The 72,089-nt window shown below is 41.5% G+C and overlaps 1 protein-coding gene and 1 non-coding gene across 2 annotated transcripts; one reads left to right on the forward strand and one right to left on the reverse strand.

The window, feature by feature from the left end:
- Positions 1-1,649: 1,649 nt before the first annotated feature.
- Trnat-ugu lies at positions 1,650-1,724 on the forward strand. Its single transcript has one exon. It is a non-coding gene; the product is annotated as a tRNA-Thr (tRNA).
- A 144-nt stretch (positions 1,725-1,868) lies between these two features.
- LOC124776294 lies at positions 1,869-43,759 on the reverse strand. Its single transcript, XM_047251210.1, has 2 exons — positions 43,493-43,759; positions 1,869-4,056 (listed from the first exon to the last, which is right to left on the reverse strand). Exon 2 carries the CDS (start codon positions 4,051-4,053, stop codon positions 2,236-2,238), a length of 1,818 nt encoding a protein of 605 aa, XP_047107166.1. The 5' UTR covers positions 4,054-4,056; positions 43,493-43,759; the 3' UTR covers positions 1,869-2,235.
- Positions 43,760-72,089: the final 28,330 nt, after the last annotated feature.

The following is a 72,089-nucleotide window of genomic DNA, read 5'->3' on the forward strand; positions in this document are numbered from 1 at the left end:
CCTGGTTGTGATTTTGTGGAATCATTTATGAGGCGACACAAAGATCAAGTAGCAGTACGTACGTACCAAAACATAAAACGCTCCAGAGCTGGTGTTACACCAGAAACTATCAACAGTTACTTCGATGAACTGTCAAAGGAACTGGAGAATATGCTGTCGTCTAATATAATAAATTATGAAGACACAAACCTTACAGATGATCCAGGAAAATGAAAGGTAGTCACACGGAAGGGAACTAAATATCCCAAAAGGGTCATAAACTCCTCAAAGGCATCAATCTCCGTAATGTTTGCATTTGCTGGAAATGGCACTATACTACCCCCTTATGTCATGTATAAGGCTTTGCATTTATATCAAAGCTGGAGCGAAGGTGGGCCAAAATATGCAAGATACAATCGGTCAAAATCTGGCTGGTTCGATTCGTTCTGCTTCGATGATTGGGTCCTTACAGTTGCTGTCCCATCCCTGAAACAGCTGGAAGGTAAGAAATTTCTCATTAGAGACAATTTATCTTCACATCTGTCCATAGAATCACTTAAGCTGTGTCAGGACAATGACATAAGATTTATATTCCTACCAGCAAATTCAACACACCTCATACAACCACTGGATGTGGCATTTTTTCAGCCTCTACTTGGCACCAAATATTGGAAGAATGGGAGCAGGAAGAAACAAGGCAACAGTTCCTAAGGATAAATTTCCTCTTCTTTTGAAACAGTTGTGTGACTCCTTGAAGGAAAAAAACGTTATTGCAGGTTTCAGGAAATGTGGGATTGTGCCTCTAGCCCTCAATAAAGTGTTGTCAATGCTCCCAGGTACTGGTACCGGTATACCAGCAAATGAAAACCAGGATAAGAACAATCTTGAAGACTGCACTAATGCTGTTGACAACAGTTATAAAGAACTCTTCCAGAGTCTTAGACAAGACCAGACTGCTAAACAAAGGAGAAAAAGGACAAAAGTTAATGTCCAACCTGGCAAAAGTGTTAGTGTTGACGACTTTGAGGACATGGATGGGAAGAATGTAACCCCCAATTCTTCACTTTACAGTGATCCAAGCCCTTGTACATCTAAACAAGAAAAACAGAAAAAGTCTTGATTCGTCATCAGAGGATGAAGATGCATACTCACTGCAGGACAGTGATGAAGACTTGATTTTGTCCTCTTCAGGTTCTTCAGATTGAGATGAAAATACTGGTATCTCCATAAGCCAAAGTGACTATATGGTGGTCAAAGTATATGGTAAAACATCATCTTTTCGATGTTATGTTTGCAAAGTTAAGTACCTTATCGACAATGGTTTTGTCGGAACATCAACGCCTGTTTGCAGCTAGGGTGTCCATTTAATTATCATTTCATTTCTAGCAAAGCTGCATGGTCATCCACGGTAACTGTTCTTTAGGGAACAGATACTACCGTCATATATATAGTTAAAATATGGCTTCCCAGCCATTGACCACCTTGTGCGAACACACACGCTATGCCCGAACTCGTACGGGACTTGGTAGATTAATCTGCCACGAGTAATGAGTATGATGGGCAAACATCTATTAGTAACACTACGAATGTAGTGGTGTGGACATGTTGGGAATGTGGATCTCACGGGGAGAGTGCAAGGGATAAGTCCCTGCAGACGCACTATCCTCTGTGCCCATGGTGGCTCAGATGGATAGAGCGTCTGCCATGTAAGCAGGAGATCCCGGGTTCGAGTCCCGATCAGGGCACACATTTTCAAAATGTCCCCAATGAAGTACATCAACGCCTGTTTGCAGCTAGGGTGTCCATTTAATTATCATTTCAATTTTATAACTCTTTCTATTCACCCCTATCTGCGGGGTGATTAGAAACACCATGTTTAAATTTTTTTAAATTTATTGAAAGAAAATAATTTGATAATATCATAAGCTGATAAGAGCAATACAGCCCTAAGTTTTGGGTACTATTTTTTTGTTTAAATTTGACAAACAGTAAGCAAATTTTTCAACCAAAGTTAAAATTTGTCACTATTCACCTCGTTTCATGGTATTTGTTGATTTGTTATCTTTACTTCAAAAATTATTTGTTCTTTAAACTCAACACACTGCATAATAATAAAACTCTTACATGACAAACCAAACACGTTACAACACTTGTTTCTTTTTAAAAATATAAACCTTTAATCTTAAACAACTACTTTTCTTTTTACAAAACAAAATTAACTACTTTTCTTTTTACAAAACAAAATTCCAGATCTCATTAAAATTTGACAGTCTTCTTTTTTTTAACATCATTAAGTGAGACAGACTTCGCGTTTTTATCATCTTCTAATGCCTCTAATGCCTTGTCAGTCAGTGTCTGCAACTTTATAATTTTTTCTTCTTTTTCTTTAATAAGATCTGGACAATCTTTCTTCAGGTGAGTAACATCTCCACAGATATGACACGCACCACCTTTTGGATACAATCCTCTGGGATTATCTGGGCACTGCCGAGCAATATGTCCTTGCTCATTACATATAAAGCATTTAGCGTAACGAAATTCCTGTTCCCTAGTAACACGACATTCAAAGTGCTTGTGCTCTGTTGATCCACATTTGAAACAAATACCCATCCCTACAAGATCATCTGTATCTGCCTTTCCCAGATCTGGGCATTCTGATAGAACATGACCAGAATTCCTGCAATGAAAACAAACTTTCTTCTTCTCTCTTGCCAGTGCTTTCTCTGCCTTGCGCCTCTCCAACTTCATTGTTGCTTTAATTTCACTAGCTGGTATCCCATTTGCAATCATTTTCTTCTTCAGTTGTATTAAATTTTCTGCGTCTTCTTTTTTCACAGGGAAGCCATCAAACTTAACTATTTTTATATCCTTACCATTCACGTGTAGTACTGTTGTGTGTAGATACTTCTTTTCAAATTCACCCTTCTTTATCTTTCTATCTTCCACAGAGAAGTTATGTTTTTTCATGAATTTCTTGTTATTTTCTTGCTGCCACAATTTTTTTCTTTTCTTTTCTCTTCCTTCGTTTTGCACGTTCTCTGAAGTTACACTTGTGTGACTTCCTTTACCCCCCAATTCAAAATTCGGCTTGCCACCATTCAAACTGGCATCTACACCAACTACTGTGTTGCTTCCATTATCTTTACATTTCTTTTTCTTTCTATGCTTTTCACTTGGCACCACATCAGCATCTGCACCTGGGATAATTTCACTACCTTCTTCATGGAAATTCTGTTTGACAAAATCCAAGCAGCCACTTTCTTCAGTTTTATTTTTATTTTTAGAACGTTTATGTTTCTTTTTCAACTGATGATCACTTGCTTCTGATTCACCACTTTTCTCAAGGTTAACATTCTCCTTTACATTCAGACCACTTCCATATTTCCTGGCAGGCTGTTCATCTTGTATGCCAGATATACTATCATGACTCCTTTTTCGCTTCTTTCCTAAATTCTTTTTCATATTATTTTCCATGGTGAACTTTGGAGATATACCATTTTCTTCACACACTGCATCTTCTGACATTTCATGTTTCTCTAACTCTATGTCATTGATATTACCCTCTTCATCATTAGTTTCTTTCTTCATTTTTTTGGGCTTCTTTGCCTTTTCAACATTACTAGTATGTGGCAAATCACTATCAGGCATAGACAACTTAATTCCTGTATACTGAGACTCATGAAATTCGGTGCTGTCTCTGTTCCTCATTTTTTTCTTTTTTTTCTCGTTGTCCCCTGTGGTTTCAGGAAAATGTTCATTTGTAAATGTCTTATTATGCTTCCTCTTCTTATTCTTTTTTTCAAGTGTATTATACTCTTCACCAGATTTCACAGTTTTATCTGCACACTCACTGTCTTCCAAATCAGCCCACTTAACCTCATTTTTGTTCCAAACATCTCTATCAAAGTCTGATGATTTCCAAATCTTTTGCAAAGATGTAGCTGAATCTCCAAGTGCCTTAGAAGACTGTAGCTTGTCTGTAAGTTGCTGTTTCATTACATTCCATGATGTTGCTGCTTCTGGTAATCGCTCATTTGAAGACTTTGATCCATGGGCCCTTGCAAAGCGCGTCATTGTCTGCAAAAAAAAATTAATTATATTGCAGTACTTTATACATATTATGGAAAAAATGTACAGCCAAAATTACAACAGGGGTAAGACCCAAAGGATGCTCATTATCCCTTTCAATGAAAAAACTTAAAGGATCAACAAAGGAAAAACATCTGGTGTTAAAGGGAACAAAATTCCTGTTCATTCCATAAGATTTGTGCAGATGACACTGCTTTAATATCTGATAGTTATAAACATATGCAGAATATACTTTCTAAAGTTTCAGCAATTATGAAAAAGTCTGAATTTAAAATTAGTAGTCAAAAAGTCAAAATCGTGACAGTAACCAAGTTAGAAATGAGCACTCTTGACATAAAAAAATTAAAAAATAAAACAGAAAATGCTGATAAATTTTGTTATTTAGGCACCTTAACTACAGAGTACAACAGATGCAGCACGGAAATCAGAAAAACAACTGGAACACGTAAATATGATCTTAGTGAACAAAGACAATTACTAGTGACCACCTCATTTAATTGTACTCCTATACGGCTTTGAAAGCTGAACACTGCTGAGGACAGAAAGCACTTTGAAGTGGTGGAGAATTAGATCAATGAACAGAGAAATCTCAACAACTATCCAACAAGAAGAAAAACGAAACTTTATGAACATTTAGACATGGTAAGTTTTAAACAGACATACTGGGAGTAGAACCAAGGAGAACCCAAGAAAGAAAATAGTCTAAGATCAACTGGAAGTAATGAAGTGCCAAAATTATCACAAAGTGAAGGGGATAGCAAAGAATAAAGAAGACTGAAAACAGGACTTATCTTCAGATTATTATTATTATTATTATTATTATTATTATTATTATTATGATTAAACAATGGAAACTCCAGGTAGCAATACCAACAATGTAGGAAAAGATAAGATTGCTACTTACCATGAAGACGACATGTTAAGTTGCAGACAGGCACAATTTAAAGCTACTTACATAAAGCCTTCGGCCACAGCCTTCATCAGTAAAAGAGAGAGACACACAATGTTCATACACACAAGCAAGCGCACCTCATTCACATGTGACCACCAACCACGAACTGTATCTCGGGCCAAATATCACATGGGATGCAAGCAGCAGTCTGGAGGGGGGCGGGGAAGGTGAATGGATAGTAGTGCATGGGTGGGGAGAGAGACAAACAGTCTGGTGGTGTGTGCAGGGACTAGAGTGCCAACAGATGCAGCATCAGGAGGTTGTGGGGCAGTGAGGTGGGGAAAAAAGGAGCAAAAAAGGAGACGATCGGAAAAAATGCATTGGCAGAGGGTGGCAAATAAACAGGGTGGGAGATGGGAATGGGGAAGAGACGACAGGACAGAGAGGGTGGAAACTGTTGGGTGGAGGGTGCAGGGACAGTATGTTACTAAGTTTTTCATCTTAGGCTGTGTATTTATTTTCTAACTGTTCATTAAGTTTTTTCTTTATTTTTGTCTAGAACCATAATTTTTGAGTACTTATTATTTAATGATTGATTATGAAGTTTTTGTTGAACGGGAACTTTTCAATTTAAATGGTTCAATGGTTGTGATGACTTTAATTTTGGACTGAATAGCTCTTATTTTTACATCTTTTGTTATGTATATTTTTCTTTGGCGATTTATTATAGAGAGGATTATATATCTGGTGAAAAAAATCTTTTACCTTATTGTTTTGATGTTTATTCTTTCAATAGGTTTTCTAATTATTAGTCCAAATTTGATTAGAATTTTATTAGGTTGAGATGGGTTGGGTTTGGTTTCTTATTGTTTAGTTATTTATTATTAAAATGTAAAGTCTTATAGTGTGAGTATGTTGACTTTTTGTCTAATTGTATTGGTAATGTTGCTATTTTGATTTTAATTGCTCGAATATTAAATTTTTGTGGTCGACATTATATTTATTATTATGATTTTATCTCAAATTCTTTTACGATAAAGCTTATCACTATATTAACTCTTTTGGCAGCTATGACTAAAAGATCTCATATTCCTTTTTCTTCTTAACTTCCTGCAGCTATGGCTGCTCCTAATGCTGTTTCTGCATTAGTTCATTCCTCTACTCTTGTCACTGTTGGTGTTTATTTATTAATTCATTTTTGTCCAATATTACTTATAACTGTGTTTGATTCTTGTCATTACCTGGCTGTATAATTATACAGCTAGTTTGGGGACTAATTTTGAGTTTGATTTCAAAAAGATGCCCTTCCAAAGTATGCTTTTTTTCCATTTGTTGGCTCGTGTTCTTTAAGGTGTTGTCATTTATATGTGCAGGTTCAATAATTCACAATTTAAAGGATTCTTGGGATATTCATTTCATGAGTTCTACTGTTATCCATTTAACTTCTGTTTTTTTTTTTTTTTTTTTTTTTTTTTTTTTTTTTTTTTTTTTTTTTTTTTTTTTTAAGCTTGTCTTTATGTTGTATATCTTTCTGGCTGGATTTTATTCAAAGGATTTAATTCCTGAATGGGTTTGTTTAGGATGAATAATTATTTTTTCCTTTATTTTATCTACTGGTTTAACAGCTTCTTATTATTTTTGTTTATGTTATTATTCAATGTATGGTGAGAATAATTTTTATTGAAGATTTTCTTTTAACAATTAGGGTTATTATATCTTCTTTGGGATAATTAGTAGTTGTTTGTGCCGTTTTATCTTGATTGATTTTTCCTATTCCTCATATTATTGCTTTACCAACTACTGTTGTTGTTTTAGGTTCTTATTTGGGCTATCTTATTTCTCAGTTTGATTTTTCTCATAATTTATTTTCTTTAAACACACTACTTTTCGTTCGACTTGCTGTTTCTATATGACGTACACCTTTTCTTTCAACTATGTTTGTTAGGTCTTTACCTCTTAAGTTGGGTTATTATTCATCAAAGTCTTTCGATTATTGTTGAGTTATTAGGTGGTCGAGGTTTATACATATTATTTACTTATTTAATTGGTTACATTCAGGGTTAATACAAGTCTAATTTTACGATTTATCTTTTAACTACAAGTTTTTGAATGTTTATTCTAGCAGTATTTTTTATATATTTAAATAGCTTATAATTAAGTGCAACACTGAAAATGTTAAGGAAATATTTTTAGATAATGTTTATAAATACAGATATTGTTACAAATGGTAACGGAATTTAACCACTAATATAAAAAGTTAGCAGCTTTCATATTAGCTTTACATTTCCTTAATATTTCAATAATATTATTAACAGTAATATGCCTCCTTTTGGCTTCAATTAACTGACTGCAATAATTCACTTCTTATTCAATGTAAGGTTGGTTGATTACATCAATACTTTTTTAATGCGACACAAATGTCATATTTAACTACAACCCCTCATTCTGCTCATTGAAGAGCTCCTTATTCCATTCACAATATAACCTTCTAAAAGGGGTTGGATGAAGAATACTGTTTACACTGTTCAGATTATAATGTCTGATGTTTTTATAAAAATTACAACTGGTAGAATTAATGCAATTTTTGTTCCGACGTAAAGTCATGCGCTGGCACGCCAGTGGGAAACAACAGAGCGGAGAGGGCTGTGAAGACAACGTCAGCCAATAGTACACTGACCAACCCCTCTCTGAGACAAAAATGTACCAGCAGCAGCCTCTAGGCGAAGAGAACATAAGTGCCTCTCCCGACTGGTAGTGGCCCAGCTCTACAGAAGCATCAAGACCAGCAACCTGGATAGAAGCATCTACTGTATTACTTCACTTGCATTGGAATCGTCATATTGAAGGGCATTTGATTACATTGCATGTCGCCCCTTGCTTGCAACACATCTATGTATTTCTCAAAATTAAATATTTCATTGATTCATTTCATAATAAAAGTCTTTAACATGATTTGCTTGAACTGTTGTCTAGCAATCTGGGAAGCAAGTTTCCTAGACACCCCATCTTTGACAACTAGGCAGGATATAACAATTTCTACATCAAAGATTAAAAAGGATGGTTCCAAGGACTATAACAGTTAATGTAATAATAAATCTAATAAAAATTCTTTTAGGTAATATTAGGATTGATTTCCTTGATTAATTATCAAGCTTTCTGACTGGAAGTCAAATATACTATTTATACCAGAAAAACTATTATCTACCTCATCAATAAATTGAGATCCATAAGAATAGTCAAACTACACCTACAAACTGTCAGTACCATGCAGCGGCTTCAAATCCAAAGTGATGTCTTGGTGAGAACTGATTTAATGACTGTCGAAGTAAACATGTTGTTAAGAAGAGTGTTCCAAAAAATTACACGGTGCCCATGAGATCCTGTGGCAATGAAAAATGTTGACCCATAAACTGCTTCAGTAATACTAAAGGGTGCTTCTCAATGTTTGTAAGCTTGAAGTAAAGTGAAATATAGTCCTAGCAGCCCGGTGAAGAATAGTCCTTGTAACGCTTGAATGCAGTTATATTCCATAAGTCTGTGGTGTGTTCATGTTACTCTTATTATTACTACAAGAAGAATTACTGTATTAAGAAGTGGAATTTGTATAGTGTGTGGTTGTAGTATGCCTAATTCAATTGTTGGTGCTAGTCTTCTATTGAAGAATGTGCACACACTCCACCCAACAGTTTCCCCACCCTCTGTCCTATCAGCTCCTCCCCACCCTCATCTACCACCCTGTTTATTTGCCGCTTTCTGCCAATGCATCCATCTGTCTTTCCCTGCTCCTCTCCTTTTTTGCTACATTTTCCCCCGCCATCCTCCCGACAGCCTCCTGACGCTGCACCCGTTAGCATTCTAGTACCTGCACACTCCACCTCACAGTGTTCATCTCTCTCGCCACCCGTACACTAATATCCCTTCCCCTTCCCTACCCCCTCCAGATTGCTGCTTGTCATCCCACGTGATAGTTGCATTCCGGCCCAAGATGCTGGAGTTGGTGGTTATGTGTGCATGAGGTGTGCTTGCTTGTGTGCGTGCATGGTGTGTGCCTCTTGAAGTGCGTACAAGCTAGCGTGCAGTGTATATGTGTAAGATTTAGTGCTACGCACATGTGAAAGATTCCATGCAACAACATCTCTGGAACAGCCTATGATCTATGTTTATTCTTTGTTTTCCAGCTATATTATTTATTCTGTTGTTTGTTCGCTCTGTCAAACGAATGTCATTTTGTGTTATGGGTTATCTTCGACAGTCACCGGGCACTCAATTCGAAACATGTTTGCACTCCGTAGTGTGCCAAGTCACAAAAAGTACTGTCACATCAACCATGCTGCACACTCAACTGCGCCGCGCATCTTCCGCACTCCACGGCAGCTACACCGCACATCTGTAGCCTACTGATTCCTCAGTATTATTACGATGGTAGATCAAGTTCCTGCACCACTAGCAGACACACCTGCTGATGCCATGATAAACCGTATCACAGTAAAACCACTGCCGTTCTGGCACAATATACAGGGTGTTTCAAAAATGACCGGTATATTTGAAACGGCAATAAAAACTAAACGAGCAGCGATAGAAGTACACCGTTTGTTGCAATATGCTTGGGACAACAGTACATTTTCAGGCAGACAAACTTTCGAAATTACAGTAGTTACAATTTTCAACAACAGATGGCGCTGCGGTCTGGGAAACTTTATAGTACGATATTTTCCACATATCCACCATGCGTAGCAATAATATGGCGTAGTCTGTGAATGAAATTACCTGAAACCTTTGACAACGTGTCTGCCAGAATGGCTTCACATGCAGATGAGATGTACTGCTTCAGCTGTTCAATTGTTTCTGGATTCTGGCGGTACACCTGGTCTTTCAAGTGTCCTCACAGAAAGAAGTCACAGGGGTACATGTCTGGTGAATAGGGAGGCCAATCCACGCCGCCTCCTGTATGTTTCGGATAGCCCAAAGCAATCACACGATCATCGAAATATTCATTCAGGAAATTAAAGACGTCGGCCGTGCGATGTGGCCGGGCACCATCTTGCATAAACCACGAGGTGTTCACAGTGTCGTCTAAGGCAGTTTGTACCGCCACAAATTCACGAAGAATGTCCAGATAGCGTGATGCAGTAATCGTTTCGGATCTGAAAAATGGGCCAATGATTCCTTTGGAAGAAATGGCGGCCCAGACCAGTACTTTTTGAGGATGCAGGGACGATGGGACTGCAACATGGGGCTTTTCGGTTCCCCATATGCGCCAGTTCTGTTTATTGATGAAGCCGTCCAGGTAAAAATAAGCTTCGTCAGTAAACCAAATGCTGCCCACATGCATATCGCCGTCATCAATCCTGTGCACTATATCGTTAGCGAATGTCTCTCGTGCAGCAATGGTAGCGGCGCTGAGGGGTTGCCGCGTTTGAATTTTGTATGGATAGAGGTGTAAACTCTGGCGCATGAGATGATACATGGACGTTGGCGTCATTTGGACCGCAGCTGCAACACGACGAACGGAAACCCGAGGCCGCTGTTGGATCACCTGCTGCACTAGCTGCGCGTTTGCCCTCTATGGTTGCCGTACGCGGTTGCCCTACCTTTCCAGCACGTTCATCCGTCACGTTCCCAGTCCGTTGAAATTTTTCAAACAGATCCTTTATTGTATCGCTTTTCAGTTCTTTGGTTACATTTTTTAAACACCCTGTAGTTATGTTGTGGCAGCACTCAGTGAAGAAATGGCACTGGAGTCGCTGGATATTCTATCGTCACCGCCGAGCGTGGACCGACATTTGGCGATTAAGAGCACCCTACTCACACGAGTTTTGCAGTCTGAGGCGAAAGGGCTGGAAAAAGTATTTCATATTGAAGAGCTTGGCGATTTGATGCCATAGCAGCTGCTGTGCCAATTATGTACGTCAGCAAGCAACACAGTAAGTGGCGACATTCTGCAAAGCATTTGACTATCACGCCTACCTACTGACCTGCAATAGATTCTAACTGTGTGCGCCAGTGATCTAGATACACCAATGCAAACTTCCGATGGAATATCTGAAATGTATCCATCTGTGTGCATTGCAACAGTCAGCCCACAATGGCAGATGGACAGCAAATTTGCTGCAGTACACGCTCAGATCACTGAACTTTCCACACAAGTCGCCCCTCTGTGAACTCAGAACTACAGTTGCCGATCTCATCACTACCGCTCACCTGGGAAACACAGTCGCTCACCTTCAGCTACGAAAGTACACTCCTGGAAATGGAAAAAAGAAAACATTGACACCGGTGTGTCAGACCCACCATACTTGCTCCGGACACTGCGAGAGGGCTGTACAAGCAATGATCACACGCACGGCACAGCGGACACACCAGGAACCGCGGTGTTGCCCGTCGAATGGCGCTAGCTGCGCAGCATTTGTGCACCGCCGCCGTCAGTGTCAGCCAGTTTGCCGTGGCATACGGAGCTCCATCGCAGTCTTTAACACTGGTAGCATGCCGCGACAGCGTGGACGTGAACCGTATGTGCAGTTGACGGACTTTGAGCGAGGGCGTATAGTGGGCATGCGGGAGACCGGGTGGACGTACCGCCGAATTGCTCAACACGTGGGGCGTGAGGTCTCCACAGTACATCGATGTTGTCGCCAGTGGTCGGCGGAAGGTGCACGTGCCCGTCGACCTGGGACCGGACTGCAGCGACGCACGGATGCACGCCAAGACCTTAGGATCCTACGCAGTGCCGTAGGGGACCGCACCGCCACTTCCCAGCAAATTAGGGACACTGTTGCTCCTGGGGTATCGGCGAGGACCATTCGCAACCGTCTCCATGAAGCTGGGCTACGGTCCCGCACACCGTTAGGCCGTCTTCCGCTCACGCCCCAACATCGTGCAGCCCGCCTCCAGTGGTGTCGCGACAGGCGTGAATAGAGGGACGAATGGAGACGTGTCGTCTTCAGCGATGAGAGTCGCTTCTGCCTTGGTGCCAATGATGGTCGTATGCGTGTTTGGCGCCGTGCAGGTGAGCGCCACAATCAGGACTGCATACGACCGAGGCACACAGGGCCAACACCCGGCATCATGGTGTGGGGAGCGATCTCCTACACTGGCCGTACACCACTGGTGATTGTCGAGGGGACACTGAATAGTGCACGGTACATCCAAACCGTCATCGACCCCATCGTTCTACCATTCCTAGACCGGCAAGGGAACTTGCTGTTCCAACAGGACAATGCACATCCGCATGTATCCCGTGCCACCCAATGTGCTCTAGAAGGTGTAAGTCAACTACCCTGGCCAGCAAGATCTCTGGATCTGTCCCCCATTGAGCATGTTTGGGACTGGATGAAGCGTCATCTCACGCGGTCTGCACGTCCAGCACGAACGCTGGTCCAACTGAGGCGCCAGGTGGAAATGGCATGGCAAGCCGTTCCACAGGACTACATCCAGCATCTCTACGATCGTCTCCATGGGAGAATAGCAGCCTGCATTGCTGCGAAAGGTGGATATACACTGTACTAGTGCCGACATTGTGCATGCTCTGTTGCCTGTGTCTATGTGCCTGTGGTTCTGTCAGTGTGATCATGTGATGTATCTGACCCCAGGAATGTGTCAATAAAGTTTCCCCTTCCTGGGACAATGAATTCACGGTGTTCTTATTTCAATTTCCAGGAGTGTATGTTGGTACCTCCACTGATTTGGGTACGTGGCATGAAAGTTTTTATGGTTTTCGGGCGCAAAACTGCTACGCTCATTAGCGCCCTTTCTGTGGTTTAGGAAAGGGTAAAAAAAAACTAAATTGGAAATCAGCAGCAATGCGAGTGAAACTCAATAAATGGGGAAACTAAAAAACAGAAGGAAAGCTTAGAAAACCACTATATAAGTGGGGGGGGGGGGGGGGGTTGTTTTCCCCCAAAAAGAGCTTCAAATGACTGACGTCATCTCACCGATACTAATAAACTCGAGGACATGATCAGCTGAGCATGTGTCATCTGCTAAAATGGAAGATATATCAGGTGACAGCTGTAGACGGGCGTGTAACAGAGTAAAATAGGGGCACTCAAGTAAAAGGTGTTGCACCGTCCACAGTTGAGAGCAATGGGGACAAAGTGGGGGAGGATCGCCACTTACAAGATGTCGATGGCTAAAAGGCAGTGCTCTATCCGGAGACTAGTTAAAATTACCTCCTCCCGACGACGAGTTTCGGAGGAAGAGGTCCAAGCACAGGGAAGAGCTTTCACTTCCCGCAATTTATTATTGGGAAGTGTAGACCAATATGCGTGCCATAAAAGAGCAACACAACAACATAGAACACTCTGCAGATAGGCGAAGGGAACCATGCGAACAGCAGGCTGAAGAAGAGAGACTGCAGCCTTGGCCGCTATATCGGCTGCCTCGTTTCCACGGATACCAACGTGTCCTGGGATCCAGAGGAACGCCACAGAGATGCACCCCAAGTGGAGCAAGTGGAGGCAGTCCTGAATCCGGTGGACCAGAGGGTGGACAGGGTAGAGAACTTGGAGACTAAGGATAGAGCTGATCGAATCTGAGCATATAATATACTGTACACGTTGATGGCGCAGTGTGTATTGGACAGCCTGGATAACAGCGTAAAGCTCCGCAGTAAAAACCGAACACTGGTCGAGAAGCCGAAATCAATTAGGGGTGTCGCCAACAATATAGGCACTCCCAACACCACATGATGTTTTTGAACTGTCAGTGTAAATAAATGTGGCATCCTTCATTTGGGCGCATAGAGCAGCAAATGCCCGACGATAAATGAGAGAAGGGGTACCATCCTTGGGAAGCTGACAAAGGTCATGGGGCAGGCAGGTCTGGGGGCGGAGCCAAGGTGGTGCTGTACCCCCAGTTGACAAGAAAGTTTTAGGAAAGTGGAAGGAAAGAGAATGGAGCAGTTGACAGAAGCGGACTCCCGGTGGTTGTAGAGAGGAAGGGCGGCTTGCATACCCTAAATCTAAGGAGGTGTCGAAAAAAAGGTCATGGGCCAGATTAGCAGGCATGGAAGACAGATGGCTAGCTAGCATGGCGACTCAGAAGTACAGCTCTCCGATTGGACAGCGGAGGGTCAGCAGTCTCAGCATAAAGGCTTTCCACAGGGCTGGTGTAAAAAGCTCCAGACGCTAAACGCAGTCCATGGTTGTGGAGAGAGTCAAGACGCCAAAGAATAGACAGCCAAGCAGAGGAGTAAACTATGCTTCCATAGTCTAATTTCGAGCACACTAAAGCGCGATAGAGGCGGAGAAGGACCACTCTGTCCGCTCCCCAGGAAGTACCATTCAGAACACGGAGGGTGTTGAGGGATCGCAGACAGCGAGTTGAAAGATAGGAAACATGGGAGGACCAGCACAGTTTTCTATCAAACATAAGACCCAAGAAACTTTCTGGCAGATTAAAACTGTGTGCCGGACCGAGACTCGAACTCGTGACCTTTGCCTATGGATCAAGCGCACACTCAGCTGCAGAGTGAAAATCTCTTTCTATAAGACCCAAGAATTTAGTGACATCCGCAAACAGAAGGTTGACAGGGCCTAAATGCAGGGAAGGTGGAAGAAACTCTGTATGACGCCAAAAATTGACACAAATGGTCTTACTGGGAGAAAAGCGGAAGCTGGTTTCGATGCTCCAAGAGTGGAGGTGATCGAGACATCCTTGAAGACGTCATTCAAGAAGGCTGGTCTGTTGAGAACTGTAGTAGGTCGCAAAATCGCCCACAAAGAGGGAGCCCGAGACATTGAGAAGGAGACAATCCATAATTGGATTTATGGCAATGGCAAACAGTAAAACAATTAGCACGGAGCCCAGGGGTACCCCATTTTCTTGGGAGAAAGTACGGGAGAGAGTAGTGTTCACCCGCACTTCAAATGTGTGCTCTGCCATAAATTCACAAATAAAAAGGGGCAGTCGACCCCGAAAGCCCCAAGAGTAGTGTGTGGAGGATGCCTGTTCTCCATCAGGTATCGTATGCTCTCTCCAGATCAAAAAATATCGCTACAGTTTGGCGTTTCCTGAGAAAATTGTTCATGACATAAGTGGAGAGAGCAACAAGATGGTCAACTGCAGAACGATGCTTTCGGAAACCGTACTGGGTAGGTGTTAAAAGGCTTTGGGACTCCAGCCACCAGGCTAGACAGCAATTCACCATACGCTCCAAAACATTACATACACTACTCGTGAGAGAAACGGGGCGATAACTAGATGGGAGATGTTTGTCTTTTCCAGGTTTTGGAACAGGAATGACGATAGCTTCCCGCCATCTTCTGGGAAAAGCATTCTCGGTCCAAATTCGATTATAAAGGCAAAGGGGGTAGTGCAGACTATGGTATGATAAATGCAGCAACATTTGGATGTGGATATCATCCAGTCCTGGGCAGAAGAGCGAGAAGAAGAGTGTGTGTGTTGGAGTTCCCGCATGGAGAAAACAGTATTATAGCTTTTGCTATTTTGAGAGGAGAAAGCAAGAGGTCGCACTTCTGCTGCACGTTCTTCGAGAGAAAAGCTGCCGGGTAATTTGAAGAGCTCAAAATTTCAGCAAAGTGTACTCAATGAGTTAGAAATTGTGACGGGTCCACTAAGGTATCATGCGCGACAGTGAGCCCAGAGATCGGGGAGAAACTAGGCGCGCCAGATAAATGTCGAATTCGACTCCAAACTTCTGAGGACGGAGTGAAGGTGTTAAAAGAGCTAGTAAAGAAGTCCCAGCTTGCCTTCTTGCTATCACGGATGACACGACAGCATCGCGCACGCAGCTGCTTATAGCAGATACAGTTGGCCTAAGTAGGATGGTGGCGGAAAACACGAAGAGCGCATCATCGCTGATGTATTGCACGCCTCGTTCCACCAAGGAACAGGGGAGGGGAGGGGGGGGAGGAGCGCCAGGGCAAATCAGAGGTGCGAGGTATTGAATGTTCTGCGACTGTAAGAATAACTTCTGTAATATGAGTGACCTGATCGTCAACGCTAGGAAAGTGACGGTCATTGACTGTCGCTATAGACGAAAAAAGTGTCCAATCGGCTTGGGCAAACTTCCAGTGGCGCGAGTGCATCGATGGCAGTTGTGGCTGCAGTCAAGGACACACGGAAAATGGTCACTCGAGTGTGTATCAGCAAGAGCAAACCATTCAAAGCACCGAGCTAGCTGAACAGTACCAACCGAAAGGTCCAAGTGAGAGAAATTTGTCAAAGAGGCAGACAAAAATGTACGATCCGCAGTGTTGAGGCAAAAAAGATTCGTTTGGTGGAAGACATCCATCAATAGGGAGCCTCGCGGATAAGAAGGCGGAGATCCCCAAAGCGGGTGGGAGCTGACCAAGGAGATGAAGGAGATCAGCTCTTGCCATTGGTGTGGATGATGGAATGTATACAGTACAAAGAGAGAAGGTGTATCCAGAAAGGGAAAGACGGACAGCAACAGCTTGGAAGGAACTGTTTAAGGGGATTGGGTGATTATGGACAGTATCATGGAGAAGAATCATAAGTCCCCCATGTGCTGGAGTGCCATCAACAGAGGGGAGATCAAACCGGACTGACTGAAAATGAGGGAAAACAAAGCAATCGTGGGGACACAGCTTTAAGGGTGGACAGAAAAAGGAAGAATCTTACCACGGTTGGTCTCAACTCAACGCCTGCTGAGAGCCGGCGGCCGACAGCGTGGAACAGCATTCAGCCAAAGGCAGAAGATCCTGATCCATAGGTTTTCAGGAGCAGCTCCTGCCACCAGCGATTGGCCAGTTGATAGCCCACCAGCAGTGCGCCTTGGCGACACAGAAGACGGCCGAGGGCGGTTACTGCCAGGTGGTGTTGTAGATGAGACACGCCATGGCAGAGAAGGAGAGGAACTGGGTTCCTTATGAGCCTTCTTGGAAACAGACGTTGAGATGAGGGAGAAATCGATGGTTGTGAGGTCTGGGTACGTAAAAAATCTTCACGAGTAGGCTCTTTTTTTGAAGCCCGGGTGTCTGATTTTGGGGCTCGAATTTAGCAGAAGCCGATGAAGGGTGAGCCGTAGAGTGAGCAGGTGATTGTGGGGGAGGTTGAACAGGCGATCTTTGCGCTAGCCGATTTGACGACCGTTGCGCTAAAGGTGAGATCACAAGTCTGTGTGGCTGCCTCCCTAGTAGGCTGAGGAGATGCAAGGACAGCACTATATTTACCTGCTGGAGGCACAGTGGGCTTTCGACTGGAGAATAACTTATGAGCAGCAAATGTAGACACCTTTTCCTTCACTCTGATTTCCTGAATAAGCCATTCGTCTTTGAAAATGGGGCAATCTCAAGAGGAAGAAGCGTGATCACCCATACAGTTGATGCAACGAGGGGATGGAGGTGGACAAGCACCCTCATGGGCATCCTTGCCACATGTAACGCATTTGGTCGGATTGGAACACAACTGGCTGGTGCGATTGAATCGCTGACACCAATAGCAACGCGTAGGGTTGGGGATGTAAGGGCGAACTGAAATTACCTCATAGCCCGTTTTTATGTTCAGTGGAAGTTAAACACTGTCAAATGTCAAGAAGATAGTATTGGTTGGAACCAAGTCCTTGTCAACCCTTTTCATGACTCAAACAGCTGGTATGCCTTGGTCAGACAGGTAGTTTTGAATTTCCTCGTTGGACAATGTGTCGAGGGTGTGTGTATAAAGCACCCCGCGTGATGAATTTAAAGTGTGGTGCACTTCCACCCGGACAGAGAAGGTGTGTAGCAGTGAAGTTCGCAGCAATTTTTGTGCCTGGAGGGCACTGACTGTTTATAACAACAAGGTGCCATTTCGTAATCGGGAACAAGACTTTACAGGACCTGCAATTGCGTCAACACCTTTCTGAATAATGAAAGGGTTGACTGTGGAGAAGTCTTGACCTTCATCCGACCAAGAAACAACAAGGAACTGTGGCAATGATGGAAGAACTGTCCGTGGCTCAGACCAATTTAACTTTTGCTTGTGAGCAGCCATTGTAGATGATGAGGAAACCATTGCGAAAGTATCCCCCATGATTACCGGTGTCTCCGATGGCGTGCTCCTTCTTTGTTGGCACCCTCTCTGAGGACACTCCCACCTTAGGTGATCATTCACACCTCCCGAGAAACGGACAGAGGGACCAATCAGCATGTTCGGAAGGTATCAGCTCGGGTAATCGCCCCTCCCTGGGTCTGGCCATTACCAGGGGGTACGTACGGTCCTACCTGTCCACCCATGGTGGGGAAATACGCATTACCCCGTCACCGGCTATGTGTGGGAATGCGTGGGTCAGCTTTCAGACACACACACACACACACACACACACACACACACACACAGGGAGGAAAAAAAAGAGAAACGGAGGAACAAAGAAAAGGAAAGGAAAGAAGAAAGGTCTCAAATGCCACAGCAGAGAAGAGGGTAACGAGAAGAGGCAAGGAAAAGAGAAGGACAAAGGAAGGACAGAGGCTTTCCAGCATAGAAAGCGAAGGAGAGAGACTGTCTAACAATTACAAGCATCCGTCTCCGGACGTAGGCACAAAACATACTCCTAGAGGGGGAGAAGGGGAAGGGAAGAGGCAGAGGTGAGGTGAGGGGGGGAGGGGGGAGGATGGGGGATGGGGAAGGATGTGGAAAAGGAAGGTATGCAACCCGGAAAGGAAAGAGGGCCGCACTAGCTTGGGGTTCTGTACGCACGTATCCACAAAAGAGTTGTGGACACCCTGGGGGGGGGGGGGGGGGGGGGGGAGGCATGAAAGTGTAGCCCACCTTGCACCTTGTGAGCAGGGAAATGCAACAGGAGCTCAGTGATGACGGCCACTGACACTCCGAATGGCAGCCGTCAATTGTTTATCACAAACCACAGTACGAAATTACAGTTCCTAGTACCAACATTCGTATGCGTGATGGTTACCACCTCTTTACAGCCAATGGTTCTACAATAGCTATATATTGTCGTACCACATTAGTGTTAAACCTAAGTCTACGACGCATGCTTGAGTGGCAGTTTGTCATGGCAGACGTCACTCATCCTATTCTGGGGGCAGATTTTCTATCTTTTATGGACTTGAGCTTGACCTCCGGCATCAATGCCTACTGGAACTAGTACTAACTTAGCTAGTAGAGGACTACTGGAAATTCTCCGTTTATCGAACTTTTGAAGCAGGTTCCCAAGATCACATGTCAAGCTCCCATGCTAGCTCCCATGCAGCACTCCACAGTGCACTACATTTTGACCACGCCTGGACCACCTGTTCATGCTCAACCACGTCGTTTAACACTACAGAAATTGAAAGTGGTTAAACAGGAATTCGCATCCATGCTCGCACATGGGATCTATCATCTATCATGTGATACTGAAAAAGAACAACGGGTGGCATCCATGTGAAGATTATTGACAGCTAAGGCAAGAACAATTCCAGTCCGGTACCCTATGCCACACATCGAGGATTTCACATCCAATGTCTATGGTAAGAGCATATTCTCTATGCTGTACCTCGTCAGAGCTTTTTACCAGAGACCTGTGGCACCAGACGATGTTCCTAAGACAGCTGTACGCACACCTTTCAGGTTGTTCAAGTTCACTCGCATGACTTCGGGCTATGTAACTCTGCTCAGACATTTCAAAGATTTACGGATGAGGTCACATGTGACTTGGATTATTGCTATGCATACATAGACAATGTTTTGCAGGTTAGCAAAACTCTTTTTATTACTTTAGGAATAACCCGTAACATTCTCTTCTACTGAAGAAGGATGCGGCTGAAAGCTTGATGTACAGGGTGACAATTATTGGACTATATGGGGGGAAAAACAACAACAACAACAACAACAACAACAACAACAACAACGTATGTTAAGTTACAAACTATGGCATGCACACACTTTATTCGATATGTAAACGTCACTACAGATATTCGGATGTATGTTCTAACATATTTGATATGCTTGCCATCATTGGTAATGATGTGGCACAGACAAATAATGAAATTCTGGCTGACCCACTGAAGTGTCGAAATATTGATGCTATCGATGGCTTCCTGAATGGCTGTTTTCAGCTCAGAAATGGTTTGGGAGTTATTGCTGTACATCTTGTCTTTAATATAGCCCCACAAAAAGGAGTCACAAATATTCAGATCTGGAGAATATGGTGGCCAAATGAGGCCCATGCCAGTGGCCAACGGGCACATCAGAACCAGAATGTGGTCCCCAAAGTGCTCCTCCAGGACATGAAACACTATCCTGCTTCAATGTAGTCAAGCTCCGTCTTGCACGAACCACATCTTGTCAAAATCAGGTCACTTTGGATAATGGTGAAGAAATCACCTTCCAAAACCTTCATGTACTCTTAAATAGGCACCATGCCATCAAGAAATATTGCACCAATTATTCCCTGACTGGAGATTGCACACCTCACAGTCACTTGTTCAGAGTTGCAGATTCTCAGTCCCCCAAATCCACCAATTTATGCTTATTGAAGAACCCATTCAAATGGAAGTGGGCTTCGTCGCTAAATCAAACCATATTCACATCAAAGTCCTGTTTGTCAATTCTGTGGACAACAGTGTTGGCAAAACACAGCCACTGTTCCATGGCCCTGGGGCTTAATGGCTGACTAGTTTGAATTTTGTATGGGGAGAGAAGCAGGTCTTCACCAACAATTTGTCACAGTGTCTACCGGTTGATTCCCACCTTTCGCACAGCTCATCTGATCGATTTCCTGGGGGTGGATTGAAACACAGTGCATGTCTTCTAGATGTTTTCAAGTGTTTTCACCCATTTTGAATGACCGACATTGCCAACACTGTCATCAAGAACACTACCCGTTCTCTCAAACCTGCAAATCAAATTCTTAATTGTTAGCACACTTGGACCGGTTGTCTTCAGCTTGAACTCGATCATAAACTTCCTTTGAGCTGCAGCTGGGCTGTTACAGCTCGCATAGTAGCCCATCACAAGCGCTATCACTTAGGTATGCTGTACTGTGACACTTTCAAGTGCAAATGGCCCACAAAAACAAGGCACATGTGCATACTAATTCCCATCATTCCCTGCTGCCAACCGTGCAGTTTGTATGGCCTAATGCAAACTGTTTTATTTCATATAGTTCAATAATTGTCACCCTGTAAGTGTGTCTTAATTGTACCTGTCTCCAAATTAATGTGGCTTCTTTATGACAAGTTATTGTTATTATTATTATTATTATTATTATTATTATCATTATTATTATTACCAAATAGAACATTTGTGACTAGTTAAAAAGAAATAAAGAGCTGAGTAACCTATGAGGAAAAGACCAAAGTAATAACACAGAAATTGAAAACGAAAAAGTCAAATGGCACAGCATGTACAAAGTGGTGTTAAGATTACATTGTACACACAATAGTAGAAATAACTTGTCTATGATCTACGTTTCTTTCCCCTGAATTTAACTGATTGTGCACCTGATTTTACCTGACAGTCACTCACAACATGAACATGTGACATAAAAGACGAGTTTATAGAATAAATCTGGTACTACAGTGCACAGAACCAACTGGAACACACGACTGCATTACCTGAAGGTTGGTTTACACATGTAGAATCCAATATTTTCAGAACTTTGAAACGTTAAATTGAAGAGAAAAACAAAAATACATACTTTGAGTGAGTAATTAATATTTGAATATTATAAAAACATGAACAGTTTTCATTCAATGCTTGGAAAACAGCTAAAATGAATCGGCATCCAAGGAATAGGTGAAATATCTTTGGCTTCCCTCTGACAACCATGCCTCCATCCTTGCTACCTTCCCTTTTTTCCTTTCCCTGTTGCTTCATAATCTGGGTTGTGAGTAACTGAATCCACTTTCCCTTCTTCTCTTTCTTTCCCCTCTCTCCTCCCTGATGAAGGAACAAAGTTCCAAAAGCTAGTTACGTAAATTTTCTGTTCTGTTTTGTGTATCTATCGGCTGTACTGAGCTGAGGTAAGTACTGGCCAGCCCCTCTATCTCTTTGGTAGTATTTGTTTCACATCTTTATATGAGATTTTCCATTAATCAAATAGGTGAAATACTGTTTTAAGTGCCCTATACAGGTATCTGAAGCATAAGGAGACAGAAATGAAGAGTGAATCTAGTCAAGTAAAACAGCAATCAACCACATAAATACTGACCAGTATCATATTTCCATTCTTGACAAAGACTACAATACCAAGTGATTCTTCAAGCTTTTCCAGTGGGCCTGTTGATTCCAAAGCTCTAGGATCTATTGCTGGATTGTGTTGTGGCCATTCCATAATACTTCCTCAAGGCAACTGCTGGACGTTTGCAGACAGTTACTGCTGGGAAGTAGCATTTGTCAGGGTTCACACTGCAATGATCTTATGGAGACCATGTCTGGAAACCACATACGTACGGCTGACGAGTGTAGTATGTCCATACATCCCTAACAGGAATGTAGGTGTGCTATTCCTGGCTGGGAGTCAAACAAAAATCGGTAGCTATATGGTCCTTGTCAAAAATAAAACTGGAAATGCAATCTTTGTCTTGACATAAATCAAGCCATATTCTGCACTGGTTGGCACAGGTATGTACGACGACTATGTTCATCTCATCACTCATGCACTGTGCCATATATGAAACACTATATTTAAAAAAGTTTAGCAAGACTGTAAAGGAAGTTGGTGCCCCTGAATAACCACTGTCATCAGATGCTGAAGTGTGTCCAGCATATTGTAATTGTATCAGAAGCAAAGCATGCTCTCTTAATCAGAGTGTACCAAACACCATCACACCCTGCATGGTGGTCGCAACATGTAACTTCCAAATATAAATTAGTGTGCGTTGACGAAAGTCAAATTAAATTTATTCTGCAGTAACTTTGTGTCAATATTTTATAGTTGCTTTCCTAGATTAAGTAAGCCATAGGTAACTATGGGAATTAAAATCTCACGTAAGATGAAAAGGGAAATTTATACAAAGGCCCCAAGTCAAGATATGACATTACTTGAAATTCTACAAAAAATACTGCACTATTATAAGGAAAGTCATAAAAATGCCAAGAAGTACGTACATCCACAGAGAAATTAGTAATGCAGATCATGAGTTTAAAACTATATGGGGTAATGTCAAACAGGAGACAGGACAGCCAGTCGATGTACAAGATACAATAACAAACTAAATGATAATGCTGTGATTGATAATACACAAGTTACAAGTACTTTTAACAATAACTTTGTAGATAGGATTGTGAGTTTCAGTTGAAGCAATAGAACATATTAAAAAGTCATCCCACAAAAATTTAAGCAAATAGAACAGCACCAACATTCTTCATTGAAATTAATAGGATTGTATAAAAATTCTGGGAAACAAAAGCTCTTGTTGTGTAGATGGAATTTCAAACAGAATTCCGAAAACTTGTTCCAACATAATGACCAATGTCCTTCATGGTATATGTAACACATCATTGGCCAGGGAATTTTCCAGACAGATTAAAATATGCAATTGTTACACCTCCTTGTACAAGCCATAACAAGAAGGAATTCAACAATTACTGCCAGATTTCCATACTGATCTCTTTTTACAAAATGTCTGAAAAAGTAATGTACTCAAGAGTAGTCTCACATTTAAATAAAAACAATTTACTTAGTGTATCACAGTTTGGTCTGTGCACAGGTTGCTCAACTGAGAATGCTATTCATATATTTTTTCAAAAAATAAATAATGTGATAATTAATGTCAACACTAGTCATGTACACATATCCTGTACACTGATTCACTCCACGTCATTTTGGTAAAAGAACTGTTCAAATGACTTACGGAGCATGTAACTAACTAGCACTACACGCAGTGACCTAGCGTTTCCCTTGTAAGAAAACAGCCAGGAAGGATACAAAGGAAAGCATACTATGTACAGCCTGGAACCCTGTGGTTTCTGTGATCAGACTGCAAAAACGAAAACAAGAATCTCTAACAAAAGCCAATGGCAGCATACTATGGAGTACCCCTATGGTCACCAATTTTGGTTTTTCTGTTGGACACAGCAAACTTCCGCAGCAGCACTGGTGACCCTGCCCATAAGCAGAAGGCTGCACCTCAGTTCAGGATACGCAACCATCATGCATCTGGATGCAACTTGGTCAAACATACACGAATTCCATATGTCATATCCATAAAACCGTCACTGTGTGAACATCCAACAGTTGCTACTTTAAGATGTCCAATAGTTACCTCAATGAAATATAGAGCAATTACTTTTGAATGCATTACAGGAACAGTGATCAATGTCTTATAAATAATTACTATTAAAAACAGTCCTGATCACGATTTATTTAACAAGGTGACCGGTTTCGACCACTACTGTGGTCATCTTCAGACCATTGAGTAGGAACCTCTTTCTGTTGGAGAATCACTCCAAGATGACCATAGTAGTGGTCGAAACTGGTCACCTTGTTAAATAAATCGTGATCAAGACTGTTTTTAATAGTAATTAAATATAGAGCAATTTACACAATGTGATACAGCAATAGTTTGAAATCTGAGAACTGCATATTCATAGTGATATCATAAATTAAAATTTACTACTAAAAATTGATACTGTATATTGTTTCCTGTTAAAATGTATTTAAGCTCTTGACTATGATTACAGAGAAAATACCTTTCTGTTCATAGGCCAAATATCCAAACTGTCATTATGCAATGAACTGTAAACACTGAGCAGCAAAAATTGAAAATTTTAATGAATACCTAATGGTTCGTATGACACACACACAAAACAGTGAGAAATACTTACTTTTCTAAGAATAAAAGTCAGAATCTACCTGTAATCATCATCATCATCATCATCATCATTTAAGACTGACTATGCCTTTCAGCGTTCAGTCTGGAGCATAGTCCCCCTTATAAAAATCATCCATGATCCCCTATTCAGTGCTAACATTGGTGCCTCTTCTGATGTTAAGCCTATTACTTCAAAATCGTTCTTAACCGAATCCAGGTACCTTCTCCTTGGTCTATCCTCTACTGCTGAACCCATGAGTCTCTTGGGTAACCTTGCTTCTCCCATGCATATAACATAACCCCACCATCTAAGCCTGTTCGCCCTGACTGCTACATCTATAGAGTTCTACATCTACATCTACATCTACATCTACAGTGATACTCCGCAAGCCACCCAACGGTGTGTGGCGGAGGGCACTTTACGTGCCACTGTCATTACCTCCCTTTCCTGTTCCAGTCGCGTATGGTTCGTGGGAAGAACGACTGTCTGAAAGCCTCCGTGCGCGCTCTAATCTCTCTAATTTTACATTCGTGATCTCCTCGGGAGGTATAAGTAGGGGGAAGCAATATATTCGATACCTCATCCAGAAACGCACCCTCTCGAAACCTGGCGAGCAAGCTACACCGCGATGCAGAGCGCCTCTCTTGCAGAGTCTGCCACTTGAGTTTATTAAACATCTCCGTAACGCTATCACGGTTACCAAATAACCCTGTGACGAAACGCGCCGCTCTTCTTTGGATCTTCTCTATCTCCTCCGTCAGACCGATCTGGTACGGATCCCACACTGATGAGCAATACTCAAGTATAGGTCGAACGAGTGTTTTGTAAGCCACCTCCTTTGTTGATGGACTACATTTTCTAAGCACTCTCCCAATGAATCTCAACCTGGTACCCGCCTTACCAACAATTAATTTTATATGATCATTCCACTTCAAATCGTTCCGCACGCATACTCCCAGATATTTTACAGAAGTAACTGCTACCAGTGTTTGTTCCGCTATCATATAATCATACAATAAAGGATCCTTCTTTCTATGTATTCGCAACACATTACATTTGTCTATGTTAAGGGTCAGTTGCCACTCCCTGCACCAAGTGCCTATCCGCTGCAGATCTTCCTGCATTTCGCTACAATTTTCTAATGCTGCAACTTCTCTGTATACTACAGCATCATCCGCGAAAAGCCGCATGGAACTTCCGACACTATCTACTAAGTCATTATATATATTGTGAAAAGCAATGGTCCCATAACACTCCCCTGTGGCATGCCAGAGGTTACTTTAACGTCTGTAGACGTCTCTCCATTGATAACAACATGCTGTGTTCTGTTTGCTAAAAACTCTTCAATCCAGCCACACAGCTGGTCTGATATTCCGTAGGCTCTTACTTTGTTTATCAGGCGACAGTGCGGAACTGTATCGAACGCCTTCCGGAAGTCAAGAAAAATAGCATCTACCTGGGAGCCTGTATCTAATATTTTCTGGGTCTCATGAACAAATAAGGTGAGTTGGGTCTCACACGATCGCTGTTTCCGGAATCCATGTTGATTCCTACATAGTAGATTCTGGGTTTCCAGAAATGACATGATACGCGAGCAAAAAACATGTTCTAAAATTCTACAAGAGATCGACGTAAGAGATATAGGTCTATAGTTTTGCGCATCTGCTCGACGACCCTTCTTGAAGACTGGGACTATCTGTGCTCTTTTCCAATCATTTGGAACCCTCCGTTCCTCTAGAGACTTGCGGTACACGGCTGTTAGAAGGGGCGCAAGTTCTTTCGCGTACTCTGTGTAGAATCGAATTGGTATCCCGTCAGGTCCAGTGGACTTTCCTCTATTGAGTGATTCCAGTTGCTTTTCTATTCCTTGGACACTTATTTCGATGTCAGCCATTTTTTCGTTTGTGTGAGGATTTAGAGAAGGAACTGCAGTGCGGTCTTCCTCTGTGAAACAGCTTTGGAAAAAGGTGTTTAGTATTTCAGCTTTACGCGTGTCATCCTCTGTTTCAATGCCATCATCATCCCGTAGTGTCTGGATATGCTGTTTCAAGCCACTTACTGATTTAACGTAAGACCAGAACTTCCTAGGATTTTCTGTCAAGTCGGTACATAGAATTTTACTTTCGAATTCAATGAACGCTTCACGCATAGCCCTCCTTACGCTAACTTTGACATCGTTTAGCTTCTGTTTGTCTGAGAGGTTTTGGCTGCGTTTAAACTTGGAGTGGAGCTCTCTTTGCTTTCGCAGTAGTTTCCTAACTTTGTTGTTGTACCACGGTGGGTTTTTCCCGTCCCTCACAGTTTGACTCGGCACGTACCTGTCTAAAACGCATTTTACGATTGCCTTAAACTTTTTCCATAAACACTCAACATTGTCAGTGTCGGAACAGAAATTTTCGTTTTGATCTGTTAGGTAGTCTGAAACCTGCCTTCTATTACTCTTGCTAAACAGATAAACCTTCCTCCCTTTTTTTTATATTCCTATTAACTTCCATATTCAGGGATGCTGCAACGGCCTTATGATCACTGATTCCCTGTTCTGTACATACAGAGTCGAAAAGTTCTGGTCTGTTTGTTATCAGTAGGTCCAAGATGTTATCTCCACGAGTCGGTTCTCTGTTTAATTGCTCGAGGTAATTTTCGGATAGTGCACTCAGTATAATGTCACTCGATGCTCTGTCCCTACCACCCATCCTAAACATCTGAGTGTCCAAGTCTATATCTGGTAAATTGAAATCTCCACCTAAGACTATAACATGCTGAGAAAATTTATGTGAAATGTATTCCAAATTTTCTCTCAGTTGTTCTGCCACTAATGCTGCTGAGTCTGGAGGTCGGTAAAAGGAGCCAATTATTAACCTAGTTCGGTTGTTTAGTGTAACCTCCACCCGTAATAATTCACAGGAACTATCCACTTCTACTTCACTACAGGATAAACTACTACTAACAGCGACGAACACTCCACCACCGGTTGCATGCAATCTATCCTTTCTAAACACCGTCTGTACCTTTGTAAAAATTTCGGCAGAATTTATCTCTGGCTTAAGCCAGCTTTCTGTACCTATAACGATTTCAGCTTCGGTGCTTTCTATCAGCGCTTGAAGTTCCGGTACTTTACCAACGCAGCTTCGACAGTTGACAATTACAATACCGATTGCTGCTTGGTCCCCGCATGTCCTGACTTTGCCCCGCACCCGTTGAGGCTGTTGCCCTTTCTGTACTTGCCCAAGGCCATCTAACCTAAAAAACCGCCCAGCCCACGCCACACAACCCCTGCTACCCGTGTAGCCGCTTGTTGCATGTAGTGGACTCCTGATCTATCCAGCGGAACCCGAAACCCCACCACCCTATGACGCAAGTTGAGGAATCTGCAACCCACACGGTCGCAGAATCGTCTCAGCCTCTGATTCAGACCCTCAACTCGGCTCTGTACCAAAGGTCCGCAGTCAGTCCTGTCGACGATGCTGCAGATGGTGAGCTCTGCTTTCATCCCGCTAGCGAGACTGGCAGTCTTCACCAAATCAGATAGCCGCCGGAAGCCAGAGAGGATTTCCTCCGATCCATAGCGACACACATCATTGGTGCCGACGTGAGCGACCACCTGCAGATGGGTGCACCCTGTACCCTTCATGGCATCCGGAAGGACCCTTTCCACATCTGGAATGACTCCCCCCGGTATGCACACGGAGTGCACATTGGTTTTCTTCCCCTCTCTTGCTGCCATTTCCCTAAGGAGCCCCATTACGCGCCTGACGTTGGAGCTCCCAACTACCAGTAAGCCCACCCTCTGCAACTGCTCGGATCTTGCAAACTGAGGGGCAACCTCTGGAACAGGACAAGCAGCCGTGTCAGGCCGAAGATCAGTATCAGCCTGAGACAGAGCCTGAAACTGGTTCGTCAGACAAACTGGAGAGGCTTTCCGTTCAGCCCTCCGGAATGTCTTTCGCCCCCTGCCACACCTTGAAACGACCTCCCACTCTACCACAGGTGAGGAATCAGCCTCAATGCGGGCAGTATCCTGGGCAACCACAGTCGTAGTCCGATCAGGGGATGCGCGGGACGAGCTGGCCGTCCCCGACAAACCCCCATCCGGACCCCCACAGTGATGCCCATTGGCAACAGCCTCAAGCTGTGTGACCGAAGCCAACACTTCCTGAAGCTGGGAGCGAAGGGATGCCAACTCAGCCTGCATCCGAACACAGCAGTTGCAGTCCCTATCCATGCTAAAAACTGTTGTGCAAAGAACGTCTGAACTAATCTACAGAGAGCGCAAACAAATCGACAAAATTTAAACGGTTATTAAAATACAAGATTGCCTAGTAAATGCAGTAATGCTGCTACTTGCGCACTGCTGACACTGCTCGGCGGCGGAAGGAGACTAAGCGAAATTACACTATTCAGGTACTAAAACGCGATGCTACACTCTCAAATACTATAATACGCCCGAAATTTATGAATTAAACAATGCAAGTACCAAAAACACGCAAAGAAATTAAGAATTAAACTATGTAACAAACGAGTGAGCTAGGAGTATACGACTTGCTGCTCAGCTGCTTATCCAACGGCGGCAGGGAGTACACTGACTGTGACCAACCGACACTGGCCGTTCAAAACAAAAACAGTACACAAACGACTACGCGAATTTACACTATTCAGGTACTAAAACGCGATGCTACACCTCTCAAATACTATAATACGCCCGAAACTTATGAATTAAACAATGCAAGTACCAAAAACACGCAAAGAAATTAAGAATTAAACTATGTAACAAACGAGTGAGCTAGGAGTATACGACTTGCTGCTCAGCTGCCATTGTTCCCATCTACTAGTACCTGCAATCATCCTAGCTACTATCATATCCGTAACCTCAACCTTATTGATAAGGTAACCTGAATCCACCCAGCTTTCGCTCCCATACAACAAAGTTGGTCGAAAGATTGAACGCTGCACAGATAACTTAAGTCTTCATACTCACTTCCTTTTTGCAGAAGAGAGTAGATCGTAGCTGTGTGCTCACTGCATTACCTCTGCTACACCTCGCTTCCAGTTCTTTCACTATGTTGCCATCCTGTGAGAATATGCATCCTAAGTACTTGAAACCGTCTACCTGTTCTAACTCTGTTCCTCCTATTTGGCACTCAATCCGTTTCTCTCTCTTTCCCACTGACATTACTGTATTTCAATTTTTATTTCTGATTCATATTTTGAAGCAAAATTTCCATCATCAGGGTTTCCAAGATTCACATGAGGCTTTCTGTCACGACGTGGTGAAACAATCACACCTGAAGTGTGTGACATTTTTAAATAAACATGGAAGCATTTGACTGCTAGTTACAGTAACCTTCAGCAGTACAAAATACCTTCATATTGCGAGAATCTATCTGCTCGTAGCCCACGGCCAAATTCCTCCATATTGTTTGGCTTTCATTGCACTTATATTGTCAACTATGAAAGTCAACATCCTATTTGACAAAATACATTAACACAAAGTAGTTCTTCTCTATATAGATTCTCCATTTATATCTATAAACCGGAACAACTTTTAAACAAATATCTTTGCTCACATAGGATGTTTACTTTCAATGTTTTTGTACTTATAACTGTTTATGATACAACTTACAGGAATGTCGAACTTACAGGAATGTCGTCATAGACCACAAGTGAAGCATATTCTCAAAAAAATGTAGTTTGTTTTTACTAGCAATCTTATTTTTTTTATACGACAACTTTACACATGTCAGGCATGACTGCTTCACCTGGTCATGACAGAAAGCCACATATAAATTTTGAAAACCATTTCAACATATGAAAACCTGCAAAACCAGAACACAGGAAGTCAACAAACTTACATTTATAAAAATATATATAACATCAGTTTTTCTTAAAGCAATTTTGGGGTGATGGGGAACATAAATCAGGATTGGTTGACAAACTGGGAATCCACTCCTCCTGGATGAATGCAATGTCTTAAACATCCCAGTTTATTACTCCTTTCCTTCTTTGTTCCATTTATACGTTGAAACAGAGGGAATCATGTACCTTAGTTTATGGTCTAACCTCCCTCATATATGTTCAAATAATATAATGAAAGCAGCAGATTTAGTCTGTATTTGGTGTTTACTGATTCTTTAAATTTAGCTACCATATCCTTTCTCCAGAAGAACATTGCTTCCATTGACTCAGTTCCTTTTAGACTGCCTGGAATACTTCTCACATTAAGCAAATCAGTTAATTAAAACTGTGCAGCAAGCCTCTGGAATGAATTTTCACTCTGCAGTGTAGTGTGTGATAATTTTAAACTTCTGCCAGGAAGTTTCAGCAAGCCTCTGGTTTGCTTTGATCTCTCCCTTCAAGATTACTTTAGTGTTGCATAGGGCTCTGGAAGAGTGATGTGTATCCCTATGTATTCTTACCAATGAATGATAGTCGTAAACAAAAAACTATAATACACGTAATTATATACAAGAGCAGAGCTATCGTGCAGATTTACAGTTCTGTATGCATGTGGTGAACAGTTCCAAGAGATTAAGCATGTCTTCAAAATGGTATGGCGATTGCAGTAACTTTGTGAGAGGAAGTACCTGTGTGAGGATGAATATAAGACCCCCTCGCTTTGTCAGCCTACATTTGAGAAGAGTGACATTCTTGGAATAAAGCCAAGAAATACTGACAACAGATGTAATCAGATTCAAACAAATGACATCTGAATCCTTACTCATGTGTATAAACTTGCAAGTACTAGTTCCGAGTTGTATATTCTAATTGTACGTTTGATGCTTTCTGAAAGTTGATAGTGACGAGGACAACAATGTTGATGACTATGGGTTTAAAGGGACTAAACTTCTTGGTTATTAGTCCTCAATTAACTAGAAAATGACGTAAAAAGATATGAAATGAGGAAATGAGAATTATCAGCTCCAGGTTCTGTGATAATGTCACTGTGTTTGAAAATGTATATGACAGTAGCTTTGGCCTGAGAGTTAAAAATTAGATAAAATCTAAACAGATGAAACTGCAGCTGGCCACTGAAGAATACAACACAACTGGTCATCATAGTCAGTACAGTTAAAATGAGTTGAGAAAATGTAGACTGTATGAACTACAGAGCTGATTAGCTTAAACAATTAGGTAAATAAAATACATATATACAAATTTAAAAATCCATGAGAACACAGAGATAGAAAGTAGCCCAAGGCCACCCTCAGGAAGCATAGACCTTTGGTAGCCGTTAACCCATCATCTGCAAGTCACCGAGGTAGGGAGGTAGAAAGATAGATTGATTGATTGTTTGTCTCAGATCGGCCCACAGGGCTCACACCATGAGAAAATGGGTGGTTGTAAGATGACTGCCAGAGCTGCATTGAGGAGAGACCTCTTGATGCAAATCAGGTGTGGCTAATACACAGTCAACACAGTACAATGGCATCTTTTGGAGAAGCCTGGAGAGAAGTATGCCACACCTTGGTGGTCACCTCCATTGCTTTCAGTTTCTTGAGGGTCTAGGTAGTCTGCCATTCCATTAATATATCAGTGAGTTAATTTCCTGGAATATCCATGCGGCTTCATGTCCAGATGTTATCTGCTACTATCATTTTGGAGCTGAGGAGGTCAACTAATAGTCCTTGGCTGTTAGTGACCAAAAGATTTTGGGTTAGCACTGAAATATGCCTTGTATGTGGCTTATGGAGTTGCTACAAACCAGGAAGTTCTTTGTGGCGAGAATTTTAATGTACTGCAGAGCCTATGATATAGCAACCAACTCAGCAATGTATACACTGCATGCACTCGGCTGGGAGTAATTCTGGTGTCCCTTTGTGTATACACAAGCAAAACCAACCCTGTCATTTACTATCGATCCATGTGTGTGTGTGGATGTGTGTCAACTTTGGAAGTCACGGAGAGCTGAATGTAACATGTATCTGAGAACAGCTGCTTAAGCATTTTTCTTACAGCCACAAAAGAGAGCAATCCTAATCATAGGACTCGTAAATACCACGGGGCGTGCTGAGAGGAAACTCTATAAACAAAGCCAAGAGGGGGCACACTGAGCTTCCAATTGTATCCCAGATGGTCTACCAACTTGCGGGCAATTCACAAACAGTTGCAACTGACAGGTGTGAAACAGTCAAGTAACACATATGTGTAGGCATCTGACAGGTGATGACCATGTAGTTCACTAAAGAGTTGCCCGTGTCTGACCCTCAGTGGTGAGATACCAGCTGCCACTATGAGACTGTCTACAGGGCTCGTATGGAAGGCTCCAGTTGCCAACCAACACCATTGTGGTGGACTGGATCTAACAAGCTCAGCACCGGCAGTGCTGCCAACCCTTAGAAAAAGCATACAAAGTTTAGTCAGGACAAAATCAAAGTTTTGTAAAATAGGAGAACTCTGCAGTCTGCACTCCACAAAGTGCTGCTGAGAAATCTGAGGATATTAAGCTTCCACATTCAATTTGCTTTGAGCTGGTGTACATGTGGTAACCATGTTAACCTACTGTCAAATAAAAGGGCTAAAATCCTGAAAGTTTTGATGACTTCAAGCACCTATGTAGCAAGGTAAAGTTCCAGGTGCATAAACACAATCCTGAGTCAGCGTATAATGTGAGTTTTCGCAGGAGAAAATTAATAACCACGATTCTTGCCCCCATTACGTAGTTTCTGTATGGTCCCCTGAAGTTGGCATTATGCAGTGTGCAATGATGGAGAGTTGTAATAAGGCAAAGCTAGTCCAAATACAATGATGATGAGACCATATGTCCCACTGTAGTCATGATATCTTTGATTGTAATGGCAAAGAAGGTTAGGTTGGTTTGTTTGGGGGAAGAGACCAAACTGTGCGATCATCAGTCTCATCGGATTAGGGAAGGACGGGGAAGGAAGTCGGTCGTGCCCTTTCAAAGGAACCATCCCGGCATTTGCCTGAGGCGATTTAGGGAAATCGCGGAAAACCTAAATCAGGATGGCCGGACGCGGGATTGAACCGTCGCCCTCCCGAATGCGAGTCCAGTGTGCTAACCACTGCGCCACCTCGCTCGGTGCAAAGAAGGTTACAATCAGAATCCTGGTTTTCTATACATATTGGTCGCTGATGGTAAAACCTATTTGGACCTGGAACCACTGGGGGGATAGTAACTTCTGGATAAAAATGGATAAATAACCCCAGAGCCCAAATTTGTGCAGTGTAGACAGGATGTGATGGTGCCAAGTGTTATCGTACTACTCCTTTAGATCAAATAAAGCAACAATCAAGTGTTGGCAATGGGTGAAAGCACTGCGCACTGCAGATTCCAGATGAAACAGTTTATCCCGGTTTCAGGATAGGAATAATAATAATCTCCCACCATTGAGGAGGAGGAGGAGGAGGAGGAGGAGGAGGAGGGGAGGGGGGGGGGGATGGAGACAACATAAATGCTCCTTCCTGTCAAATGTGACTGAAAATACTGAGACTGTGTTTTATGCCTTTGTTGCTAAGGTGTTTAAGCATTTGATTAGGGATTTTAGTGGGTCCACGGCCCATGTCCTGACACACTGTTAAGGCACTGCAAAACTCCAATTCACTAAGTGCTAAATGGAACACTGTATGATACAAAGCCTCATGCATGGAAGGATAAGGAGTTTTGCTCTGACAGATGTTTCCAGGTCAAGAAATCGGAATGGTTGTAGTTACTGCACGCATACACTTTGGCAATGTGTGTGTGTGTGTGTGTGTGTGTGTGTGTGTGTGTGTGTGTGTGTGTGTGTGTGTGTGAAACATTCAGCAGTGACCATGGGATTAATACAATGTCACCACTGTGGGAGATACCAGGAAATACTGTGGACAGTGGGTGACCACAAATGCAGCTTAGTGTAGTCCATAACTGAGACAATGGAATGTGGGCACAAACATACGATATATGCTGTTGTTCTCAACACTCCTGATTTTCCTTCTTTATGAAAAATCATGCCTTCACTTGAACACTCTTGAATGCCATTAAATGTTCTGTAGAGGGGTGGTGCTTGTGTCATTTAGGTGTCCTGCAGAATTCTCTCATAGTTGCAGTTATTTCTTCAGACCATCCTGGCACCATTGCAATAGCCTGAATTATAGGGTATCACTGCTTCTGTGTCATGTATAATTGTGTTAATAACACATTGTACCACTCCTTCAATATCCTTCTCTTGACTTGTTTCAATAGTTGCTTTGGAAATGAAAGCTTCCAGCCAGCTTTTGAAGTGACTAACTTGATACATGTTCCATTGGGGTGTTGAGCAAGAGAGAGTGGCTGATGTCACAGGATGGACAATTGGAATAAGACAGGCACACTGGCACATCTACCAATATGGAGAGGTTTGATCTGTTTCAATGTGGATCACTCTTGCTGCTGACACTCACTTCTATCAGAGGCTTACCCTACAGATGTGACCCCACCACGAGAAAGGGTACGAGCGCTTGGTGCCTCACTCCGTGGCATACATGGGGATGCTACTGCTTGGGCATCAGCGGTGTGATCCTCGCATTGTCAGGAGGCTATAATCATGTGGGTACATGATGCAAACCCCCCTTCCAATGTATTGACTACTGCGTGGGATTTTGGGTGTGAATGTAAATCCACTATAAATGTAGGTACAGAAGATCACAGCACATGGTGTATAGATCAAGCCCTTTCCCAAATGGCCATTTCTGTGAAATTTGGAAGAGTGGATGTCAAACCTTAAAAAGGGCCATAAATAATTAAACCAAAAAAGTTGAGGAAAATTAAATGAGCTAAAACTGATGGGTATCCAAATAACAGCTCAGCCATTAATGTAAAAGCTTCACTAGGCATAAGACTCCTTTTAGTCATCTCTTATAACAGGCAAGGAATAACTGCAGGTCTATTCCGATCCTCATCATTACCAGATGGATCCGGAAGTTACTGTACATGATTATCCGTGAAAGATCAAATAATTATTCAAGAAAAGCACACGTATTACAGTTCCTTCTAGTAAGAAAAGACCAGTGAGGAGATGAAGTCTAGTACTGTCAAGTCCAAGGAAAGGGTCAATAAATTAAGAAGGACAGCAGAAGAATATTAAATAATACACTGAATCAAGTATGCCTATGTCCAGTTTAATGGATACACTGCACCACTTGATAAAGACTGGGGAACACTTCAGCTGCATTCAGCAGCATGGCACGTGGTATGCACTATTTCTCCCAGAATATTTCCAATAAAGCCAAGTTCTCTTTCAATAGGCCTACAGAAATTGAAAGTGCTTTGAGTGCTGCTTCAGTTTCTGGAGGACAAAGGTCTAGAGGTGAAAGATATAGTATAGGAATTTGAAACCATAAACTACTAACATCTACCACCTCCCCCCCCCCCCTTTTATTCTCTACTGTACAGTGTACCACTCAACCCTCCCTGATTTCAAGGACCCAGGAGAGAAAAACCATAGTAGATATGACAGTGAAAAATGCACCACATTGTAGAGCATCTCAAAGAATTTATATTCCCTCACCAGAAGTACCAAGTATCGTCGCCAGAGTGCAGCTTGGTCACATGAAGTGAAAATAGTGACTTCGCAGCAGTGCACGCAAGCAGAGTAGTGTAGATTGCAGAAACAAAATCACTGATTACTGTGCAAAGAAATTATCGTCGTGTGTATGAATGTGGTCCACCTGATGTGAAAACAATTAAGGAATGGTATAAGAAGTTTATGGCAACAGGAAGTGTTCTGAAACATTCTGGTTGTGCATGTTATGGAATTTCAGAAGAGACTGTGAAGGACATCACACAAAAGTTTCTCAGAAGCCCACGTAATCACACATCCGAAGACGCTGGTAAACTACACAATGCAATGTTGATCGAGGTACATCAAGTTGCCTAGATGCTTGAGGAATTCACTTATATGGGCTTCTGAGAAACGTTTGTCTGATGTCCTTCACTGCCTCTTCTGAAACTCCATAACATGCACTCCCAGAATGTTTCAGATCACTTCCTGTTGCCATCAATCCTTTATTGTTTTCACAAACTTCCTATACCAAGCCTTAATTGTTTTCACAACAGGTGGATCACATTCATACACATGACAATAATTTCTTTGCACAGTAATTGGTGATTTTGTTTCTGCAAACCACACTACTGCTTGCGCGCACTGCTGTGGGGTCGCCATTTTTACTTCATATGACCATGCTGCACTCTGGTGACGATACTTGGCACTTCTGATGCAGAAATAAAAATTCTTTGAGATGCTCTACAATCTGGTGCATTTTTCATTGTTGTATCTACTGTGTTTTTTTCCCCCTGGGTCTTTGAAATCACGGAGGTTTGAGTGGGACACCCTGTATTACTGTATGTGTAGCCTGAAAGACTCAAAGAGAACTTGTTAAAGGAGTAAAGGTAGTCGTCACATAGTTGGTATGCATGCAAACAAGAATGAGGACACTGCTACTTTCTGAACAAATCGTTTTTCAGAGTGATTAGAATACACAACACAACACACACACACACAGTGTGTGTGTGTGTGTGTGTGTGTGAGTGAGAGTGAGTAGAGAGAGCGAGAGCAGGGGGGGGGGGGGGGGGGGATAGGGTTGGCCAGTGTGAATTTCAGATTTTTTTTAATTCTCAAATGTATGGTATATGTGTGAGTATTTTTATAGTTGTTGCATGTACTGAAATTGTTTGTGATGGAAGTTATTATGGATTTTGGGGTTGTCCTTTTTAGTGTTTGGTAATTGTGTTGGCTATGGGTTTAACATCATTGGTTAGGTTACACTACATTTTTGGTATTAGTTATGTGAGCGAGTTTTGGTTTGTTGTACTGTGAATTTTATATGAAACAGTTAGGGTAAGTGAAGGTTTGGATAATAGATTTGACAATTTTAGTGTGTTGGTGTTAAGTACCACAGGTTTTGTTTCAGCTATCAAGTAAGTCAAATGAAATTTTTGTTATTGGATCTTGGAGTTGTGTGTGGGTTTCTTGGTACCGAGGGCTTCACTTTAGCTACAGAGGTCAAGTGATCATGGACCTTGCCGTCGGTTGGCGGTTGGGAGGCTTGCGTGACTCGGTGATACAGATAGCCACACCGTAGGTGCAATCACAATGGAGGGGTATGTGTTTAGAGGCCAGTCAAACCTGTGGTTCCTGAAGAGGGGCAGCAGCCTTTTCAGTAGCTCCAGGAGCAACAGCTGATCTGGCCTTGTAACATCAACTGTGCTAGTACTGGGAATTCTGAAAGCAAGGTGAAACTACAGCCATAATTTTTCCCGAGGGCATGCTGCTCCACAGTGAGGTCAATGATGATTGCATTCTCATGGGTAAAATATTCTGGAGTTAAAATAGTCCCCTATTCAGATCTCTAGGTGAGGACTACTCAGGAAAATGTCATTACAAGGAGAAGTAAAACTGGCGTTCTACAGATCAGAACATGGAATGTAAGATTGCTTAATTGGGCAGGTAGGTTAGAAAATTTAAAAAGGAAAATGGATAAGTTAAAGTCTGCTATATTGGGAGTTAGTAAACTTCAGTGGCAAGAGGAACAGAACTTCTGGTCAGGTGAATACAGCTCATACATACAAAATCAAATGGGGGTAACACAGGTGTAGGTTTAATTACAAATAAAAAAAAAAAAAAAAAAAAAAAAAAGGAACATGTATAAGCTACTATGAACAGCATAGTGAACACATTACTGTAACCCATCACAGTAGCACAAGCTTATATGCCAACTAGCTATGCAGATGATTAAGAGATTTAAAAAATCTATGATGAGTTAAAAGAAAATACTCTGACAGTTAAGGGAGATAAAAATTTAGTAGTCATGGGGGACCCGAATTTGATAGTAGGAAGCGAAAGAGAAGGAAAAATAGGAGGTAAATATGGACTTGGGGAAAGGAATGAAAGAGGAAGCAGCCTGGTGGAATTCTGCACAGAGCATAATTTAATAATGGGTAACACTTGGATTGGATTGGATTGTTTTGGGGAAGGAGACCAGACAGCGAGGTCATCGGTCTCATCGGATTAGGGAAGGACGGGGAAGGAAGTCGGTCGTGCCCTTTCAAAGGAACCATCCCGGCATTTGCCTGGAGCGATTTAGGGAAATCACGGAAAACCTAAATCAGGATGGCCGGACGCGGGATTGAACCGTCGTCCTCCCGAATGCGAGTCCAGTGTTTAACCACTGCGCCACCTCGCTCGGTCGGTAACACTTGGTTTAAGAATCATGGAAGAAGGCTGTGTACATGGAAGAGACCTAGAGACACCCAAAGTTTTCAGAGTGACTGTATAATGGTAAGACAGAGATTTCTGGAACAGATTTTAAATTATATTACATTTCCAGGGGCAGATGTGGACTGTGAGGACAATTTATTGGTTATCATCTGTGGACTAAAACTGAAGAAACTGCAAAGAGGTAGGAATTTAAGGAGTTGGGACCTGGATAAACTGAAAGAACTAGATGTTGTAGAGTGTCTCAGAGGGAGCGTTAGGGAACAATTGACAAGAACAAGGGAAAAGAATAGAGTAGAAGAAGAAAGGATAGTTTAGAGAGATTAAACAGTGAAGGCAGCAGAGCATCAAGAAGGTAAAAAGACAAGGGCTAGTAGCATTCCTTGGGTAACAGATGAGATATTGAATTTAATTTATGAAAGGAGAAAACATAAAAATGTAGCAAATGAAGCCGACAAAAGGAAATACAAATGTCTAAAAAAAAAAAAAAAAGAGAGAGAGATCAACAGGAAGTACAAAATGACTAAGCAGGAATGGCTAGAGGACAAATGTAAGCATGTAGAAACATATATCACTAGGAGTAAGATAGATACTGCTTAGAGGAAAATTAAAGAGACCTTTGGAGAAAGGTGAACCACCTGTATGAATATCAAGAGCTTGGATGGAAAACCAGTCTTATGCAAAGAAGGGAAAGCAGAAACGTGGAAGGAGTATATAAAGGGACTATATAAGGGAGAGGAATATTATGGTTGGTTGGTTGGTTGGTTTGGGGAAGGAGACCAGACAGCGAGGTCATCGGTCTCATCGGATTAGGGAAGGACGGGGAAGGAAGTCGGCCGTGCCCTTTGAAAGAAACCATCCCAGCATTTGCCTGGAGCGATTTAGGGAAATCACAGAAAACCTAAACCAGGATGGCCGGACGTGGGATTGAACCGTCGTCCTCCCGAATGCGAGGAATATTATGGAAATGGAAGACAACATAGATGAAGATGAGATGGGAGTTATGGTACTGTGTGAAGAATTTGACAGAGCACTGAAAGACCTAAGTCAACACGTCCCAGGAGTAGACAACATTCCATTAGAACTACTGATAGCTGAGTCGACACATGTTCCAGGAGCAGACAACATTCCATTAAAACTACTGATAGCTTTGGAAGGGCCAGCCATGACAAAACTCTTCCACCTGGTGAGCAAGATATATGAGACAGGTGAAATGCCCCAGACTTCAAGAAGAATACAATGATCCCAATTCCAAAGAAAGGAGGTGCTGGTACGTGTGACAATTACCAAACTATCAGTTCAATAAATCACGGCTAAAATACTGACATGAATTCTTTATAGACAACTTGAAAAACTGGTAGAAGCTGATCTCGAGGAAGATTTCGGAGAAATGTAGGAAGACGAGAGGCTATACTGACCCTAAGACTTCTCATAGAAGATAGCTTGAGAAAAAAATCAATCCTACATTTACAGCATTTGTAGACATAGAGGAAGCCTTTGACAATTTTGACTGGAATACTCTCTTTCAAATTCTAAAGGTGGCAGGGGTAAAATGCAGGGAGCAAAATGCTATTTACAATTTGTAAAGAAACTAGATTGAAGTTAGAGTCACGGGGCATGAAAGGGTAGCACTGATTGAGAAAGGAGTGGGACAGGATTGTAGCCTATACCCAATGTTATTGAATCTGTATATAGAGCTAGATAAAATTAGAATGGGAATTAAAGTCCAGGGAGAAGAAACAAAAACTTTGAATTTTGCCAATGAGACTGTAATTCTGTCAGAGACTGCAGAGGACTTGGAAGAGCAGATGAACTCAATTGACAGTGTCTTGAAAGGAGGATATAAGATAAACATCAACAAAAGCAAAATAAAGATAATGGAATGTAGCTGAATTAAACCAGGTGATGCTGGGGGAATTAGATTAAGAAGCGAGACACAAAGTAGCAGATGATTTTTGTTATTTGGGCAGCAAAATAACTGATGATGGTCGAAATAGAGAAGATATAACATGTAGACTGGAAAAAGCAAGAAAAGCATTTCTGAAGAAGAGAAATTAGTTAACTTCGAATATAGATTTCAGTGCCAGGATGTCTTTTGTGAAAGTATTTGTACGAAGTGTAGCCAGGTATGAAAGTGAAACATGAATGATAAACAGTTTAGACAAGATGAGAATAGAAGCTTTTGAAGTGTGGTGCTACAGAAGAATGGTAAAAATTAGATGGGTAGATCACGAACTAATGAGGAGGCACTGAATAAAATTGGGGAGAAAAGAAATTTGTGGCACAACCTGACTAGAAGAGAATGGTTGGCAGGACACATTCTGGGACATCAAGGGGTCACCAATTTAGTATTGGAGGGGACGGAAGAGAGAGAGAGAGAGTGTGTGAGTGTGCGTGTGTGTGTGTGTGGGGGGGGGGTAAATATTGCAGAGGGAGGCCAAGAGATGAATTCAGTAAGCAGATTCAGAAGGATGTAGTCTGCAGCAGTTTCTCAGGAAAGGAGAGGCTTGCACAGGATAGAGTAGCATGGAGAGCTGCATAAAACTAGTCTTTGGATTGAAGAACATAACAACAAGGTCAAGAAAAATTTCCAATACCAATGGTTTTAACTTTTGCATTTTGCAACAGTGTTGATGATGAAAACTTTCGGTGCTTAATTTTTCATTTATATTAATTTTGAATGTTGTCATTCTTATTGTCGTATATTAGTTAATTGCTGCCCAAAACCTCCTATTTGCCTCAACAGTTTCATTCTGTTGCTAGAGTAAACTATTTCGTGTGTTACTTAAGTTTGTTCTTAGGTGTAACGAGTGACGTCGTGGTCACTGTTTTGTATATGCTTGAAACAGAGATTTCCACCCACTGATGACATCACACGTCAAAGCAGACAGGTGAAATCGCAACGTTCATTGACCCATTGTTTGAAAAAAATCCACACAACTCTTATATGAAATGAAGAAACACGGAATTAAGGCTTGAAGAAAAATAATTAGCCTATGTGGCGTTTGGACTGGCAGCTAGCTCTATGCTCGTCAACAAATAAGTCTTTGTATTACAAATTCGCGCATAGGTACCGTACCACAATTTCAAACCCAAGTACAAAGATATTAACATTTAGGAATTCTGTCGACATATGCTTCACATATTTCATCTCACGTAATCAGTATCAGTCATTCTGATTGTGAATGTAACAATTTGTTCCAGAAACAATACAACAGTTATCCATCCATAATTTACTGGATGCTTATGCAGTAAAAGTGAGTATCTTACCATGGAGAAAAAGAATGTGAGCAAACAAATGATTTCCACTTCCCCCACTAACAGGTGAGAACAAGAAATACAAATTAAGCTGGAATGAGATTTTCACTCTGCAGCGGAGTGTGCGCTGGTATGAAACTTCCTGGCAGATTAAAACTGTGTGCCCGACCGAGACTCGAACTCGGGACCTTTGCCTTTCGCGGGCAAGTGCTCTACCAACTGAGCTACCGAAGCACGACTCACGCCCGGTACTCACAGCTTTACTTCTGCCAGTATCTCGTCTCCTACCTTCCAAACTTCACAGAAGCTCTCCTGCGAAACTTGCACTTTGGAAGGTAGGAGACGAGATACTGGCAGAAGTAAAGCTGTGAGTAGTGCTTCGGCAGCTCAGTTGGTAGAGCACTTGCCCGTGAAAGGCAAAGGTCCCGAGTTCGAGTCTCGGTCGGTCACACAGTTTTAATCTGCCAGGAAGTTACAAATTAAGCTGTTTAGTGTTTGAAGGAATTCAAGAAGATTAGCTTTAGCCAACACACATCCATGTGTGATATTGTTACTACTCCCTACTCTCATGATTGTCAAAACAAAAGCATTCTAACATACTAATTCCATACCTCTATATCATGAAGTACATATTTGCCATAATATTGGCAAAGAGCATTATGACAATAGCTATTTCATTCAAAGCTACAGAACTAGTAGGAGCTTCACGGAAATGTTCACTTCTAGCAATAGGCATTGGCTAAGAAGTATTTATGACTAGTCAACTGAAACCTGAACAGTTATTTAACATTGGTATGTGAACATGCGGACATTAAATTTATAGTTACCGGTATTCACAAAGCATGCAGAAGACAGTAAATCTGACATTGAATTTATATGTTTTGTGTACCCACAAAATAGAACAACTTGTTAAAATATTCAACGTCATTTGCCATACAGTACTTTATGGTAAGACGCCGGCGAATTCTAGTACATGCACGGAAATAATTGGAATAACGTTCGAAAAATTGTCATTAATGAAACGAAGGGGGAAGGAAGGGACATCAGTGTTTAATGCCCCGTCGACAAATCGGTGATTTGGAGACGGATCACAAGATCGGAGTACGAAGGGATGGGGAAGGAAATACGCAGTGTCCTTTTCAAAGTAACCATCACGGAATTTGCTTAGAGCACTTGAGAGAAACCAAGGGAAACTTTCATCTGGATGAATATGTCACTTACAGAGTAGTACATTATGTTCCTAAATCAAGCTACCAGCATCAGCTTTGGTTTGATTAATGTGGAGCCTCTGGTAATTGGTAAAATAAGTACAAAGAGCAGATAAGTCAAAGGTCTGCTCAACTGAATCGCTCCCTCAAAACATATTTACCGATTTAAGTAAATGTTCTTCTGCGCGCCAAATATTGCCATCCAAACATAACGTTGATGCTTTCTTCAATCCATCATAAGTTGATCTTTTGTTATTAGTCCCCGAAATATGGTAAAAATCACGTGTTACTTCACATGTTTTACTTGTACAACGTTATAACACATTTCCCACGTTCTCACATGTACACTTCCCGACTTCTTGTTGCCACACAAGGCACAACACAACACCCACACCACGTTCTTGGAATTCCAAATAGTATCAAAAGCAAGATGTTCTGCGTTTGAGGTATTCGATGTAGGCTTTGCATTGTTTCCACAGCCAACGAAAACTTGCACATGTCGGCTGGCAGTTACTAGTCTAAGTTTTTTTAAAATTTATCCATCAGCAATCCTTGATGGAAGCCTTCGGTTATGAAGACAATGGTTTTGTTTGTTATATAATAACTTTTGATTCTCATTCTCAAGCGAAAATGAACGCAAAGTTGAAGGTTTATCAGGGAAAAAGTTTTGATGTAGACGTTGGTGGGAGGAACCATAGGCTATTCTATTTTGTTACATAGAAAAAGACACTATGGATAAGGTAAACAGGCTCCATGAATTGCCTTCTAAATTCTGTTTAATGTGTTTGTATATACATATACATGTATATACATATACATGTATGTCCATGTTTTGGAATTTTGGGGCGACTTTTTTCCTGTTGTTACATTTATCAACAGTTTACCATACAAACTTTTGAACGAAGACTGTTTCTGTATAACTGTACAAAACCCGGACTAAGAACAAAAACGCAACGGATGTACCTACATTGAACTCTAAATAGCATCCACATTTTCACATAAAACCTTGCATGACAACTCGAATTGTCTATCTGACTTATATGTAGGGGAAGAAGTACAATTCAAAATTAAGTGTACTCATTCGAAAGTTGTTTTTGGACGTCACTTCGTTCACTTGCTGATAACTCTTTTTATTTGCGTACTTGAGGCCCATAAATGATTTCTGTGAGGTATCTATTTTCGTATTCAGTATTCTTGGACCGTTTTTTCTTCTACATCTACACCTACAACCATCTTCTGCAAACCACTCCGAAGTGCATGGAACAGGGTATTTCCCATTGTACAGTTATTAGGACATCTCACCATCTCATTCAAGTATGGAGCTTGGGAATAATAACATTAAATGCTTCCTTGTGTGCTGTAATTAAACAAATCCTGTCTTCATGATTTGTGTGGGAATGATACGTGGTAGATTGGGGGGGGGGGGAGGGGTCATCATTTAAAACTGGTCCCTGATCTTTGTAAGTAAGCTTCCTCAGGACAGAAAGCATCTGTCTTAGGGTATCTGCCTGGTCAGATTTTTTAAGCATTTTTGACACTCTCCCAATGGTGCAACAAATCTGTGACCGCGCTTGCTGCACTTCTCTGTATACATTCAATTTCCCCTGTTAGTCCTATCTGAGCAATAATCTAGGACAGGCTGTATGAGTAATTTTTAACCAATCTCCTCCATACACAGATAAAATTTGACTAGTACTATACCAATATACCCAAGTCTAGCACCTGCTTTGCCTATCACTAGCTCTATATGATCATTCTATTCCATGTCTCAACGAAATATTACACCCCAGTATCTGTCTGAGTCGAGTGATTCCAGTAATGACTTGTTGATACTGTAGTGACAGTATACTAAGTTTTTTCGTTTTGTGAAATGCAAAATTTGATATTTCTGAACATTTAAAGCAAGTTGTCAATCTTTGCACCACTTTGAAATCATATCAAGATCTGCCTGAATATTTGTGTAGCTTGTTTTGGACAGTACTTAACTATGACATCTGGAGAAAGGTTGCAGTTACTATTAATATTGTCTACAAGGTCATTAATATACAACACGAACAGCAAGGGTCCCAACACACTTCCCTGGGGAACATTTAGTGTTACTTCTATGTCTGTCGATGACCCCAGTGCAGGCTTGATACCCAATATGTCTGCACTTTTGTTAATAAGTGTAGGTGTGGAACAGAATGAAATGCTCAGTCCGCATTGTGTGGGGATGTAACTAAGACAGGATGTGATTGTGTAAGGTTTTGGAGGATATTCTTTGTGATGCCACTTGAACCCATTCTCCCCTCAATACTGCATCTACTTTTGTCTGAGGAGACTGACCACATACAAAAGGAGATCCCTTTATGGACGTGGGGAACAAGTACTTCTTCTTGGGACATGTGATTCACGTGAAAATGTGCATAGAATGGAACAAGGAAGATGGAACGAAAGTACTCCCAACTCAAGGTATGAAGCGATCTGTGGCGAGAGCTGCCTGAGACATTTGAAGATATGCCATGAACGGAACTTCAGGGATACTGGGCGGCCCCCTGAGTAATTAGCGTCACACAAGCGGGAGGGCTCCACTGGTGTGGACTGATATAGCACTAGTTCTTGTGGAAACAAAAGAAATAACATGGAAACTAATCTAAAAACTGGGGGTTCCTGTGATACAAACAAAACAATACTGTAATTGGCTGTTGAACTGTGGAAGCTGTTTTCGCAGCTGGATTGGAGGATAGACCAATCCAAGAAGTGGAAACCATTACTGAGAAGATGGTCAAGATCACAATCATAGCCTTGTCTGGGGAACTGAGGAGGAAACTTCTAAGAAAAGAGAAAAGGAAGGCAAATAATGGCTTCCTTGAACAAATGGAGAAACTGAAGAAGATGGTTACTTAGTTAGTTTGTTAGTTAAAGTCCATTTAAAATTGCTTGATAGTTGACGTCTGTCACAGTGACAGCATTGCCACATTGGCTGCTGGCTGCAGCTCTCTTACAGACGACACACGGCGCATCACTTCACAAGTGCTTATAACAGGCCTGCACGCATTCAGTATTTATTGACAATACTAATTTTTCATACCTTTAAAATATTAAAGCGACCCTCAGACCATCAATAGTATTGTCGGTATTGCCAGTAGGCAACGCAATTCTACACGTTGTAAATGCCTGACATTATTACATTCTAGGGGCGAGCTATATTTACCTGAAAACAGATGTAACACAAGTTAAACCTCCACGATCTCTTTAGTAGAGCGTTTATTCAGATTATCAGTTTTGGCAAACTATATTGCCATAATCTGATTGAATGCTCTGTTAAAGCGATGGTGGTATTTTGAAATTTGTTACTTCAATTTTTCTCATTTTACAAGGTTAATATGTCGGAACACCCAAAAGAAAGCGTGTGCAGCAATTATTTTAGTTATACCTGGTAAACAAGAGAAAACAACGAAAATGGGACAATAGTCCGAGAAGGGTTGAAAAAGAAGTTACTTATCGTATATTAATTTACTGAATAAAATCTTAAGCCCAGAAACAAAAGATATCAAACCATTTTCGTATGAGTCCTTCATCTTATGACAAATTATTAATGTTGATACGACGTAAAACAGAAAAGCAAAATTCGTCATTGGGAGAGGCAATCGCAGTCGGCGAGATTACATGTAACTGAGATTTCTGGCAACAGGAAGGTCATTCGACTGTTTGAAATTTAGTGTTGTAATACCATCAAACACAATTAGCAAAAATGTTATTTTAACCTGTGAAGTAATTACATCTGTACTGCAATTATACATTCAAGTAATTTATGTAAATAATGTGATGAGACTGATATGCATTTTGTAGCCAATGCATATACAGCACATGGCGAGGCATACTATGTTTCCAAATTAAAGAAGAAAACAATGGCATAGAGAGTCCTCGATTGATCATTGTAAAGTGATAAATATGGTTACTGCATAATCCTTTTAAGAGTGTTTCCTGTTAAATGACTACTACAAACATTGAATCTGAGAGATGTTATGCTCAAAGACGAACTGATAACATAAAGAGTACACATTATAGCACTGTGTGGCTGGTTCATGAAGCTCTGCCAACACTTGAACGGCGAATAATCTCAAACTGTCAATGCTCGACCCACACGCTCAGTACGCAATGAGACCGTTTTTGGGACCATCACTAATGCTCGTCAATATTTCTGGTATTGACAATACGTCAATACGCGCCCTCAGGCCGTCAATATAATGACAGGTTTATAATATTATTGAATATATAAGGCCACCTTTTCTTAAGAGTAATGTGAAGCGTTGTTGGCAGCGGCCTTTCTGGGGAGTGACAGGAAACCGAGATACTCTGTCGACAGCTGATTTTAAATGATTGAATGCTAATATAACCACAACTTCGTGATATGCAATGTATCCGAGGAGACAGCGGTCAGCAACTTGTGGCAGAACTATTCATCACGCTTGCTATGTTCACAGCGATTAAAGCTAACCTCTGTGAGCAAACTCAGGAGAAATATCAGTGCCAAAAGCCAATTGTAATTTCTCGCTTTCATAGGTTACTTGGAATTATCCTCACGCTGGCTTCAGGAGCTGACACGTTACACGTTATAGGCCACATCGGGATGGCACATAGAAATAGTGTACACTGTTTAAAAATAAGGAAACTTTTTTGTGTACATTCCTCCACTGATTTCTAGCTCCTGGCAGCTGTGCTGTTCAAAAGAGGGTGGATACCACTCATGTCAGAGCCACACTGGAACTTTCCGAAGTGGATGAGCAGCAGGAAAAAATAATAAGTTCCGCAACACTGTCTTCTAGAAGATCTTCATTATTCCACACTTCGTCAATTACTCGATTCGTAAGCATCACAACAGCACTCCAGTCCATTTCGCTGACATTTTCCAGTCCCTTAACAGTCAATTTCTCAACTTCACCCACAATAATTTTTATTTTTATTTTCGCGAGTAAAATATACTTTCACTTGCTCCCAAATAAATTCAATAGCGTTAAAGCATCTGTGATAAAGTGGTGATCTTATGACTCTATGTCCATATTTGTAAGCTACGATAACATAGGTTGGCAACTATGGCTAATGAAGCGACCTGAGTTGTAATAATTCTATTTTTTTTTCTTCACTGAATCATCCGCAGTTAACTCTGGGTTGTCGCGACCAGTGAATGTTGTCTTCCTTTCGAAAGCACAGGGTTAGTGTCTTACGGTATCCTTTAAAACTGAATGATATGAAGCACTGTCGATAATAACTACTGACGGATTTTCCAAACTTGGTAACAACGTATTTGCAAACCAATTTAAAAATGTTTCATGATTCATTTCCTCATGGTAATCTGATGTCTTCCAGGATCTGAAAAGCAGTTGACAGTCGGGAATAAAGCCATGGTAGGTACCAGCATGCAAAAGAATAATTCTAGCACCTTTTCCAGTGGGGAGTGCCATATCTTTCCTTTGTTGTCTCTCCAACCTTTCATAACAATATGACCTGCGTTCGCTAAGTTTCATCGATCCAAGCAATGTCCTCGAAACTAATATCTTTCATTTCACGCAAAAATCTGCATGGCTACGCGGCTGTGTCTTCTCGTTCCGTCGACATTTTTAAGGCCTGAAATATTTATGTATTTAAAGCCGAGACTCTGCAGAGCTAGTCGCAGTGGCGATCTGCTGCCTTCAGAAAGTGCGGCATCATGCAGTGTTGTACGAAGCTTATCTAATGTAGGTTAGTGATAATAACTGTATATGTGACGCCGGATCGCGTCTTGTGCGAAAGCATGCAGATTTGTTAGGCGTTTCTGCATGCTTCTTTTCCTGACCGGCGTATGAACACAAGAGGGTCCTGCTTCGCTTCTTTCATCCTCGTATTTCTTACTGATACGAAGTTCGATTGGTCCACTGACCTCAACCGCGGCTGCTGTTCGCACGACTACTTTGGAAACCGGTAAGAGAGGGCCCCCATTTTCTGCCTCTCTCTCAAAGTATTCCACCACATTGCACACGAGTTGTTGCGATTGTCCTTTAAACGTAATTCCTTGCTTTTCTGATGTGTTGGCATCCCAGATCCAGGTTGGCCCCTTTGTTTCGGATTTCATCAGACATGATAAACCACACGAAAAATACATGCACAACGATGGTAACGGAACATGCACACTTGATACACAGCACTAACCAAACAATGAAAGTCAGCTGAGCATATGTTGTGGCAGTTTGGCAATGGTGAATGGTATAGGGGTGATGCTGAGCGCTCCCATTGGAGGAAATCAACTCCAGCCAATGATGGGTCAACTATTAAGTAATTTAAAATGGACTATAGTTAGCTGGTTACATGTTCCATATAACATCTGACTGATTTTTTTAAAAATCATGTATATGGGTCAATTTGCAGGATATGTAGTCTAAGAAAAATAATTTAAAGTTAAATATGAAACTTGCTTTGCTACCTGTCAGACATTTTATGTTATTGGGAAAATGATCAAAAATTTTTGTTGCTGAATATTTAACTCCTTTCTGAGCGAGTGACAGCTTTATTACTGGGAAGGAAAGTCCATTTTTCCATCTAGTATTGTAGGTATGGACACAGCTGTTCTTCTGAAACTGTGATGGATTATTTATGACGAATTTAATTAGCAAATATATGCATTGAAATGATGCAGTTACAATACCTAGCTCCTCAAAGAGACACCTACGTGATTTCTGTGGGTGAACACTACATATTATTTTTACTGTTTTCTATTTTGTGCAATCAGTACTTTCCTTCTAAGTGATGAATTACTCCAGAAAAGTATTCTATAACACGTTATTGAGTGGAAATATGCAAAATATGTCAGGAGGTTGACTCGTTTTTTTCCAAGATCAGCAATTACATGAGCATCAGAAGCATCTGAACTTAATTGTATGAGGACTTCAGTAATATGCTTCTTTTTGGAGCATCCTACCCTGTTTACTGACTCCTGCTCATGTGCTACATCAATTGTTGGTAGCACTCTGCTTGTAGACAGAAATGAATATAGAGTGTTTTTTCAAAATTTAGGGAGAGTCCATTTTCTGAGAACCATTCTATAATTCCTTGGAAAATATCATTTGCCGTCCCTTCTGTTGCTTTCTCTCTAAAGGCATTTGTGTCAACACTAGTATCATCTGCAAAAAGTACCAAACCTGATTTTCGAATGTGAAGTAGAAGGTCATCCAAATATACGCTGTCCACTCACAATAATGTGACCCCCGTCAAATGTCTGAATAACTAACTTTTGCAGTGCAGATCACTGTGAAACATGCAGGAAGAGATCAATGAAATGCTAGAAGGCACCAACAGGGTTGTGGAGCCATGCCAACTTCAGTGCCATGGTCAGCTGTGCTATGTTTCTCGGTTGAGGCTCCCTGGCGCGAACAGCCCAGTTGAGGTGGTCCCACAGATTCTTGATTATGTTTAAATCTGGGGAGTTTGGTGGCCAGGGGGTTGGGGTAAACTCATCCTGATGCTCTTCGAACCATGGACATACACTGCGAGCTGTGTGACACATTACATTGTCCTGCTGCTAGATGCCATCATGCCAAGGAAAAACAAACTGCATGTAGGGCTGGACATGGTCGCCAAGGATAGATGCACACTTGCATTTATCCGCTGTGTATCCTAGAACGACCCAGGGAGTGCCTTCTGGCCTGGACGATTGTTGCAGGATGTTTGCTTTCAGATGTTTCACACTGTACACGACAATGGCCATCTGTTCAACGGCTTGATTCATCTGAAAAGGCGACCTGCACTACTGAGTGGATGACCAGTTGCGCTACCGGCGTGCAAATTCAAGCCTATATCGTCAATGAATAGCAGACTGCAGAGGTGTGCGAACTAGGTGTCTGCTGCAATCGGTGTGACACTTGTTGGTAGCCCGTTGGTTCATCTGATGGTCAGCTGCACGCCTATTGGTCTGTACACATCTCCACATCTATCGTTCATCCCTGTCATCTATGGCTCATGGCGAACGAATTTTTGGATAGCGTCCTGTTGCCACGCAAGGTTTACTTTGACCATGATGGCACATAAACAGTTTACAAACTTAGCTGTTTCGGAAATGCTTCCACCTGTGGCCTGAAAGCTAATGATCATGTGGTTTTGGATATCAGATAAATCGCTCCGTTTTCACATTACGACAATGACAGCATTATTATTAAATACTGTCCACTGCTTGAGCTGCCATTGGCCGTCTGTGAGTGGTTACTGCATATTGACGTCGAACACAGGTGGTGGTCACGTTAATGTGACTGGACTGTGTATAAGAGTGGACCCATAATTGAATCCTCTGGGAGTCCCTTCGTGATTTCTCCCTAATCACAAAAATTTGTATGCATCTAACATTGTTTGAATTATTCATCACAGTCTTTTGCTCTCTGTTTGAGTATAATTCAGATCAGCTGTTCATAAAGCCGTCAATACCATAAAACTAGAGTTTTTCTGAAAGAGTAGCATGATATACATAATCATAGATCTTGGAAACATCACAGAAAGCACCAGCTGGCGATATTTTATTATTTAAGACTTGTACTATATCATGAGTGAATGTATAAACAGCTTTTTCAGTCGAGCAACCCTTGTGGAATTCAAACTGTGATATTCTAAGTAAACTGTTTCCATGTAGTGTAAGACTACTCTTGAGTACATTACTTTTCTAAATATCCCAGTAAGGGAATTGGCTATAATTGTTTAAGCCTGTCTTGTCACCTTCTTACGAAGAGGTTTAACAGCTGCATATTTTAATCTACGTGGGAAAATTTCCTGTGCCAGTGATGAATTATATATACCACTAAGGATATTGCTCATTAAGTTGGAACAACTTTTCAGAATTCTGTTTGAAATTCTATCTACATCACATGAGCTGCTGTTTTTTAGGCTTTTCATAATTATTTTCATTTCAGTGAAGGATGCTGGTGGTACTTCTACCAGGTGGAGAAATAAATGTGGCTCAGAGAACAGAGTTACATGGAAAGAAGGAACACAGCAGAGGAAAGGAAATACGTTTCTAGCCTTACTATAATAGATGTTGAAAGTGGTCACCATTCATCTCTTGGCAATTTTTGCCTGGTCCTCAAGTAGCTGAAAGCGGATCGAAGCTGGACTGCTAGGATTGCTGCAGTTTTGTTTGAAATGTTCTGCTGTAGTTCCTGAGGACACAAAGACCTGCACACTGAAAGATCAGGTGATCTGTGTGTCCAACTAGTGCCATTACCAGCTTGAGCTCTGTTAACAACTCTCTCAGGCATGAATATTGTTTAAATGTGCTCCAAGGTTCGACCAGCTGTCTGGGCAGTAACTCCATCCTGTTGAAAGTAACTATAGGTCTTTTTCTCCTGCGTTAATGCTGCCACAACTTCATGTCCAACAGTCCACTCATTTGGGCCACCCTATAATTGCTTAGATTTTTGTGGAATAATATTTTGGATATATTCCCTTACTTCTTCAACTGAACTGTATACTTCTATTGTTGGTACTACATTTAGAAACTGATCGTTGAAAGTACCTGCAGCTTGTGCATTATCAGACACAAAACTGTCATTTGGTTTTATTGTTATTGTATCTTGTTTACTTTTGGCTGTCCAGTCTCTTGTTTGAAAATATCCAATATAGCTTTAATCTTAACATCCACATTATTTATTTCTGTCATGATGTGCATACTTCTTGACATCTTAATGACTTTTCTTAAAATACTACAGTATTTTTTGTAGAATGCAAGTAATGTCGGATCTTGACTTACTCTGGCCTCTATAAAAATGTCGCTCTTCATCTTACGTAATTTTAATTACCTCAGTTATCCATGGCTTAGCTAATTCTTTTATTGAATCTTCTGAGTAATTTTTTTGGAAAGCAACTTTAGAATAGTGACACAAAATTACTATGGAACAAATTGAATGTGACATTAGCATTTCTTTCTATATATACCTCATCTGAAATCACTCCTTTTAACTTACTCTTAAAAGCATTGCATTCTGGTCTCACTATAAGCTTACTGTTTTGTATGAACCTACCTCTGGGTAGTAAGGTGGCATTTTATTTATTTCCATTAACTGTGCATCATGATCAGACAGTCAATTAGCAAGTAGTGGTCCCCATGCTGGTGGTCACTACTCCTACCCTCCTGAGCTGGCACTGGTCCACTATGGCAGCAGCTCCAGTATCGAACAACTTCATGGTGGGCTGCAAAGTGCAGTCCTCATCAGCACCCCATACTGTGGCCAAGTAACACAGCTCAAGTGGTGGTGAAGCTGTGCTAATGACATAATTGATTTTAGTACAAACGGCTTTGGTATACAGAGCATGTTTCAGCTGTCCCTACTTCTGTCATTCTACGCAACCCATAACGTCATATCTGACTTTCATAAAGCACACACGAGATTTTTCATGTTGTCTCGCTCGCTATGCTCAAACTATTGGATCTACAGAAGAAAATGGACAGGTTCTTTTTGTAGCAAATATAATGTAGCTGAATATTGTACTGGGATATGTTTTTTTCAGAGGCCACAGTTTTCGAGTTATTCAAGAAAACCTTACAAAAGTTACCTTCAAACGCACCTAAAACCCTCACTCATCCCTTACTTGCCAGGATTTCTAGTAAGTTGTTCGTGAAATTCATTCCTACCATTTTACAAAAATTTCAGACTACACTGACTGCTCTTGGTCCCTATTGGTGGGGGCTTTTATGCCACCAGGATTGTCAGCTACTTGGTTAACGTTATTGATTTAAACGTGTGAGGACAATGAAAGAAAAAACAACTTTTGCAAACTTTATGTCGAAAGTAATTACGTTGACAATTCGATCCGACCTTAACCCTTACAAGCACAGTAGTTTCTTAGTCAGTAGGCATGACAAATACACCATTGTCATTATTTATTTTATGCTATTGAAATTCACAAAATTGTTAGGTAAAATTTACACGAACGTCAATTTTACAATTTGTAAGTGCTCGACTAAGCCAGTGGCGCTATAAGGCCAGGAAATGAAGACCACAAGAGGTCGAATGTGGAAAATAATTCATGCAGTCGTATATTTTTGTACAGTGGAAGTGCAATGAACAACATACTAGAAATTCTGACTGGTTGCAGAAATCGAAAATTACTACCTCTAACCGAAACGTATCCCAACACAAAATTTTACTACATTAGATTCACTAGAAAAAGTTCCTATTCGTTTTTTTATGTAGGACTAGTAGTTTGCACTTAGCGAGCGAGAGAAAATGTAAACCTCGCACATGGTTTATGAAGGCCAGATATAACATTGTATGTTGCATAACACGACAACAGTAGGGGCCGCTGAATTATCCTGTATACTTTTGCACACTGCGTGTGTTTGACCTGAGCTATGCTTGTAACCTCCCCCTCACTTATCAACTTTATTGACAGTGAAAAATTAAACCACGTGTACCTAATGGAAATTTGGGAAAAGAAATCGTCACCGATGTTAATCTGTCGGTAAAGAGGGAGGAAAGGGTTACATCTAAATGAAAGTAAAAATGCAAATGAAGTTGGTGGAAATTAATTTTGAAAAGGGGTAAAGTTAATGAAGAAAGTAAGTGTGCAGTTGTTACATTAACGATTAACTGGCGTTAATTAGATATTTGAGATTTGGGGGAAATTACGGTCGCCAGTCCTATAGACAACTACTATAATAAGTGAAAGCGAAAGATTAATACACATATAATTAGGACTAAAAGCTTGGCAACTGAAGGTTGACACGTGTTGTGTGAAAACTGAAAGATTGTCAGAAGTAATAAATTTCGCTACACTGTAACTTAATTTAGCCAAAGAATTAATAAAACCAGAAAATTGAAAGTTAATAGTGAACTTTGTTTCTGAAGCACTACGAAATTCAATAAAATAAGATTAGTCTTGGGCTACCCCAACAATCATTTCAAAAGCTACTTGAATCTACGCAATTTAGAAATAAGAGATTTAACTTTGAACTTGAATTAAATGATTCTGGACAATTAACAATAGTAAAATTTAGTACGTACCAAGCTGAGCTGCAGTCACAGGTAAGCTAAAATATGGTAACAAAACTCGCACTCTTAATTTGTGCTTGTGTAATCTAAATATTGTAGCCAGCTATGAATACTTTAACTGAACTTTGAAATTAAAGCAGTGAAATGGAATGATATTACTTTAATCCCGGCGTATGAATTTCAACGACACTCAGGTTCACTCCAGAAAAGGAAGGGACCCTGCTTGGTAATGCAATTGGGACAATGAGCAACAAAGGTTCATGCTAAGTTGCTGTATTTTTGTGATGCAACAGTTTGAAAAACTGAGGTCTGCCATAGAGTTCTAAAACTTTATGTGCTTTTAGTCTTCCTTGTTGGTTGATTGAAGGTTTGCAGTCGTCGATTGGGGAGGTGGCGACAGTCACTCACTGTCGGCCATCGCTGTTGCAGAAGCTGGATGTTGTCGCGCCTTCTTCTCGACACGGTCACCAGGCGAAAAGGGCTCTTGATGTGTGCTAGCTAATGCTTCCCGTCCGTGACACTGTGTCAGAAACTATCATAGCAAGTCGAGCGCAATTACATGCTGCCAAACCCCGAAAGCGCGGCAACTCGCGGGAGCGTCACACAACGCACCTGCTCCACAGCCCTACTCCAGCCAGACTCTCTGCCCACGCTCCATGTGGCAGAGTTAACACTACCAAAGATCCTAAACACTTTGGTTCTCCACATGACCTATCGATGTATTCGTTCGATAGCATTGTTATCCCTAGGCAAGACCCAGCGTAAAAATACAAATAGTATTTACAAAACAAACCAATTATACATCGACATAAATGCATATATACAAATAGTGAAACAATTACAATATAAAAAGACACTGAAATGTCATAACTTCGGGTAACAAAATAAGGAAAAAAAATTATAGTAAAATAGATGGAAATAGGAGAATATGCATTTCCGGCGTTACATGCTTTTTGATATGTATATTAAACACTGCGACGTCTGTGTTATATTTCGTAAAGCACAACATCCACATTCAACCTTTGGGCTGGCAGTGCTGCAGTTCTCTTCCTAACTCTGTACATTTACACTGATCAGCCAGAACATCATGACCACCTACCTAATAGCCAGTACGCCCAACTTGTCATGGATAACAGTGGCGAGCATCGTGACATGGAAGCAATGAGACCTTGGTAGGTCGTTGGAGGGAGTTGGCACCACATCTACAAACACAAGTCACCTGATTCCCGTAAATTCCGGATATGGGGGCAATGTGCACTAGCTTTTCAGTTCTCTAGCGCTACGCTTTCTGGTAGAAATGATGTCTGGGATTTGGAATCAAGTCATCCCGTTCAACCACATACCTGCATCGTATCTGATGGAGAAGCCCTTTAGTGATTACAGCCACTAGTGAATCATATTTCTGGCACTCTCATCTCTCGAAACGAGTCACCTTTCTCGTAATTCTGGCACTCTCATATCTCGAAACGAGTCACCTTTCTCGAACCTATCTGTTACAATAACATTTTAGACAGCTCCTATGTCTCTTGCAACTGCTACCATCTCTGCAGCTTTGTGCATGTAATCGTTCTGATTTAAGTCGGAACTGAGCAGAAGTCAGACAAAACTATATCCACCACCTTCTGCAACACGTATAGAAACAGGCTAAGCTGAGTTAGTGTGACAGGACTGTGTTTTGACCTTTCGAAGCGAACGGGAACATGTTGTTGTAGCTCTGCCAACTATGCACAATGTTTGAGGTCAGCGCCAAACGAAGCCTGCTCCTGCAACACGAGATAGTATAAAAGACAGTGCGGGAACTGGGAGATGAAGGAGGATTTTGCCACTGCATTGTGGCGTTTCTCCAAACACCATACAGATACTGCAGTCCGAAGCAGATTCTCGTCCCTCAGGGTCTATTCACGTCTATCACCCCAACATTCTATCATCGTCATTCTGTACCATCGGATAGAGAAAACTACGAATTATGAAAGCTCCACTCTCTTCATCTGATAGAGAACGCGATAAGATTTTTATTGCATCTCTCTCCTTCCACATATCGAAAACAAATACCGTATGCATGCCATCACAATATACAGGTATTGATCCACTGCACAGACCAGTTTAAAGTTTCATCACCTGTGCTGTAGGAGGATGACTGTATCTTAGGCTAGGCGCAAATTGAGACGCGTATAGCACGTGTGGCGCGACGCAGCGCAGCGCGCGTTGTTGTGACTTCACAGGTTCAAATGGGACCGCGCAAATTGCGACGCGACGCGACTGGGACGCGACACGCGCCTGCGCCAGGTCGCTCTGCCTTGTGGTTGAGGCACAGTTTCTCGCGCCGCGCGTCGCACCGTGGGAAATTTTGAGGCGGGGAGCGGAAAAGTAGCCCGGCCATATGCTCACATCGGAACGGCGCATATGAGCAGTGGTAGTATTGCCCATACGCGAAATTTTGCCTTACTGTGTACTAAATTTTATTGCCTTTGGCTAGTGTTTCGTTTTTCGCCATTTAAACGCTCCAGCTTTCTTCGTTAGTACATTACACTTTTCTGTTATTTATATCTTTATAGTTTTGTTTTGTTTTGTTTTTCTTCTGTCAAGAAAAATGAATACTTCAGTAACTGGTAAGCCATTAGCATCTGGAATTGTATCAAGTGCCTCCGCGATGTTTTCAAATCGCAAGGAACAAAGGGCAGTGAATAAGGAAGCAAGGTTTATTCTAAAATCATGTCATTAAGAAGCAAGGCAGGAAAGTAAAACAAGGTTATTTTCTCGCTGCCTAGTATGCTGGCGTATCTGTACGATCTGTTACAAAAATTTAGAAAGAGATAATTTCGACAGGTGTGATCCCTTTGTGCCCCTGGTAAAAAGCGTCCAAGATCTGAAGTATAGAAGTCTTTCTGTGATTACTTGGATATGGATGTAATAATGTAATGTGACACACTCTACTACATGCATTTGAACATCACATTTCCACTGGAAGCTGGAAACAGTCGAAAAGTAGTCACAAATAGCAATGTTTGAATTAGTTTGCCGTGATGAGAAGAAGCATTTCAATTGTTGCATGCACATTATCACCATTAATAAACTAATTATACAACAGGCTACACAAATGAAGAAAATGGTCGGTATTATTACGAAAGTAGGAATATCCTAAAAGAGTGTTATGATTAGATATATTTAATTTGTTGAAATGTACTGCTGATAAAGGCAGATCTACTTTCATGACAATGTTTTTCCGATCTCCAACTCACAAGGCACACATGGCAAGCTTCTGCACTCCTGTCGCGCGCATTATACTCCGCTGCTGGCAATACACTGACCATTGTGTTGTGCGACGGATCAATTGTTTATTTTCCTCAATAACAACTATTTTATTCGCGATCACACACTGTCAGTTTGGCAAGTTGTAGGTGAGTAACCAGTATCTGGCATGTGCCTATCTTTCCGCCTGAAGGAACGCTCGTCATTATTTTAAGACTGCTCAGATCAAGAGAAGGAATAAAATCCTTTGGTAAGTTTCCATTCCAGTAGCTCAGTGTTAAAAATACGATGTGTTACGGAGATTCCACCAAAATTCCAACAGATTTGGCAATCTATTTTTGTGTGAGTTGTTAATCTTTTCTCATTCGAAGAAGCAACACCATTTATGAGTAACGGCCACATTTCTCTTGCCGACTGGTTTAATTGTACTTCCTTTGTCACAGCGTAATTTGCCAAACTCATCTCTCAGAAGCTATTGCGACACAATTCCGAAACAGAGTGCCTCATGAAACAAATAATTGGCAATCAAAGGGCTCAGTAGCTTACGAGAAACCTCATAGTGTCGGTTTGCAGTAACATAAAAGAAGAAATTTCATGTTTATTTTCATGCTAGGAAGCTCTTGTTTCGCTAGCTGTCGATAACTCTTAAAAAATTACAGTCACTGGAGTGAAATAAATAAAAAGGGAAGTATAAGTACTGATATATCGCCATAGACAAGAAAGTTCCGAGTGTTTAAGAAATGGCAAAACACTCTCCTCCTTGAGTGCTATGATTCGCCATACTTTCGTTTCGATGTATCGAGTGGTTTAGGATATATGAGAGATGTTGCGAGTATTTCATTCTCGCGGGCGTGAGATCGGAAGTGAGCGCGGTACATGGGATCCATTTCCTCGAGATCGGAGGTAGATAGAGGCCTCCTCCCGGGTCTGAACAAAAATTCAGCATGTTAGCTAAATTTCATACGCACCAACATATGGTGTAATACGCACCAAACGCAAAATCATAGCGACCCCTAATTTTCGTTGCGATCTTTTTGAGTTTTGCGTAGTGTCTCACTAAAATGTGTACCTCACAATAAGAATGTTCATTAGCGAGGTGTTGGGCACTTCGCCACGAAGGTGACATATAACGCTACAAGTAAGGCAAAAATCATATATTTTCAGTGAATAGTCTCTGTAAAATCGTTTGGGAAACAACAATTTGCGCGCGCTTCGGTTCTGTCAGCACAGAGCGTCGCCAGGCGGCGCGTGCGAAGTACGGTGTACACGTCGCAATATGCGCTGCACCCTCGCGACTCGTGCGGCACGTGCGTGTCGCGCTGTAGTGTCGTGTCACGTCACACGTGCTATACGCGTCTCAATTTGCGTCTAGCCTTACAGACTGTACTGCAAGACGCCAGAAACGCTTCCTGTGACCCTGTGTCGTTGTTTGAAACATTACTTTTTTTTCTAGTGTAACACGTTTTGTACAGTGCCATGCACTTTGTTTTTTCCGCCACGAGTTCGAGGTCTGTGTCAGGTTCTAAACTGACATTAACACGTTCTGATCCATTGCCTCTCGCAGAAAAATAGACTTCGCACGGTGTAAATCATGTTGTTTTTGCTGCTACCATAACACGCCACACATTGGATGATTTTAAATAAAAGACAGTTACAACATAAGGAAACTGGAAGAGTTTGGTGGCATTGAGGAGATTTTCCAAACTGCTGTCCAAAGGTAATTGATGACCTCCACATTAAACTCATCTGTGACAGTGGCAGATTAGCTGATGGGTCTGCGTTCCATTTCGACTGATTCCTCATGTTGCAATCATGTACGTGATCACTGTTTCGGTGCTAGCCATCCCCAGAAGGTGCTGCCCCTCCACCAAAACTCTTTCTCCATCTCAAACAAACGATGTCAGTCATGCGTTATGTGGTAACAAACAGAGTAACAGTGGATGGATGGGATGGAAAAGACACTGTCAATGTACTGTAATAATAAGCATTATAGCTGATATTGTGAACAATTTCAGCAATTTTACAGTAATTTCAACACTGATCAATGATGCGACAGCATGTTCCCCAATTTCAGTATCTTCGCTAAACTACCCATTCTCTACTTTGCGAGTATCATTTCGAATGTAGATAGATGACTGTGCGGAATGTCCATTTATTGTTAATTCTCGAACATATACCTAATCAACGTATACCAGACAGTGCCCTACATATTTCCAGCACCTTGAACATAGTGCACAATTTACAGTCTACCTCTATGCGGATGTGAGTCACAGAGCATTCTCACAGTCTTAAGGTAAAATTGGAGACTGAAAGAACCCCTTGCATTGTCTTTGACTAACCCGCCCTGCAGCACCGTTACCGATTTTATCTGCAGCTGATCAGAAGTAGACCTCTACATTCCGCGCCTCGTGAATGAATGGATCCTGCCGAGTCCTCGCCCATCCAAGTGCACAAGATTTCTCCAGATGGTCCCATTTCGAGGAGGTGAGCACACCTTATTGGTGTATAGTAACAGATTTGAAAGTGTTGTAATAGTAGACGATTAAGAAGAACAAGAAACGGGTGGTTTTTATGCATGATGGTGCTCCAGACAGATGGAGTTCGAAGCATTTTACGTAAATCAACAACGTTATCAATTTTAAAGTGTTGTTCTAGTGTCTGGGATCACTACCAGGAGGGTATTGGTAAGAGAGAATATAAACACACTCACTCCTAACGCTAAACAGTTCTGCACCTTAAACTGGCTGTAATGTTAGATCGCCTCAGTTTCCGACCTATCATTCGTATCGAATGCATTGCTGTTATTATTCCATTGTAAGAAAATATATTTCCAGGGCATGACATACATCCTCCTTGCAGATTTCTCTACGATAAACTATGGTAACAAACTGTAAAATGAAAAAACTACTTCCTTAAAACAGTGGCTCTCTGTGATACATTTGCAATTTAGCTTTCCAGATATGTATAGCGTCCACTGTTCACGCAGCCTTAGGAGTGCGTGTTTTTATGTTCTCTCTCACAAATACCCACCTGGTACTGATCCCAGACGCAAGAACAATATTCTAAATTGATAGCATTGTTGATTTACGTAAAATACTTCGAAATCCATTCGTGTGGAGCCCCATCACACATAAAAATCACCCGTTTCTTAATCGTCTGCTATTACAATACTTTCAAATCTGTTACTATATACCAACAAGAGGTGCTAATCTTCTCAACATGGGCGCATCTGGAGAAATCTTGTGCACTTGGGTGGACTGGGAGTCGACTGGGTCCCACCAGAATAGAGATAGATTGTAAATTGTGCACTATCCTGGAGGTGCTAGAAATATGTAGAGCACTGTCTGATATACTTTCATGATGTATATGTTCGAGAATTAACAATGAATGGACGTACTGCACAGTCACCTATTGAAACGTCCCATTTTGAAAAATTATATACGACTGTGCTTAAACTGACACACAATATTTTTAGCGTAACGCAATCTGACTTTCAATAATCCCTACAAAAGAATGGCCTGGACTAAGATTTCACAAATCACTTACCTCACAAAAATCTTCGTTACTCGGACTACTGCAATTCAGCGAGCGCCACTACTGCCAGCTAAATAAAAGATTCAAACTACGGAAGGCACTAACTACTGATAGGCATAGTTAGCAAATGAAAGATTTTGATAGAGAACAAACAATGTATTTACCTTAATAGTCATAATATATATAGCAGTTCATGACATCCAGTGTTACAAATTTCAAAACTCCGCCATCTCTCTCCCCACATCCACCACTGCTGGCGGCTCACCTCCAACTGCGCAACGCTACGCGCTGTTCACATCCAGCTGCCCAACACTACAATGGCGAGTATTACAACAATGCCAACCAGCCACAGACTGCACACAGCACAGCCAGTGATTTTCATACAGAGCGCTACGTAACATTGCCAATAAGAAAACATAAACAGCCTACTTACACTATCTACATTAGCAATGATACTTGCAAAGTAGAGAATGGACAGTTTAGCGATGATACTGAAATTGGGAAACATGCTGTTGCATCATTGATCAGTGTTGAAATTACTGTAAAATTGCTAAAATTGTTCACAATATCAGCTATAATGCTTATTATTACAGTACATTGACAGTGTCTTTTCCATCCCATCCATCCACTGTTACTCTGTTTGTTACCACATAACGATTGACTGACATCGTTTGTTTGAGATGGAGAAAGAGTTTTGGTGGAGGGGCAACACCTTCTCGGGATGGCTAGCACCAAAACAGTGATCACCTACATGACTGCAATATGAGGAAGCAGTCAAAGTAGAATGCAGAGCCGTCAGCTATTCCATCACTCTGACAGATAAGTTTAAATGTAGAGGTCATCAGCCACCTTCGGACTGCAGTCTGGAAATGGTCCACAACGCTGCCAAACTCTTTCAGCTTCCTTATGTTGTAACTGTCTTTTGTTTAAAATCATCCAGTGTGCAGTGTGTTATGGTAGCAGCAGAAACAACATTGTGCGAAGTCTAGTTTTTTGTGAGAGGCAATGGATCGGAACATGCTAATGACTGTTTATAACCTGACACAGATCCCGAAGTTGTGGCGTACAAACAAAATGTATGGCAGTGTACAAATCATGTTACAGTGGCATAATATTCTGGCAAATAATGTCAAAATACATGTGTTTTTGTAATACGAGAGTCTGGAGATGGGTGTAGAAAACAAGCAAGCAAGCAGGTCAGGACCAGAAACACTAACGCCTTTGTGATGAGGAGGAATGAGCCCGACTTTGTACAACTGTTTGCAGAGTGACTTCGGTCCGCTGATGCCGCTCTGGTCATGTGTTGGGAGCAGATGACTTGTGACCGTCGGTTACGATGGATGATCACCCAACCTTGCGGGAAAATATCTACTGCTGCGAGGAGTATTCCTACAGTACACGTGCTTACATTTTCTTTGCGGTATATGTACGTTTGCCTGGCGGTTGATAGCTATATGAATGATAAAAAAAGGGGCGATTTTGTATGGCGCAGGATATGAATTGTATATTTACTACACCAACACGGTACACAGTGATATATTGTTAGGTTGGAGATCGGTTTCACGCTCTAACCTTCAAGCTTCCTTCCTCAGTGGAAGAGCAGTGTAATTGAGCAGATTCTTTGCATATTTGACGATCTGCAGGCCACATTTGTAGGGTTTAACTGTCAGTGCAATAAGGTGATCTGTACAAAATAGTTTTGCTGCTGAAAGTCTCGTCTGCAGAAAGAAAAAAAAAACGGACAGTTATTTGTCAGGTAAATTCAGTAAGAGCCAATCATAATGCTCCATTCATTCACAAGACATCCTTTGTGCTGGGATGTAGAAGCCTCTACATAGTAGCGAGAACTTTGGGTTTTGGAGATGTTTGTTGAAAGCAGGACTTAACGATTTCCAGGAAAGGTAACACGTGATGTACGGGGTGTCACGTTAGGACGATCAGGAGGAACGCATTCGGCGTTATTCTGGGCTATTTTCGTAAACAGGCTCTGTTAGGACATTAATTTCCATAGGGACAAGCTGAGACATCACGAAAGCTCCTACAAAAGGTACAGTTAAATATTTCTGCAGCACTTTACCAATTCTGAGAAGGGACTGAAATGTAATGGATGGGCTGTCCCATTAGGGTTGTGAAGGAGAAAGCAGTCGGTGTTATTCTGGACTATTTTCGTGAACAGGTCCTGTTAGGACCAGAATTTCCATCCAGACAACCTGAGACATCACGAAAGCTCCTACAGAAGTGATCGTTAACTATTTCTGCAGCACTTTACTATATCTAAGATGTAGACTTGTTTCTTATTTACATAGACATGTGACATCAGTATAACATTGTGAACCTTTTACCTGCACCTGCAGACTTGTTTCTTATTTACATAGACATGTGACATCAGTATAACATTGTGAACCGTTTACCTGCACCTGCAAAGGTGAGCCACTACGCAAACATCTTGCACTTGACAATTAAGAGGCATCTCATATGTTCCGTTACGATCGCTACGAACAATTCACCCTGTGCTATACTGGGAAGCATTGGAACAGATTTCTATAACGCGACCTGTGACATCAGGATAACATTGAGAACCTTTTGGCTGTGCCTGGGAGGGTGAGCCGCTATGCAAACATCTCTCTCGGCTCTGGACTGGCAGGTATGCCTCAACCACAGTGGTTAGCTGAACTCATGCGCAACCAGAGGGTGACGTGGCTCTTATTTACGTAGACATGTGACGTCAGTACAACACTCGAAGAATTCTATCTGTATACCCGAAAATAGACGCGACTTTCACCTGCTGGCTGCAGGCTGCAAAGCGTCTGTGCAGTGTCGGCGGCGTCGGCATGTGCGCGCATTGGAACTGTTCACTGATAAATCTCAGCTGACCATAGTTCGAAAGCGTTTTTCACGTGCACTGAATGTTTGTGCACAGCATTATTTTTGGCTGCTTAAGCGGTGTGAGAGTGTTTACACAGCCTTTTACATGCACTATTTTCACAATTTACAAGTTGTTTGCGTGTCTGTTGCATTATTTTGCGAGCAGGTCTGTAGACTGTGCTATTCATTTTTTCAGGAATTTACGAGTAGTTTGCAGGTCTGTATGCTGTGTACTGCATTATTTCGGTAATTTACGAGAAGTTTGCAAAAAATGGCTCTGAGCACTATGGGACTTAACATCCATGGTCATCAGTCGCCTAGAACTTAGAACTACTTAAACCTAACTAACCTAAGGACATCACACAACACCCAGTCATCACGAGGCAGAGAAAATCCCTGACCCCGCCGGGAATCGAACCCGGGCGCGGGAAGAAGTTTGCAGGACTGTAGACTATATACTGTGATTCCAAGCACGTCAGGGCGAGTGTTTTGTATCAGTGTAATAAATAAACTACGTGAAATCCATGGCTAAATAAATTGTTCCAAAATAAATAAAATACATTCCTTCCTCTCTCCAGCAGCCCAGCACAGACTGAGTCCTTTCCCCATCAATTCCAAGGAAGAGGTGGCGGTCATATGACTTAGGTTAGTGGAGGTAGCCCAAGTGTCCTATCTCCCCGCCATATTCTTAGGTTAGTGGAGGAAGCCCAAGTGACATTTTTTCTGCCAAAATTTGAACTTCCTGTCATTTTCTGTGGGAGAAGAGAGGGGAGGGGGGTTGGAGGGGAGGGGTTTAGGTTAGTGGAGGCAGCCCAATTGACCTATTTTCTCGCCAAAATTTGAACTTCCCACCATGATGTCATTGCAATGATGTCATATCTACCACCGCCATCATGGATCTGCCATCTTGAATCAATTTGACAACAATGCAGAGTGGGGTGACACGAACTTCGTCCCAATAGTGATATAGCCATCAGTGATACATAATTTTTGCTCTTTTTCCTGTCATTTCTTTTGAGTTCTTAGACTAAGTATTCACATCTTCGATGGTGTAGCATAGCTGGGTTTGGTAATAATGTTAAAACGTAACTGCATTTTATTTCCTTTTTGCTGATGGATAAATATATTTCCTTATTATTACTTGAAAGACTTTTGTTCATTTTATCTGCATTTGTAATATTAACTGTGGTGTGAAGAACATGTATCTAAATCATAGACAAAAGCACAGAGAGCGACATCGAAAGCACAGTTGAGCAGCTATATACAAAGAGGCAGTGTTTGGAGCAGTGCGGCTATCAGAGCAATGCTGACAAAACAAACCATTGCTGCTCCGTGCATGTTGAGAAAATGGCATAAGCAGAAGCCTTTATAGCAGTTGTTTTTTTTCTGCATTCTGTAGGGAATCAGTTAAACAAGTATAATTACAACTGTGATGAGTTGGTATTTCTTTCATTTAAGTAGTATAGCTGACAACACATGAAAATATCCTTTATTATTCGATAAAAAGTTTTCAAAATCTTCTCATTTGGACAACTTCATTTCAAGCTCTGTTAAAGTTCTGTCTGAATGATAATTGCCTTGTATTGAACATCTATTTCTACTCTATCTTGCTCATCGAAACGCAGGGATCCTTCTAGGTCAATGACACTGTTGTGGCGAACATTCTCATTTGACAAAATCATCAGCAGATACTGGTGAAATTTGTATTGACTTCCAAAATGTGCTCCAATTAGCGCACATTATTCCAAAACCACGTTCATTTAATCTTTGTGGTCTTCCCCTGGATATGAAACTGTAAGAGCTAATGAAAAGCATCAACAGTGGATATGCCTCACCTCCAATGACACAAGAGGCAGCACACCTGATGGAGAGTCTGGAATTATATTAAACTCCCTTTCTTGCATCAGTTGAAATGCGGTGGAGAAATGGAATCTACCACCTTCTTCTCTTCCCTTCCCATACCACTCAACATAGACTATAATGAATTAAATACGAGGATCTGCAACTGCCTGCAGTATGACTGAATGAAAATATTCTGTACTTATAAACATTGTATCATAATTTTCTGAGTGTTTTAGACGAATGGGTTTCCTGTCAACTTCCTCGACCGCATTTGGAAAGGTCTGTACGTTGTATAAATCATTTATAGTATTTAGAAAATACTCTTCAGAAGACACTGTCTTGAGGCTGGAGGCAATCCCATCACACTTTCACATTTGACTCAACATTTCCTACAATGGCTGTGAATCCAATTGTGAATGTCAGAGCCATGTATCGAAAACTTCTTGTGGTTTCCAGGGACCTGTAACGATTCTCTTTTCACCAGCTATCACTGACCCTAAAAAATTACATTATTCCATTAAAAATGTAATTAATTGTATAACACACAACATAGTCTACACTTTACTTGTTATCATTTGCCAAAATCTTGTTTCAATATCGCAGACTGATTTTGAGACACAAGATTGTTATAAATATTTCATTCTCGTTACATTGTCTGGGCAAGTGAGCGGAAAGGAGTGCGCTATATACGGTCCATTTCCTTGAGAATGGAGTGGGTTGGAGATTCCATCCCAAGTTTAAAGAATAGTTCAATATATTAGATATATGTGGTACATAGCAACATATGACATAAAGTGCACACTAAATGCAAATTCGTAGCGACCTCTGTTGTTCATTGTAAACTATTCCATGGTCTTGCAGTAGTTTGTTTAATTTTGAAATATCACAATAACTAAGGCCATTAACGAAGTCATAAGCAGTTCATCATTAAGTTGATGAATAAAGCTATTACATGGGAGAGAATTTTTTTTTCACGGATTATTTTCTTTAAAATCGTTTCCAACCACTGCTTCCCTTTCATGTCCCTCGACTCTTATAACTGCCATCTGCTTTCTGTACAAATTGTAAATAGCCTTTCGCTGCCTGTATTTTACCCCTGCCACCTTCAGAATTTGAAAGAGAGTATTCCAGTCAACATTGTCAAAAGGTTTCTCTAGGTATACAAATGCTAGAAACGTAGGTTTACCTTTCCTTAATCTTTCTTCTAAGATAAGTCGTAGGGTCAGTATTGCCTCACGTGTTCCAACATTTCTACGGAATCCAAACTGATCTTCCCCGAGGTCGGCTTCTGCCAGTTTTTCCATTCGTCTGTAAAGAATTCGCGTTAGTATTTTGCAGCTGTGACTTATTAAACTGATAGTTCGGTAATTTTCACATCTGTCAACACCTGCTTTCTTTGGAATTGGAATTATTGGTGCAAATGGCTCTGAGCACTATGGGACTTAACATCTATGGTCATCAGTTCCCTAGAACTTAGAACTACTTAAACCTAACTAACCTAAGGACAGCACACAACACCCAGTCATCACGAGGAAGAGAAAATCCCTGACCCCGCCGGGCATCGAACCCGGGAACCCGGGCGCGGGAAGGTCTTTCAGTGCTCTGTCAAACTCTTCATGCAGTATCATATCTCCCATTTCATCTTGATCTACATCCTCTTCCATTTCCATAATATTGTCCTCTGTATAGACCCACTATATACTCCTTCCGCCTTTCTGCTTTCCCTTCTTTGCTTAGAACTGGGTTTCCATTTGAGCTCTTGATATTCATGCAAGTGGTTCTCTTTTCTCCAAAGGTCTCTTGAATTTTCCTGTAGGCAATATCTATGTTACCCCTCGTGAGATAAGCCTCTACAACCTTACATTTGTCCTCTAGCCATCCCTGCTTAGCAATTTTGCACTGCCTGTCGAACACATTTTTGAGAGATTTGTATTTCTTCTTGCCTGCTTCACTTACTGCATTTTTGTATTTTCTCCTTTCATCAGTTAAATTCAGTATCTCTTCTGTTACCCAAGACAACCATCATAACGACCGGGAGAGCGGTGTGCTGACCACACACCCCTCCTATCCGCATCCTCAACTGAGGATGACACGGCGGTCGGATGGCCCCGATGGGCCACTTGTGGCCTGATGACGGAGTGCTCTGTTACCCAAGGGTTTCTAATAGCCATTGTCTTTTTACCTACTTGATCCTCTGCTGCCTTCACTATCTCATTCCTCAAATCTACCCATTCTTCTTCTACTGTATCTCTTTCCCCCATTCCTGTCAATTGTTCCCTTATGCTCTCCCTGAAACTCTCTACAACCTCTGGTTCTTTCAGTTTATCCAGGTCCCATCTCCTTAAATTCCCACCTTTTTGCTGTTTCTTCAGTTTTAATCTACAGTTCATAACCAATAGATTGTGGTCAGAGTCCACATCTGCCCCTGGAAATGTCTTACAATTTAAAACCTGGTTCCTAAATCTCTGTCTTACCATTATATAATCTATCTGAAACCTTCTAGTCTCTCCAGGGTTCTTCCATGTATACAGCCTTCTTTTATGATTCTTGAACCAAGCGTTAGCTATGATTAAGTTATGCTCTGTGCAAAATTCTACCAGGCGCCTTTCTCTTTCATTTCTTAGCACCAATTCATATTCACTTACTACGTTTCCTTCTCTTCCTTTTTACTACTGTCGAATTCCAGTCACCCATGACTATTAAATTTTCGTCTCCCTTCACTACCTGAATAATTTCTTTTATCTCATCATACATTTCATCAATTTCTTCATCTGCAGAGCTAGTTGGCATATAAACTTGTACTACTGTAGTAGGTGTGGGCTTCGTATCTATCTTGGCCACAATAATGCGTTCAGTATGCTGTTTGTAGTAGCTTACCTTCACTCCTATTTTTTCATTCATTATTAAACCTACTCCTCCATTACCCCTATTTGATTTTGTATTTATAACCCTGTACTCACCTGACCAAAAGTCTTGTTCCTCCTGCCACCGAACTTCACTAATTCCCACTATGTCTAACTTCAGCCTATCCATTTCCCTTTTTAAATTTTCAAACCCACCTGCCCGATTAAGGGATCTGACATTCCACGCTCCGATCCGTAGAACGCCAGTTTTCTTTCTCCTGATAATGACGTCCTGTTGAGTAGTCCCCGCCTGGAGATCCGAATGGGGGACTATTTTACCTCCGGAATATTTTACCCAAGAGGACACCATCATCATTTAATCATACAGTAAAGTTGCATGCCCTCGGGAAAAATTACACCTGTAGTTTCCCATTGCTTTCAGCCGTTCGCAGTACCAACACAGCGAGGCCTTTTTGGTTAGTGTTACAGGGTCAGATCAGTCAATCATCCAGACTGTACCCCTGCAACTACTGAAAAGTCTGCTGCCCCTCTTCAGGAACCACATGTTTGTCTGGCCTCTCAACAGATACCCCTCCGTTGTGGTTGCACCTATGGTACGGCTATCTGTGTCGTTGAGGCACGGCAAGGTCCATGGTTCATGGGGGGGATGGGGGGAATCCGATATATAGATATTTAAAAAAATATCATTATCGGCCCTCGATATATCAAAGAACAAGTATAGGTATATCGACGGAAGAAATATCGACATTCTGGCCTGTAAAATATCGGCCACACGTTGAAATATGGTGCCGGTGTTAGAGCTGTATACTCAAGTATTAATTTATTATTAGTTAATCCGTACACCAGCAAGCTAGCAGCGTGCTTATCCCCCTTAGAGCAAGAACTAAGAGATAAGCGATGCAAGTTCACGCTTAGCTAACAATAGTAACTGCATGTAACTAGCACAATAAAAGGTGTCCGATGGGTCCATCGTTCGGGTATCGTCACAAAGAGGATTTGTCCAGAACACTTCATGTCGACTTCCCTGTCTTCTCATTTCTGCAAACACCAGCGACTTAGCACCTGTAGTGTCAAAATTGTATGGTTGATTAAACGTTGCAGTTTCTGTTAGTAGCGCCGGGCTCCGATTACGTCAGCATTTCCCCTCACACGTCTCAGCCCACCGCAGAGACCAAACTTGTCATTTATATTTTTGTTCATCAATTTCAGCAACAGTTTTTGAAGAATGCCGAAGTGAAGAAATAAAGAAATAGCACACTAGTTGCGTTAGAAATGCTCTTAACGCAACCGGTGTGTTACTTCTTCAAATCGGAAATTTGTTATTCCATTCACACCGCCATCCCCTCCTCCCAGTTCAATCGGACTTTGTCTTTGTGCCACCTATACTTGTTTCACACAAAAAGAAAGACTGGATATAAGGAAAGGTCAAAAACTAGTAAGACTCTTTCACATAGTGAAAGCAAAATTAAGTTCTACTACCATTTTAAAAGAATAATTTCAAATATTTACCGAAAATTGCCAAAAAATATAATATAAAATAAAAATATGGGCTTTCGATATTGCCATTTAGATGTCGATATATTGGGTAAAGAAATATCACCGACTTTTATAAATATTCTTAGTGAAAAATATCGATATATCGATGTTTTATCAAAAGCCGTAGCGCGACGTTGAAGTGATCATTATGAACAGAAAGACGTACGATATGAGTATATAACAAATGGGCTGTGTCTTAATCGGTACTGAGAGTGTTTTCGTGAGTAGACATTATAATTATTGCTATTGTGGAAGTGAAACTGCTTTTACGTGTAACCGTATCACGAAATCAAGGTTTCATAAAACTGTGTAATATATTTATCTTCTTAATGAACAGCCGAGTGTTCGAAGCCGTAATGTCGCCCTGGACGTAACTACAGTGGTGGATCCGGTTTAAGCACTGTTTTACCAAGTGTGAGTTCACGATCGCGGTAGTCGCAGGCAAACGTGACGAACTGTTAATATCCCTGATATAACGGTGGCACGCACGGAGTGCATGGCTAAGCGTGTGGATTATCACCAACAATTACGCCTAATCTGTCAGTGCCTTTTAAACGCCATTGCGGATGACAATGCAGCCTAACCAAGAAGAGACTTCACCAGCATACTTCGTCGTGGAAATGTGACAAACGGAGTTGCTGTAATAATTTTATACGCAAAGTCATCATCTGAACACGCCGCCAGACCTCTTCTACAACGGACAGATAAGTTGCATTTCCTGTGTGCTCTCCCCAGTGGAAGGATAACAGAATTCAGCAGTTCAGATTGTAAATCGTTAACTTCATTATAAAATTATTTTTTCCTTTTCTTAAATTTTGCTGCGTAAATATAATTACTTGAAGTGATTTATTAATTTTCACGGAGCTTCGTTGACCCACCAA

This window comes from Schistocerca piceifrons, chromosome 2 (assembly GCF_021461385.2).
Source record: "Schistocerca piceifrons isolate TAMUIC-IGC-003096 chromosome 2, iqSchPice1.1, whole genome shotgun sequence".
NCBI lineage: Eukaryota > Metazoa > Arthropoda > Insecta > Orthoptera > Acrididae > Schistocerca > Schistocerca piceifrons.

Coding starts and splice junctions, on each gene's coding strand:
- LOC124776294 (XM_047251210.1), bottom strand. CDS start 4,053: ATGACGCGCTTTGCAAGGGCCCATGGATCAAAGTCTTCAAATGAGCGA.